Source organism: Suncus etruscus, chromosome 1, assembly GCF_024139225.1.
Source record: "Suncus etruscus isolate mSunEtr1 chromosome 1, mSunEtr1.pri.cur, whole genome shotgun sequence".
NCBI lineage: Eukaryota > Metazoa > Chordata > Mammalia > Eulipotyphla > Soricidae > Suncus > Suncus etruscus.
In genome coordinates, this window is record NC_064848.1 from 155,232,620 (window position 1) to 155,304,708 (window position 72,089).

The 72,089-nt window shown below is 43.5% G+C and overlaps 1 protein-coding gene and 1 non-coding gene across 2 annotated transcripts; one reads left to right on the plus strand and one right to left on the minus strand.

The window, feature by feature from the left end:
- Positions 1-6,689: 6,689 nt before the first annotated feature.
- WSCD1 (WSC domain containing 1) lies at positions 6,690-48,083 on the plus strand. Its single transcript, XM_049782370.1, has 9 exons — positions 6,690-6,819; positions 15,443-16,145; positions 21,877-21,991; positions 23,913-24,097; positions 28,055-28,176; positions 40,616-40,775; positions 41,504-41,668; positions 44,422-44,622; positions 46,992-48,083. Exons 2-9 carry the CDS (start codon positions 15,719-15,721, stop codon positions 47,342-47,344), a joined length of 1,728 nt encoding a protein of 575 aa, XP_049638327.1. The 5' UTR covers positions 6,690-6,819; positions 15,443-15,718; the 3' UTR covers positions 47,345-48,083.
- A 4,816-nt stretch (positions 48,084-52,899) lies between these two features.
- LOC126027989 (5S ribosomal RNA) lies at positions 52,900-53,018 on the minus strand. Its single transcript, XR_007502359.1, has one exon. It is a non-coding gene; the product is annotated as a 5S ribosomal RNA (ribosomal RNA).
- Between the last annotated feature and the right edge of the window lie 19,071 nt (positions 53,019-72,089).

Below are 72,089 nucleotides of genomic sequence, written 5' to 3' on the forward strand. Positions count from 1 at the left end.
AAAAGTTGGAGACAAGAGGAGAAATCATCCAAGGAAGGACAGAATATTTGGGAAAGACTTTGTTTAAGGGATAAGCCAAGAAAGAGAAACCTCTAGGGAAGAGTTTTAAATGTATTAGCAAGAGAAGGGGAGGGAAATTGCAGCATCAGAGGGCAGCACAGTGAAAAGATGGAGAAACAGCCCCTCATTCAGCAGTCAGGAAAATGCTGGTGACAATTAGGGGAGATTCTTCAGTGAATGGTGTGGGTGATGGCAAGTCTGCTCAGGATAGTGCAAGGGTATTTGCAGGCAGGAAAACAATGAGCGTAGTTCATTAAAAAGTGGATGGAGACAGGAGCAGAAGCTGGGAGGTGATAAAGGCAATGGATGGCTGGGGAGATAGTACAATTTGCTAGATAAGCACCTAGCTTGCAGGTGGCTGACACAGGTTCAATCTCTGAAGCCCTATATGGTCCCTGAGTGTCACCAGGAATGATCTCAGACCATAGAACCAGGAATAATCTTTGAGCACCACAGTGTGCCTCCTTACCCCCCATAAAGATGGTGGAAGAAAAGCAGAGTCAGAAGATGCTGGACAGAGGCAATGGCAGGATGCTGCATTCCAGGATACTTCCTAGAGAACATATCACACAGAAAAGTGAGGAGTCAGACAAGCTCTGAGAAGGCAGAGAGGAGTTGGGAGCACTGTGGATTTTCCATAAGGTTGGAGACTTGCTGGTCTTTTCTTAGAGTAGGGGTTGGAAGGACAGAGAAGAGGAGGTAGGAGAGAGATTGGGAGAGGTTCTGGCTCAGAGGAAAACAAATGTGTGTATTCACTCTGGGCAGAATTGACCTGTAATATTGAGTGAAGATGAGGAGCAGGAGGAGGGCTCTATTTTGGGCAAAGTCCAGACACTGAAACTCTGGGCAGGCTGCAGACTCAGTGTTGCTATAGCTCAGATGAGGCAACTGAAAAAGGTAGTGTCTTCTGACTTTGGGGCCTCCCTGCATCCCCTTGCTCATCTGTGAGGTGGGCACTGATCTTTGAAGTGGGCACAGCATCTCTTCTACTGCCTTCCTGGTTTGGCTCATTCCCTCATCTGGTACATCAAAAATTTCCATCTGAGAGGCATGATATAGTTTGCCCAGATGGAGAATCAGAGTCAATTTTTAAACACTCCTGCATTATTTTCCCCAACTCCAGCAAATATTTCCCTGTCTTCTCTTCAGCATCAAGTAGAAATATGCCCATTTCACGAAAAAGCAAATCAGGACACAGAAAGGTGAGTTCTTCATGAGATTACACATAACACATTTAGATTTAGCCCATTGAGATGTGGTCAGAAAAGGAATTCAGGCATCCTTGCTCTAAACTTAGTACTGGCAGCTGCCTCTGAGATCTGTGAGTCTTTGGAGGCACTTCTGCTCCATGCCTGGGGTGTCTAGGAATAATCTGATCTGCTCTCAGATCAGACAGATCTTCAGAGGATCTTGCCAGGCAGGTAAAGCATCTGCCCTTGCCCAGCCCCCCTCTGGATGTCTGCAGGCCACACTCAGCAAGAGGTACAATTACCATCTGTGTCACTGGCATCTTTACAGAGGCATATTTAAGTCGCTGCAGTACTCACAGGAGAGAGCAAGTAAATAGGCAGCCCAACAAAGTGTTGAACCTGGCCTCAGGTCTGAGTACAGGAAGAGTCCCCACAGCTCACAGCACTGTGGAGAAAGTAAAGGGAGAAAGAAGAATCTGCATCCTCCTCCTTCAGAGATTTTGCCAAAGGTTCCCTTGGTTCTGAATGATGCTGTCATTCTGAATGAAGCAAATGCAGAACTGGAGAAAAAAGGAGCCTTTGCAAGCAACTCTGGGACAGTTTAGCCCTATCCTCTGCAGGCTAGAATACTGATAAGGCAGCGGTCAAGGGCTAGTTGGCGAGAGGAGGAGGGCACTCAGACTTAGGTGCTCCTGGGTAGATGTATGTGGTTTTTTTTTGGGGGGGGGGTAATGCCTTCTTCTCCAATCACTTTGGCAGGGGTATGAGGTGCGGCCTTCTACCTGCCCCAGATCTCCCTGGCACCAATGAATTTCCTGCAATTGTAGGAAGACTGCATGTTAACCAGGATCTTTCTGTGAGTTGAGCAAAGAGGAACAGTCTCAGGATTCTTGGATAGAAATCTGTCAGCCATTGGGAATCCACTCAGCTTCATTAAAAACATGTCATTCTTAGGCCCATTACATTTTAAAAAGTCAGTTAATTATTTATTTAATAAATATTTAGTGAGCATGCTGATGTGCCAAGAATTAAGCTAGACACTAGAGGGTTTCGAATGACACAGAAAGTTGCCTGTTTTTAGTGGGAGCTAAAATTCTAGCTGAAGTGAAATAACCATGAGAGCCTAGGAGAAGACAGACATTAAACAACAAGGTGATGTGTTATGCTACCTGAGACCTGGACAGCAAGGTGGGGCTTTGAGTGGATTGCCAGATGAGGTCTCTCTGAGATGGTGACATTTGAAGGGCCTGAAGATACCAGGAATCTGTAGAGCAAGGCAGCATTGTATATTATCTAGCAGTCTGGATTATAGAAAAGTTTTGAGAAAAATATACCCACATAACATTTACTAAAATGCATTATATGATTATTCTCTGACATTCCAGAACCATTTTATTTGGCCCTCACAAGGAATTAATAATGGGTGTATTTTTTTAAACAGGTAAATAAAGATGCTCAGGCTCAAAAAGATGATGGCTTGTGCAAGTTGTGAGAGATGCAGATCTGAAAATGATCTCCTTCTGAGGCTTGTCATCTTGATCTGTGAGATCTAATGCTACCAGGGTCAATGTGAGACAGGAACCTGAGAGTAATAATTCATAATTTTCTGGATGAAATTTTCCAAAAGATGACACCCAGGTAAGTATTCCAGGGGCTCAGACTGGATCTACAGCCTTGCTGTTCAGTTAAGGCCAATAATTTGACTGAGGTCTTAAGCAACCAGTCATGGTCCAGCTACCTTTCCAACAACCTTAACACTCAATCAAGATACCAGTAAAAGCACAACATACTATGTGTTACAGGGTCTCCCACCTTCATCCAGGAAGTCTCTCTTACCTGGAATACTCCTGCTTACAATGGCCCCTTTCATGCCTGCTTATTTTATACTTATTTGAAGTGCTCCTTCCACTCTGAAGCTTTACCTGAATTCCTCCAGAGAAATGTGGATGGTCTTTTATTTTCTAGTGCATCAGGTTCATGATGTGACAGACACAACTAGTTGCCATGCCCCAAATCATCCTCTTGCTTGATCTTTACTAACATGGGAACAATTTTAACCAAAAAGATGTGCTCAGAGTTGTAAGCATCATAATTGATAAAACAGATCTTTCCTTGGTGGATCTATTTACTTGCTTAGTTTTCCACATTGGAAATTACTAGTGGGCTAGAGGGAGGATAGTCCTTATTTTCAAATATTTTTCAGTATTCAGTACAAAATGGGTACTTTTGCTGGTGAATAAATAAAAGAAAGGGTTGAAGGCTGGATGGCTATATGAATGAAAAGATGGATGGCTAAAGCAGCACATGATGCAAAGCTAGGAAACAATATCAATATTTGGGATCCAATTTTGAGGATCCATGAACAGAGGAACAGACAGAAACAAGGATGGAAGACATAATGACTATATTGATATGGCACAAGACTGATCTATTTCTGAGATGTAAACTTGCAAATGTGGAAAGAGAGAATTTACTACTCCATAGTAATAGGACATTTATCATTCCATTATGCAACTGTCAAAGTCCTTTTGTCATTTAGATATATTCTTAAAATTACTTGTGGAATATGGATAGTGATGACACACAAGAACCTATCAAGTGGTCCCACCTATCTAGAGAGAAGATCCAAGAGTCCAAAAGTTGGACTGGGGTTGAAAGTGACTATCAAAAGTTCACCTGATCTCCTTATATCTTAGTGTCTATCACCATTACATGGAAGAATCTTCTCTTAACTCCAAACCACTCCTGGAAATTTTGACACTGTGTATTGCTGTAGGTGACTCAAGCTTTATGTCCCAAATCAATTTTAGAATTAACTCCTGAACAACACAGGTTCAACTATTCTGGTCAACTTATTGATGTACAACAACAAATGTATTTCAAAAATGTTAATCTATTTTTCTCTTCCTTGATCATAACATTTTAATATCTAACTTCTCACTTTATGTTAGTGATGGTAATTTCAGTCAAGTGAAGGTTATTAGCTGAAGTTTCAGGGAGTCAAACAAGTGTATTTTCATTGTACTGGGAGCTTGGTAGTCATAACCCCATGTTAAAGATAAGTAACCTGCTGGATTCTTTTATGCACCTCCTTTCTCCTGAGTCAGCAAGTGTGCCTTCCTGTCTTTCATACAGAGGTTGCTGGAAATGCCTCCTGGGGCTTTTAAAACAGGTGCAGTGGGGTATCATGAATGGAGAGGGGAAATGCTCAACAGACTTTTCTTCTTCCTTTGAGATAATTTTTCTCTGGTGGCAACCAATTCAACTTTTCAGCTTAAGACTTGGTGGCTTAAGTGCCATGTGGCTACTTATGGCATCTCTCTTTTCATGGAATGGCTGAGGGCAGTGCCTGACACCCCCTTTCATCCAAAGGATCTTTTGTTACCCTGAGCCCTACTTACTGTGATCTTGCAGTTTCCATCTGCCTCGAGGCCTCAGTAGCTTTATCTGGAATGTGACCATGGGAAGAAAAAGCAGACTAAAGAGTTTTAAGTGAGACAATGGACATCATAGTTTCCCAAGCATGAAACTCATGTTCAAAGGGGCTCATGCTTAGCTTCAGGTTTTGTTCTGGTGTCTTGAAATTCTTAAACAAAGAAGCAACATTTTTGTTTTGTATTGGACCCCATACACACACAGTAAGTGGCTATCCTGAACTGGGCTTTTAACATCAAAATGCATTGTCAAAATTTGTGTGTGGAATTGTTGACAATAAAAGCAAAGCAAACATTCACATTCTGGGAAGGATGTAAACAGGATGAAGGCTGGGAACTCAGCAAAACCAAAACCGGAAGGCTTTGGAGCACAGGATACATCTTTAGCTCTCTGTGTCCTGGTCCAGTTTCTCCCTGGGGCTCCCCAAACTTCACCCCAGGGAACCGATCCATTCTAATTCTGGCACTTGGTCTGGCAAGTGCTCAAACTTTATTAAGTCCCTTTCTTCTCTGGTCCAACAAAAAGCAGACCTCCCACTGATCCCCAGACTAATCCTCTCTCCGCCTGTCTGCACCTGTTGAAAACTGCTCCTCCATGCCTCCCCAAACAAGCAGCTCTGCCCCTAGCGGGAGTTGATAGCATGTGATTCCCTTTCAGGAAGACAGGGTTAGTCACGCCATTGCCACCAATCTGCTGGACCTCAGCGGGGGAGATTTTAACAGCCAGCGCTGGGTGAGGACAGTGCCCATGTTCAGGGGTAGCACTGTGACTTCAGGGCTTCAGAAGAGCAGGGACAGGGACTGGAAGGGAGACCCTTAGGGTTGTATCCAGTCCTCTTGAAAGGAAATTGTGGATTTAAAGGAATTGTGTGCTTTTATACCTGTAAGTCTGTATCAGCTTCTGTCTTCCTCTTTGTGTGTGTGTGTGTGTGTGTGTGTGTGTGTGTGTGTGTGTGTGTGAGCAATGTGCACTCTGACTCCCTAAACAAGAATATGTTCGTGGACTCAGGTGTTTGACATGCTTCTGTGGGTGACTAAATCTCAGCATGGGTCTCTTTCACTTTGTGCCAGTGTAGGGCAGTGTAGTAGGCTGGGAGCAGTTTAGGCACGGGACAGGAGCCCATAGATTTATCTGTGGGATGGTGATTCCATGTCGGATTGCCTTGGGCAGAGAGCATGAGATTAGATAAGAATATGGGAGTCAGTATATAGCTCTACATGGGACAATGGTGCCATATGTGTTAACTCTGGGCTATATGTGTTCATTTATTTGCATCAGTATTGCAAACTGTGTGTCCATGGGTGCGCATCTGTCACAGGTCCCGGGTTGTTTGTGGATGGGACAGAGCCATGGGTATGTGTGCACCCATCTGAATATCTAGGTATCAGTGAGTTGGGGAGGCAATAATTCAGAGCATTAGAATCAGAGTGTGCCTGTCCCTGTTTGTCTGTGTGCAGTGAAGACTATGTTCCTCAGGAGGTGAGTAGTCAATGTATTTGTGTATGCCCATGTAGTATGTATGTGTGTGTGTTGAGAAAGTATGCATTCGGATGAGTGGGGCTGTGGTGTGTGTGTGTGTGTGTGTGTGTGTGTGTGTGTGTGTGTGTGTGTGTGTGTGTGTGGTAGGCTTCACCGCTTTTGCTTGGTGACAGTGCTGTCGCAGAGCTTGGGCTCTTGTCCCGGAGGCGCCAGGTCAGGTGGGGCCCCTGGCCCTCGGGGGCGGGCGGTCCCTCCCGGGGATGTGGGGGGTTCCGGGGGGCCAGCGCGAGGACGTCTCTAGGACCCGGCGGCGGCCGGCCGCTGTCCCCGGGCCGCGCGAGTGAGCATGTGCAGAGCCCGGCGCCCGCTCGCCCGCTGCCCGCCCGCCGCCCGCCGCCCGCCGCCCGCCGGCACCCGCCGCCCGCTCCTGCGTCCGCCTGCTCCGCGGCCGCAGCCCAGCTCAGCGCGGACGCCCTCCGCCCGGGAATCGGGTGGCTCCCTGGCTCGGGCGCGTCGGGGGACCGGCCCGCGGGCGAGCGGGGCGTGCGGGGCGTGCGGGCACCTCGGCTCTGGGCACTGCGGGGCTGCGGGCTCCGCGTCCCGGGGAGGCGGGCGCGTGGACGGCGTGTGGGCGCCCGGCGGGCCGTGATCTCGGGTGAGTCCTGTCCTGCCAGCCGGGACCCCGGCTCGGGCGCGGGAGGCTTTTCCCTCGCGGCGGCAAACAAGTTTGTGCAACGCGACCGGGCGCGCGATGGGGCTGCGCCTGCCCCGTTTGGGGGGCGTGCTCGCTGGGGGCTCCCTTCTCGGGACTGGGGCAGGGGAGAATGTTGGGAGGGGTCGGAATATTGGGGAAGGGATGGGGGGGCCCGGCGAGGCAGTTTCAGAAACTGTCCCTCTCCCGAATTCGGAGCAGATGCCCATCTTCGCGGATCCCGGCGGAGGGAGGGAGCGAAGGCCGGATTTGGGGTGCTGGTGCCCTCCTGGGAGGAGACTTGCACCCCGAAGCGGCTGCCTCCTTCAGAGACCCAGGCGGGCCTCCGGTCAGCGGAGGGTGTTTTTCTGTCACTTGGTGAACTTAAACAGAAGCTTAGAGAGAAGCCAGACGCCTTTATTTGGCCCCCAAATTGCTCCAAGTGAAGGAAGCTTTGCGTCTTCCTAGTGCGGATGGAGACTCCAGACCCGAGCTGGCTGAAGGCGTTTTTCTTTGGAGAGGCGAAGATGCCCTGGATCCCTAGCCTCAGGTTACCTCTTCCCATGCTTGTGATGCAGAGCATCTGTGCCTCTGCTGGTGCCTGCTCTGAGCAGGCTTGCTCCTGCTCCTGGAGGTAGTGACAGCGAGAGGGACCTCTGTCTTCTGCTGAGCCCGGGGACAGCCAGATGTGCGCAGAATCCAGCTGCTGCCCACACTTCTCTTTCCCTTACTTTTCTAATCACATTGGATATCACTAGCCCGGGTACTCTGAGCAGCGTGTGTAGTGGACTGGAGCACCCGTGTCCCCCGATTTGGAAGCCCTGGAGATGGGATCATGGCTTTTCTCCTCTGAATTGGTTGTCCAGTGAGCTGGCTAGGAAGTGAGGACAGATGAGGAGGAAAGGAGGGGAAAATGGGCTCCAGCCCTCTCTGCAGCAGCCCCCACATAATGAGTGCAGGTCCTGGAGAATGGAGGGTGAGGGCCCCTTCTGTGCGCCCTTTATATTAGCTTGACTCTCAGACTCCCCAGTACAAAGCATCTCTGAGGGGTCCTAGAGCCCAGGGGCTGAGTGAGGGGAGCAGCTGTGTTAGTCTGGAGCAGGTGTGTTGGTCTCCTGAGCACACCAAGCTTGCCAGACAGAGGAGCAGGTGAGCTGAGCCTGGCACTCCTCTTCCTCAGGAGAGACCCTGCTGCCCCTCACCTGTGGCTGTCTGTTTGTTTCCAAAGCACCTCTGGGAGATTGCTCTGTTCAGAGGGCATTCGAGCCCTCAAAGCTTTGTCCTATGTCCCTCTCTACATGTTCAGCTGGACCTGATGAGAGCCCTGCATTAGTCAGAAGGCCAGATCTCTGGCCCTTCTCTGCTGTAGCATAGCCGCACAGAATTGTGTGTTTGATTCACTAGAAGGTCAGCTGCCAATGTCCTAAGCTGCAGCCAGACCAGTTAGACAGAGCACTGATGAGTGAGTCTAGGCTGCTTCCCTGGAGAGTGAGTAGAAGAGGCTACAGTGTGAGGCTTCTTAGAATAGTGTCTGATTTTTAAGGGCCTCTCAAAAAAGGATGTATCTCATCCCTGCCTACTGCCAGCTTTTAGGCACTCCCTATCTGGTGAGCCTGGGTGAAACCAGGTCCCCTGACTCTGCCTTTACATCTGTTCCTAGGACAAGGACAAGGCAGCTTTGGGACAGCACAGTTCTGAGCCCTTCTGTAAAATAATCATATTCACCTTCATGTCAGAGCTGTGCTGGAGGCAGATTTTGCTCCTGTGGGGAGTAAGTGCCAAAGTTTGGCCTTTGACTTCCTTCTTAGCTTTGAGCTCTTGTTCTCACATCACTTCTCCCCTTGTCACAGCGTTAGTAATCACCATGCTGACATTTCTCCTGAAAAATTTCCAAATTATTAGAAGTATCTGGAGAATGAGGTTTCTGGGGGAACTCTGTTTCCAGTGTGGATGTGAGGTGTGGACCTAGTATGGGCTGAATTGATTTTGCATGGTCTTCAACGCCATGCACCTGTTGGTATCTACTAAGGCTGTTCCCTTACACTTTGTCTCTCATTCCCTTCTGTTGGAAACCTTAGAGGGTATGTCTTGGCATGAGGGTGGTCAGAGGTACCTGTGGTATCTTGGGCCCCCTCCTGAGCTTGTACTCCCCCCTTTTAGGTTACAGACATAGAGTTAGAGAAAGGAAGGATGTTTGTGAGTTAAGCTTTCACTTGCCCTGGTGTATTCACATCACTCATTGAGGTTAGACGTAAAAGAACAAAAGAATAAAATAGGTTCTATAAAAAGAGGCCACAGATACTCCAGAAGAGTTGTGATGGACTGACTGTTCAAAGGGTCTTCTCTCTCCATAGTAGGCTCATTGCCTACCTAGCTGGCCCAGAGAAAACACTTGAAGGCTGAGTGAGATAATAGCTGTTATAGAAACATAGAATTAAAAAAAATCTTGCGTCAGTCTGGCAATAGCTGTCTATGTGGTCAGGTTAATTGGTCCTCTCTGTGTCCAGTTCTACATCTCATAACGGTGCTGGAAATGATTAGTTTCTTTAGATTATGGGAAGGTCATGCATGAGACCATGCATACACTTGATCTGGTTATTCAGTACCATGTCTCTAACCTGATAGATAGGGATGTTTTCCTATGAATGTGAACTCCAGTGGTAGGTTTTATTGGGAGAATCCCCCGTCCCTTAGTGTCAAATGTCATTTTTTACTATATTGTGCTTTATGACTTTCCTTGTTAACATTTCTCACTTGTCAACCTCTTAAGTTCTGAAGTTGCAAAGATCAGAAAACAGGCTTCTTCAAAGCAGGGACCTTGCCTTATTGCATTTCCCAAACCTGATCCCATCCTTAGGCCTAGCAATTTTATGCTTAATGAGTTTGTGCTCACTTTCTTGAACTGTATGACCCAGATACATGGGACCTAGATGAGGCCAGCATGGTCCTGAGCACTGGAAGGTAGTAAGTGAGCAGAGAGATTTGGAGGAGGAGAGTAGGGTGATGTCTGCCTTATGCAATACTCCAAAATGAGCAGAGGTTGTGACTGTGCCTACAAGGAGATAATGGACAAGGAAGTGAAATAGGCATAATAAGAGAGAGCCTTGGTGCCAGAACATGTCACCCAGGTACACTTCCTCGGCCTGCCAGCTTTGTTGTGTAGCCTTGGGGAATGGCTCTGCCCTAGAGGCCAGGAAGGCTTTATGGAGATGGTTTTGTTGGAGTGTAGCCTTGATGATCAGTGGGTGAAACGAGGCATCTGTGACCAGCAGAAGAGCATGGCAAGAGGCATTACATGGCAGCCCAGTCTGGAAGGAGTAGCTTACTAAAAGAAAGAGAGAGACAACTAAAAGGACTTAAATGCCTGCTGAAGTTCTTGGCTCTGAGCTCTGGGGAGCCACTGCAAGTGGCAGGATCATTAGGAAAAACTTTGAGGCTGTTGAAGGGGTCTGCCTCTCCTGGAAGTGGGGTGTGTCCCCTGAGTCCTAGCTGAAGAGAGCAGAGCTGGGGTTAAGAAAGTAGTTGTGAGAGCTCATTCAAATGTGGAAGATCCCTGATGTGGCTTTGCCGATTTGGCTGTGCTCAGCCTTCTCTGTGGCTGAGATCTAGGCTGTAAGACACAAGACTGTGTTTTGGGCTCCTGGCACTATAAGTGTCCCATGTTTGTCTGGGAAGCAGTATGTTGGGCCATATACTTTTGTTTTCAGGGTTCCTGCCTCAGTGAGCATGCTGCTTCCCATTCCAAAAAGGCCATAGCCTTTCCTCTGGTGGCTTTAGGCTGAGGTGCTTTTTAGAAATGTTTGAAGACATTCTTCCCATCCTTTCTTCTATGGTCAGGGGCAGAAGGAGGAGTCAGTTCTATAAAAAGGACTGCCTCTCCTTTCCCATCCCACTACTCACTCTCACCCACTCAGTCCTTGAACCCCCAACCCAGCTGAGAGGATGACCCCTGCCATCTGCCTAATCATGCTTCTTTTTACTTCATGCTCAGCAGCTGTTTTCCATGGGACCCAGATGGCAACAGTCAGAAACATAGGCTAGGATTTGCTGAGTCTTCCTTGTGTGAGGCTCCTAAAACCACCACAGCCCCTCTGTCCTGCTCTGTCTCCTGTGAGGGGCCAGTATCTGATGAGGTTTGGGCTCTCCCCCACTCCAGGCTCAAAGCAGATCAGCAGGAGTATGTCTTTCCCACCCTTAGGCTCCAGTCTCAGCTTTAGAGTCTCATTGTTCCTTTGAAGCTCTTTGAATAGCCTTAAATGGGAGGTGAGGTTTGCAGTAAACCTCTGGGGGAGTGGACTTACCCCAGAGATGAGGACCTGATGGGAGGACCAGTTTAGCCACCACATGCAGCCCCATTTCCAGCCAGGAGATGTAGCTTAGCATGTTTGCAGAAAGGTGCTGACAGAGGCAAACAAAACTCCTTTTAAGAATAAACTGCCTTGCTTGAAGCAGGAGAAGCAGGAAACTCTATGGATACAGAGTGGGCCCTGGTGCAGGTGGCTGGGCCTGCACATGGCTTTGATTGCCGGGGGGGGGGGGGGGGCTGGAGGGGGGCACCGTCACCCAGCTGTGCCTTCCAGACCATGACTCTCAAAGAAGAGATGGACCTTCAGTGTCTGCCTGGTGGGGAGGATAGAACCAGTGAGCTGGTGCAGGTAAAACACAGGCCAGTCTAGGTGCCATTGAAAACTAAAATACTCGAGTTGCTTAGTATGGGGTTTGTCTGAAACAAGAAAAGGGCTTTCCCCGGGAAGTGGGGGTGCAAATTGCTGAACAGGCCCCTCAAACCTTCCTTCACCATTGTCACCTTTTGGCCTCTTTTCAGTCATACCCCAACTTGGAGGTTACAAATTTCTTTTCCTGACCCCATCCCCAGTCAATCTGATTTATGCTGGTTTAATAGGTGAGGAAGCAGTGGTCAGCACCAAATGGCTTTGCTTTGATCTTTGTTCTGGCTTCCTTGCAGTGGACATAGTAGACAGGGTCCTGCAGACATGGCTTGATGCTCCCAGGTGCTGCTGTTTCTGCTGTCAAGTGACTCATGGCTTAGCTGTGAGCCCTCATGCTGCAGCTAGATCAGAGCCAAGCCCTTCTAGGCTCAGTCACTAAGAGACAGTCCCTGTCTCTGCCCTGCAGCTGTGTGCTGCGATCTGCTGTGTTGTAACAATTCAGGCGCAAACTGCCCTGTGGGGGCTGTCTGTCTTGAGAGGAGAGGCCAGGCACTCTCTTGAGAGGAGAGAGTGGGAGACAACTGGAAAGTGTAACATTGGCCTATGTGAAGTGGTGGTCTGGGCAGGAGGAAAAGTTCTGAACTCTAGCCCACGGCAGATGTTCTGAGCTAGAAATCCACTTTATAATTTAAAGTATTTGGAGTCCCAATCACCTTGATAGGAGTCCTGGTTCCTAGAATTCCACCCACTTCTCCATGTTGGGGAGACCCCTCTTGAAGAAGAAGGTCTGAATTGGAAGGACTTGAGGGAATTGAGGTTGGTAAATGGAGTGCTGATAGAATAGCTCTGAAGACTCCCCATCCTTCTTATACTGCGTGTTCTGATCTTGCTTAAAATGTATATTGTTGGGTTAGTGATCCTACCCTAATCAATAATTGTGCCCCACCCAATATGTTGTAAGTCAGCCCTTGATTGGGCTGGAAGGTCATGGGATGGAGGATGCGTTCTTTCTCCTCCAGCTTGGACCACTCGCCTGCCACCCTGTTCAGCTGGCGGGTCTGAGGGTTCAGGATAATGGCGGGTAGAAAACTCACAGTCTGTCAAGCTTCAGGAGATATCAGCTTTATTCAGTGGATAAGGCTGAAGAATCAGTCCCAGAATGACCCCCAGCCTTCCTCAGACCCTTGCTTTTATACACAAGAAGCAGGTACCACCCTAGGGTGGGAGCAGAATACCAAGTAAGGAATAATCCAATATACTGTCACCAGGTCACACCCTACGGTGGGGCACAATCATTGGTTAGGGTAGGACCAGTAACTCAACAGTATATGGGAGACACATCACATCTTTCTATCAACATTCTGCACTGTTAATCGATTGCCTGCCTTTTGCTCCATCTCTTTCAAATCTTTCCACAACAGGAGTCCTTCCTTTTCCCCCTTTCGTTTTAGTACCATCATATTTTTTTTTCAGATAGGTACAGGTGAGCAGACTGAGCAGATCTGGAAATCCCTTTATAGAATCCCAGCACTAAAAGAAATTCTAACACCTAAAGCTCAAAACCCTCGTTATTTCTATGTGCCAGAAAGGCCCCAGCTGACCTCCTGAGTGCTTGTGCATGGCTCCATCTCTTCTACTATTCAGGCTATGCTTCCACAGCCCTGGATAAGTGGAATTTGAGATAGTCACTTCCTCAAGAAGCAGGGTTTTGATAATAGGACTCAGTCATCAACTTATCTCTTTCATTTAAAGAAATGTATTCAGAGACTATGACTGTGGGGCATGGCCTCACGATGGGGCTGGACTTAGGTCAATGAACAGGCTATGGCCTCTAGCCTTGAGAGAATCATAACCCATCATGAGTGATGGAGAATTTAAATCATATTGCAATGGAGAGTTAGGGATCAGTGTGAGCTGTAATGGGTCAGAGAGACTTACACATTCTCTGGACCAAGGAAAGCTTGGGGAAGGTAGTATCTAGGCTAAATTTTGGTGGATAGATGGAGATTTGTGAGCTAAAAGGGGAGAAAAATAAATGTGAAAGCATTCTGTGCAAGCGTGTGTGTGTGTGTGTGTGTGTGTGTGTGTGTGTGTAACTAAGCTGGTAAAGGGGAGAAAAATAAATGTGAAAGCATTCTGTGCAAGATTGTGTGTGTGTGTGTGTTTGTGTGTGTGTGTAACTAAGAGCTGAAGGAAAGACAAGGTTAGATTATCAAGAGAAGCATGGTAAGGCACTTGGAGTTTATCCCCAAAGCCTTGGAGAGTTTTTAAAAGAGGTTTTAAGTTGAGGAATACCATGATCAGATTTGTGCGTTAGTAAGATTGCCCCAGCAATCTGGTGGCAGATGGATTGGAGGGGCCAAAGCTGAAGGCCAAGAGATCAGTCAGGATTTGTTAGGATTTTTCTCTGTGGTTTTTCAAATCTGTCAAAACTGGCTGGGATGGCTTGCATGCACCAGCTTACGGAACACTCCTATAGCTCTGGAGACCTGTCTGAGATGACTTCCTGACTCAGTTTAATTCCCTCTTCATTTGCTGAGTCTCCAAGCTGCCACTCCCAGCTGGCCTTATGCACCTGCCCACCTGCCATCTCCAAATGCTGCCCTGTGGAGCTCTTAGAACCTGGCATCTCTTCATATTGAGTCAGAGAGGGTCAGGCTTCTTGGGCCCCTCTGGATCTTTGCCCCTACAGGCGCCAGGCCACAAAAGCCAAAACATTGTCTTTCCCCTCACACCCACTGCTGTCCGGTGCACAGAGCAGCCATTGAGGAGCAGTGCAGCCTGGCGAGAGTCCCGGGCACATTAGTTACAGGCAGTGGCTTAATCACACTCCCAAGAGTCTTTCTTCTTGGGACAAGCCTGCATTGTCCTAAGGGCCTTCCTCACCCAACAGTGTGGCTTGAGCCAGCCCCAGGTGACTCTGCCAACCCGACAGTAAATTTCAGAGGCGCCACCAGTGAGAACTCATGCCCAGTGTAGGCGCTGAGTCCTAGAAATGTAGGCACCCTGCATATCTGCTCGAAAGAACTCTGTGCTTTGGGTTTTCCACATTAAGTGCCCCATTGCTTCCCATCATTAATAACCCAGGTGCCGTGTGACTCTTTGGATCCTGTCTATATGTTCTGGAAGCTGGGAAGGGCAATGCCAGCTGTCTTCTCTCCCCTGTCTTTTCCTGTATTAAAACCCACCAGGCTTCAGAAATACCTGCTACATATTATGCCCTGGCCCAGATGCTCACGTACATGGTGATATGTTATCTCAAACTGGGCCTCATTCAGAACTCTGTGTGCTGGTGGTTCTAAACCTCAGTTCTTCTGTTTTCTTGTTATGTGACTCTGAGAAGATGACTTTGCTCCCACTAGCCTATGTTTCATCATCTGTGAAATGGGGGTACTTTACTGGATTGATGTGAGGATTTTTTATTATTGTTATTTTACTTTTTTTAAAATTGTGTTATGATTACATAATAGCATTGATGTCAAAGATTTTACACTTTGGAAATTTTGTTATTCTAGTTTAGGTAAAGTGGTTTCAATAACCTTCATATTTTTGGCTATGGCACCCCACCTCCAAAGTGCCTAGGCCCCTGTCACTCCAAGTGGGAGCATTAAGTGAGCATTGCACAGTTTATTTGAATGGCTAGCATGGAATCAGGAATCCATACACAGCTGCTGATTCCCCTAGACATAATTGTTATCAGCAAAACGCGGTGATATTTCCATTTTATAAATGAGGGAGCTGAGACCCAGCCAGACTAAGTAATGCAACTAATGTCACACACCTGACTCTGTCCAGGGTCCTGCCACCCAGCTAGTGCCCTTTAGCCCAGGAAATAGGAGCCCTAACCCTGGAATAAAGTTCTGAAGAGTGGCCTCTCCTTTTGCCTCTAAAGTGCTTTTCTCACTGTGTTTTTCCAGACTTCTGGGCCAGGAGACTCATCAGTCAAGCTCAGCGATGGCGAAGTTTATTGATACTTGGGTAGAAGCTGCAACTGCTGGGTCTGGTGGCCAGAGATAAGTGATGGTGCTATTGGAGCACCAGCTGGAAACAGGGCAGGACTGGGAACTCCTGGAGAGCACTGTCAGTGCTCATCATCATGCGGGGATGATGCCTCCAGAGGCCCAGGCCTCCCTCCCGCCTGGGTGCTAGGAGCCATCCCTAGGCTCCCACCAGGAGCTCTGCCACCCAAGGGCATGGCCAAACCTTTCTTCCGACTCCAGAAGTTTCTTCGCCGCACGCAGTTCCTGCTCTTCTTCCTCACAGCTGCCTACTTGATGACTGGCAGCCTGCTGCTACTGCAGCGGGCCCGTGTGGCCCTCCCGCAGGGCCCTCGGGCAGCTGGTCCCTTGCCCGCCTTACCTGTAGCCGCCATGGCACTGGGCGTGGGCCTGTTGGACAGCAGAACCCTACATGACTCTCGTGTCAGCCCAGAGCTGCTACTTGGTGTGGACGTGCTGCGGAGCCCTTTGGCCCGGCACCAGCCTGGACCCCGCTGGCTCCGGAGTCGAAACTCAGAGCTGCGCCAGTTGCGGCGCCGTTGGTTTCATCATTTTATAGGTGATCCCCAGGCGCCCTCTGCCCTGGGCCCAGAGGCTCCTCAGCCAGCTGCCAGCAGCCGAGGTAGGTACTCCTGATGGTGAGTTACTCAGTATGTCCTGGGCTAAGTGACCTGACTGAGCCTGAGGTTGAGCCCCCAGGATGTACTGTAGCTGGTGTTGGGTGGTGACTGGCTCAGCCACAGTGTCTCAGTATTCCTGTCACCACCCTTATTGGCCTTGTACTGTACAATAGTTGCAGGGGATCTGCTGTCTCAGGGTTACTCATTTGGCACGTATGGTTAGAGTGCAGCAATCAGTGACAAGATGGACAAAACATGGTGAGAGCCATACCTAGGGCCTAAGGGGTCAGGATGAATATGAATGCTGGTGTAGGAATTTTGCTTTGTTCTGAGGATGATGGAAAGCTCCAGAGAACTCAAACTGTTCTTGCTTTAGAGCAGCATTTTCAAAAGAGGGCCATATGACACAGATTATTCTAAGTGGTTTAAAAAAAATCACATTAATGGAACCAAAGCGAGACTAAAGAGGTCAATCAGTAGGACAGGGGTCTGCAGCAGGGAAACTAAGTTGGGAGAGGACCATGATCAGGAAAAGCTGAGAAACACTGCCTTAGAGGATGATTGATTATTCAGTAGAATGTAGCTTGGAAGGCAATGAAAAAAAATCTTGTTTGCAGGGTAGAAAGTTTCTTTCCAAAACCTTCAAGCTCAAAGCCCTTTCAATGTGATTCCTCAGCCAGACTTCCATGGTAAAAAAAATGGGGGGAACATGGGAAACTGACTTTATAGCTCCTTACACACAGGCCTGGTTTCTATTAATCTTTCTCAATCACACTGACAGATTGGATCTCGATACAGATTATAAACACCAGGAGCTTACTTAGACTAAAGTGTAAATGACTCTCAAAACGCTATGTGGTTTCCTTGAGAAGTCATGAAAAGAGAACAGAGTTTTAAAACATACCAGGGATTCCTCTCTGGTATTTCCACTTATTGGCTCTACAACTTTAGGGAAATGAAATGATTTCTCTCTTAGTATCTTTACCCATCCCACAGTTACTGAGAGTCCATATAGCTACTCATCATATATACTTGAGGCACTCATCCTGGTGGCAGAATGAGAGAGGCACCCAAATGACTGCTGCCCAACACAACCTGGCACAACAGACATATGCACAGAGTTGTGGGATCATCAGAGTGTCCAAGCTGTGGACCCCATGTATAGAGTATGTATGTCCCAAATGACTAGTGAGCAACCTTTCTTTATTAGTCATCTCAGGACTTGTGGAAGTGTGGGAATGGTGTCATGCCTGTGGTAAGACTAACAGGGCTGCTGGGTACCAGGATCAGTGTGAGGACCCTGGCACTCTGATTTCCTGCCCTAGCAATACCATTAGCTCTCATTGCCTACCAAATGAAGAGTTAATGCCAGGGATCATAAGAGCAGGAGGCTGCAATGTAGAGTATTAGGGTGCTGCCTAGACAGTGTACCCAATATTTTAGGTTAGACCTCTCCATGATATAGGGAAGATGTGTACCCTGGCAGAGGATGTGAGGTTCCATGGCTGAAGACAACTAGAGAAAGAAGGAAGACAGGACACTGGCCTTAAAATCCTCTGGGACCTTCACTGGGTAACCAGCTCCCTGAACCCTGATGGCTGGAGAGGCCTTACTGTGGAGAGAAGCCCACAAACTGGCCCTTGGACTGGCTCTCGGAACAGCTGCCGGGGTTGCAGACAAGACGGCATCTCTTTGAGGCCCCGGGCAGTCCGCCATTCTCCTGAAAGGGGATCCTGCAAGCCGCGGAAGCTGCAGGAGGCACCATCAATCACCCGGCATTTCATTATACCTTGGACAACATCCATAATGGAATAAAATGTCAGTGAGTTTACTAGGGGAAAAATAGTAACTTCTCCATAGCCAGTTTGTTTTTTATTGATAGTAATTTCCAAAGACATTCCAATATCTCCAAAGCCATCGTTAATAGCCTCACGGCATGTCCATTTTGATGTGCAAATGAACAGATGCGGAGTCACAGACAATAATGCATTGCCTCCATTTCAGCCCAAAGTAATAAATTCGCTTCGGAGCACATCCCACTGTATCCCTCGGAAGTCCTTTCTTTTCTATACATACTTGCCTCTGTCAGAGAGTTAGAAAAGCCAATATTTTGGCTTATTGGTGTTTTCTTTGGGGGAGGAGGTAAAAAAAATACAGACTCATCTCAGTCTCTCAAAGAAGATGCCCCTGTATCCCTGGCCTTTACTGACTAAAAGGAGCTGAACTAGCACAGCGAACCCCTCAATGAGTCACCCCACCCAACCTCTTTCAGTAACTAGTTAGCTTCTGGTGTTTCAAAGAGCCAAACCCACTGCTCAAAACCATTTCTTTCCCTCTTGTATTATTGTGTTAATTATTTAGCTAATATTTACGGATTCATCATCACTCTAGGTCCCAGGTTAGAGTGGAAAATCAGAATAATAATTGCTGTTACTTGTTCAGCATCTGCTATGTGCCAAGCTTCATTTCATATAGATGTACATCTGCTGTCTCACTTCATTTCATCTTCAAATAGCATTATGCTACAAGGGGTATGATCACTATCTTAATGATGAAATACTTGATTTTTATAGAAGTAAAGTCCCTAAAAATGTTTATTATTAAGAATGCTATATGCTTTAGTACTGAACACTTACCCCATGCCTTGTGTTGATTCTCTCAGGAGATTCTCATCACACCTTCTGAATTGCAAAAGGTTATCTGCCCATTTCACAGAGGGAGAAGCTGAGAGTTAGAGACGAAAGCTGCATTGATTGCCATATAGCCTCTAAATTAATCTTTTCCCAATTACCATCACCACCACCCCACCCAAGCTCCCCAGAATGTGTTCATGTCAGGCCCTACCTTCCAGAATCTAGAAACCAGACAATTTTTGAACCTTTTGGTTAATTTTTCCATCAGCCATGATAAATATTTAACAACCCCCGAGCTTGTGTTTTTAAGTGTTTAATTGAAAGCTATAACAGAATTTCTTCTTCGTAGGATGACAGAAATTTCTGCAATACGGCTTTCTTTTATTAAGTAGATAGACTGGGGAGAACATGTAGTCTCACTGACCAGGATGAGTGAAAGCTTTTGGAGCTGAAACTTCAGGTCTCATCTGTCTTGACCCTGGGGAGAATGGGTTAAGGAAAGAGGAGAGGAGGGCACAGGAGGTTGAAATATGAGGCTTAGAGGGCTGCTGAATGGCAGAAGGCCTCAGTGGACGGGGCCGGGCGGTGGCGCTGGAGGTAAGGTGCCTGCCTTGCCTGCGCTAGCCTAGGACGGACCGAGGTTCGATCCCCCGGCGTCCCATATGGTCCCCCAAGAAGCCAGGAGCAACTTCTGAGCGCATAGCCAGGAGTAACCCCTGAGCCTCACAGGGTGCGGCCCAAAAACCAAAAAAAAAAAGAAGGCCTCAGTGGAAAGGTGTTGTCCTGTCAATCAAGGAATATTTGTTGGTAGGCATATGAAGAAAAATACAGACCTTGAAAAGGTCATGACCGAAAAGGTTTTTTAGCAGAGGATGGTGATCATGGCTTGATATCAGACCCTGTTATCTCTAGGCTGTAATTGCTCGGACTTTTGTCCCTTTCTGGTATGCCCCAGAGCCTAGCCTCCTGCCTCTTGGTCCATGTTCTCTGTATCAATTTCCCAAACATGGGTTCTGGGTTTTGTACACTGAAGTAGCCACAGAATCACTCCATCCCTGTACATGGGCTTTTTCTTCCTACTAGTGTATTATCCTAACAGTTTTAGAGCCTCACACTGTCATAAACCAATAGGGGTTTGTGTTAACATTGGTTAGTCCCAGGGGTAGAGGTGGAGGTCACAGCATGGGAACAAATGGCCTCTGCTCTTGGTGAGCCTTAAATTTTGTAGCAGAGATAAGATACACAGCTAGAAAGATTGTTCATACTACTAATGACATAAATGGAGTGTTGATGAGCTTTTCAAATACAAAGTAAAAGATTCCAGAAAAAGAGGTCAAAGGGTTGAGTCCTGAGGAATGTGAGTTGCCAAAGACATTTAAGAGGTTCAGGCACAGGCCCACATATGGTAGAATGAAGTCTACGGGATGAGCATTTATCTATTTGCAGTTATAGAAACTGAGGCATGAGATCTACTAAGTAATTTATCTAAGTTAGACTGGATGTTACTTTTTACCACAAAACTATATATAAGTGAGAAGACTATTGGGAGGTCTTGAGATTTTCTTCCCAGAGTCCCCCAAATGTTTGGAGATTATGATATTTTGCTTGAGTGCCATTTTAGGCACTTCCAGGAATGTGTGGGACATTTTTGCTATGGTGCATTGGACCTCCTTGGTCATAAGCCTCTGCCATGACCAGGTAAGATTGAGATCACCTTGGTCAGGTAGGGCTGAGATGCTGTCTTCTCACTGTAGGACCCAAGAGAAGATATTTATAAACTCCCACAAGTAGTTGCTCCAAGACTCTGTGTTGCATGTGTCCTTTTTCATGATGCTCTAGTATCCCTCGTGCCTTTTCTGGGGAGTCCCTGCTTCCCTTTGGGTGACCAGGCAGGGTTCTCTTATTCTCCTAACAGTTTATAAATATGTAAGTAGGCCAGTAGGGCCACTGTCATGTACACTGTGCCCCTTCCAGGGGTGTTTCAGAAAAGCCTGGGCAGGAAGGGCAGATCCCACAAAGATCAGCACAAAGATCCCACAAAGATCCTCCCTCCCTTCTGGGGAGGATAGATTGTTTTTCTTGGAACTAGTTTGTAGCACTCTTTGTAGCATATTCTCTATATTAGCCAAGATCAGACTTTTTTTTTTATCGGGGGATAAAGAAACTTGGAAGTGGTGCTCAGGGCTTACTTTTTTTTTTTTTTGGTTTTTGGGTCACACCCAGCAGCACTCAGAGGTTACTCCTGGCTCTATGCTCAGAAATCACTCCTGGCAGGTTCAGGTGACTGTGTGGGATGCCAGGATTCGAACCACCAACCTTCTGCATACAAGGCAAATGCCTTACCTCCATGCTGTTTCTCCGGCCCAGGGCTTACTCTTAACTCTATACTCAGGGATCATTTCTGGCAGGCTCAGGATCATAAGTGTGCCAGGGAATGAAGCCAGCTGGGCATGTGTAAGGCAAGATCCTTACCTGCTGGACTATCTGTTGCCCCCAGGCTTCTTTTTTGTTTGTTTGGTTTTGGTTTTTGGCCCAGACCTGGCAGCTCTCAGAGGTTACTCCTGGCTCTATGCTCAGAAATTACTTCTGGCAGGCTCGAGAGACCATATTGGATGATGGGGATCTAACTCCAGTCAGCAGTGCAAGGCAAATGCCCTACTCAGTGTGTTATTGCTCCAACCCATCCCCAGACATTTTATAACTGACTTTTTCCCACTGGATCACAAAGAGATGATGAACCTACCAATCAGGACATCTGGAAGCATGGAGCTTTCCAAGCAGCAATATGTGGTTAATGGGGACTCTAGCCAGTTCATTCCACCACAGGCTGAGACCAGGTTCCTGGGTGGTCAGTGTACCATTAACTAAGAGAAATGGCAAGATAGGAACAAGGTGGAAGTGCCTATAGTGCAGGCAGTCAGACCATAGTTTAATTCTGGGCTTCTGAGAGATGCCCTGGATGATTAGGACTGAGATCAATTTGGCAATGTAGGACTGAAATCAGCTTGCCCAGATAGGACTGATATAGCATTGTCATGTCTTTGTGTGTGCTCAGTATTGGCCTGTCCTTGCCTCAAAATGTCCACTTCCTCCTCTGCAGGCACCTATGTTGGATGCTTCAGTGATGATGGCCAGGAGAGGACCCTGAAGGGGACTGTATTTTATGACCTAAGAAAAATGACCATCTCTCACTGTCAGGATGCCTGTGCAGAACGGTAAGTCTGTGTGTGGGAGGTGAGTGGCTTGACTCTCCTGGAATTAGGCTGGGATATAGTCCAGGCTGAGGCCTTTCTGCCTTGTGGCTGTTCATGGGCAGTAAGTGCCCATCGACCAGATGCCATTTATCTAGAGAGTTTAGTAATGAGATGGCACAGAGGTGGGGAAGGACATAGATCCAGACATAGATCAGGAGTCAGGGTTCTGGGCCAGGTCTGCTAGGGCCTTACCCTGTGACTTCAATATATCCTTTTCCAGGCCCTCTAAATTTATTTAGATTTAAAACACAGGGATTAAGACTGGATTTCTCTGAGAGGCCCAGTTTGTTTGGAAAAGTTTATTTCTTGCTTGGATTATCACGGAATTGCCTAGGCCACCCAGTCTTCACCAATGCCAGTCACATGACAGTGCTGACTACTTGCACACTCAGTTCGCTCTGAGAATTGTGAGTGTGGGGGTAAGGCAGCTGGCACTGAGTCAGCACTTGCTTCTCCAGAGACTGGTGGATGGTGACCCTATGTGGGGTTATATGACTGTATGTGTGGGTCCTAACAAATTTAGCAGCAGTAAAATGTTTCTGATCATGTGATAGCTACAAATTAATTCAAGAACAGCAATATACTGAACCTGGGATATCACCAACAGCGCATATTTGGGTTAAAGCTTTCTAGCAAAAGGGGTCATAAGTAAACAATGTTGAAAGTCCCCTACTCTGAGCTTCCCCTTAATTTTCCTCACATTTGTGCCATCGAAATTCTTACCACCTCTGCATGGTAGCAACGGAAAGCCCCGGTTTCCCAGATAGAGACACAATGCCAGGGACCCTGCTTAGATGTACTTTCCAGTTTCCTTTAACCTGTAACTGAGACTGATCCATTTCTCTTCTTCCTTCTAACACTTGAGTAACCTTGACCACTGAGTGGTCAGGCAAAGACAAGAAGATGCTTGTGTTTGAGATCCAGACTGGGTTTTTACCTGTGGGACCATGAAGAAGGGAGTTTGAGAGCTCTCTTTCCCTCCATCACACACAACTGGTGTGATCAGAACTAGTGCAATAGTACAGTAGGTAGGGCATTTGCCTTGCACGTGGCCAACCCAGGTTCAATCTCTGACATCCTATCTAATGCCTCAAGCACCACCAGGAGTGATTCCTTAGTGCAGGGAAAGGAGTGACCACTGAATATCACCAGGTGTGGGCCACAAACAAAACCCCCAAACCTGATATGATCCCTATTGATGGGGCTTGAATATCCCTTGACTTGTGGCAGCAGCACAGAAGGTCAGTGCTGACATGTTCATGTTCACAGCAGGACTACTGGTGAATATGGGGGCATGCAGTCAGAGTGTGGGGAAGTGGGTGTTGCCTGGGAGGGGAGAAGCCTGTTACTAATCATTGGGAGTTTAAGTTGTCTATGATGAGCAAGTTTGTACTGTAGAAACTGATAGCTAGTATAGGCTAGGTTTCCCTATTCTCAGCCTAGGATTGCTTCACACCCTCCATCAATATATTTTAAAAACTCTTTTATTTGGGGTCCATACCTATCTGTGTTCAGGGTTTCTTCCTGGATCTGTCAGGGATCACTACTGGTGGTGATCAGAAGACTGTATAGTGATTGAACTTGTGCAAGGCAAGTATTTTAACCCCTGTATTATGTCTCTGGTTCCTATCTTCACTCTTTATCAGACCACCTTAAGACTGGCCTGAGGAAATGATGGGAAGACTGTGCCTAATACTAACCAGATGACACTTACAGCTATTACCCCTTACCCAGACTTCATTAGCTTCAGTTCTGACTCTTGCCCTGGCCCAGGGACCTACTGCCAACTCATAATATAGACCTTATTGCTGTTAGGACTCTGGCTGTAGCTTTAGATCATGATCAGAACTCAGACCAGGCCTCCCATCTCCAATCCTTGCAGGTCCTACATCTATGCTGGCTTGGAGGCTGGTGCAGAGTGCTATTGTGGGAATCGACTCCCTGTGCTGAGCGTCGGGCCACAGGAGTGCAACCATGAGTGCAAAGGGGAGAAGGGCTTTGTGTGTGGGGGAGTTGGCCGGCTCTCTGTATACAGAGTGGAGGAGCTGCAACCAAGTTCCAGGAAGAGTAAGTGTCCCAGCCTCACCGGGAACTCTAACTGCCCCCTGCTCTCTGAACCCTGCCCTTTTTCCAAACTACATGGGGCATGACCTGGGCCTATCCATCCTCTTGCTTTCACTGTACATGGCATGACAGTCGAACGGGCTGAGGGTTTGCTGCAGATAGCTTGAGTTCCTAACTTTAACACACCTCTCCTCATCCATGCCGGAGAGAAAGCCTGATCAGAAGACCTGGAGCCTGGCTTGTGTATCAGATATGCAGTGTGGCCTTAGGCAGTTTACTACACTTCTCTGGGCTCCAGTCTATTTTACCAGGTGTAGGGACAGACTTAGATTTTTAGCAAGAGGCAGGTCAGATCCTCTGAAAGCTTCCTGGAGATAAAACTAGCACTGCTTATAAAAGTGAACCCACACTATGTTCAGCAGAGATGAACTAACAGGGTAGTAAGGAAACTCCAGAAAGGAAAAGGAACTGAGATTATGACAGGGAGCTTAGACAGGGTGTGTGGGACTCTGGGTCTCTACAGAGTGAAGTTACTGGCCTATTGACACTCAGGCCTGACTGTTGGTTTCCAAGGAGGACAATAAGGGAGATTTGGGACCCAGCAGGAAAGATTATTACATTGAAACCTTTGAGCATAAAGTAACATTCAACTTCACAGAAGTATAAACCACCAGGTATATTAGATGTTTAAAGAAATAGCACTTTTAGGGAGCAAGGAAATAGGAAGAAACTGTGTCTGATTAGATCTGAATTTGGAGTGGGAAGGGAAAAAAAGACATTTGTAGGTTTCACCTAAAAATTATGTTGCAGTCCTGCATGCGTATGAGTTCTGAGGTTCAAATTTATGCTGTCCTCCTGGTCCTGAAAGCTCTAACATAAAACTTGGCTCTAGGCCATCTGGAGTTCCAGGCAGAAGCAAATGCAAAATCTCTCTTGAGGGCTGTGCCATCAACCCAGGTGTAGAGTTGCCATAAATAAATTCTTGTTGAGGATGAGCTTACAATTCAAAATTACAGAACTTGGGAGGAAATCATCCTCGGGAACAGGGGAGTCAAGTTGATGCAGCCGAGAGCAAGATTGAACCCCCAAGATTCCAACTGAAGTTGAAAGTACAACTTCAAGAGCCCAGCTGTGTTTGTATGAAACTCAGGTTTGTTCTGATGAGGCCCAGATCTACTTGATCGAACTCTAATTGGGTCCTTTATTGAATGTTCTTACATACATTGACACTTGGAGGGGCTGTTCTTTTCATAATTGGGAGTACCTGAGAGAAAGCAGAGCAGAGGGACTCCTCCTATTACCACAAGCAAATGTGAAATAACCAGATTCCCTGAGGGGCACTTCTACCTTGGCCAATGTCCATATAACAGAGCTCCAGAAGAGATGATGGATTAGTTCAAGAACAGAGCAGGGCTCAGCAAAAGAGATAAGTCAGAAGATAAGGCCACAGAGAAGTGACTGAGTGACAACTGCTAGCAAAACACAAGTTTGCTAAACAGTATAGAAGCTAAGGAATGAGAACATGGATGAACTTAAAGGCCAAACCTGAGCACCATGTATGGGATAGAGTAAGATGAAGAGAGAGACCCAGGACTCAGACCCAGACAGCTGGGACTGCTTACACACTAGGGTATGTAGTTGTAGGAAAGGAATGGATATCTTGACAAAATACTGGTTAGCTTATGAATTCACTGAGAACATTTCCTCCACAAATTCTCATTGTAACTACTTGATTTCAGGCTCTCTGCTGGAACAAGTTTCCATTGGGCGTGGATGAGCTTGTGCTGCCATCTGGGCCACCAGCTGGGTCTACTGGTGACCAGAGTGTTCCATGCTGGCTTCTTGGGCCTTTGATTTTGCTGGGCTCAATTGACAACAGCACAACCTAACTTATCATTTCTTAAGCATCAGGCCTGTATATGGACTCTAGGCTACAATGCCAGCTCCTCCTGTCTATTCCACCCTTGATTCTTACTAATCATTATTTTGATTCAGGCAGTCCATGTACTAGGGGACAGACAATTCAGTCATCCATGCCAGATTCAGATCTACAGGTAGCTGGGCCTAATTTCATGATAATAAAATGGTACAAGAGCTAGTATATTGGGCAGGCTGGGGGTGCCCTGTGCACTGATTTTTGCCTGCTTCTCTCTCGCAATCAGATAGGGTCCCTGTCAACCATAGGTAATGACCTCCAAGGTAACTTGGAGGTAAAGACCAAGTTACCTGACTGAAGGGAGGACTGACATTACACAAGACCTTGGACAAAGCTCACCATCCACCTATCCTCCCCAGTCAGCATCAGCAGTAGGGCCAGAGAGTTCATTAGAGGCTCCCCAAGGGGACTCTTGCAATCAGAAACCCTAGGACTATCTTCTGGGAAGCCAGTAAGATACCCATAGAACAGTTTGTACTCAATGGTAGTCATTGAGACACCATTAGTGACCTCCAGATAATGCTGCCACTGCTGGAAGCTCCTGTTTCTTACTTAGCCCTCACATTTAGTTCATTCATTCACTCAGCACTTATTAGGTATCTGCTGTGTGTTAGGGCCAGGGATGCTGCAGGAAGCTCAAAGTGATCCAAGTGTAGCCTTTCAGAAACTGTTTACTTCCTGTGACCTAGAATAGGAAGGCTACCAGTCAGTCACCTTACCTACTGCCCCTCATTCCACCTACTCACCCTTCCATCCCCAAAGTCCCAGATGCAGGCTGAGGCTCACAGCCCATCACTATAGATTTTTGTGGATGTCTGAGACCTAGTCATAGCAGGCAGAAAGGAGTTCTGGGACCATGCACCTGACATCACTTAAGGCCCTTATACCAAAAGCCAGAGCAGGGGGTGGTTGTGAGAGCATATCCCCAAAAGGGACTGGTCTGAAGGTATGTTCTCCTCCCCTTAGAATAGGATATTCAGCAGAAAGGAAATAGAAAATGACCATGTCCACTACATGCCAATCAGGATACCAGGCATGCTGATACCAGCAGGTGTCAGGTCTCTGAGTGTGGCCGCTTGCCCCACATCCACTGATTTCTTTCTCTCTGCCCAAAAAGTTACATGCTCTGGCCTCTAGACCTATGGATACTATGGTCAGTCAAGAGAGACTTCCAGACCCTGGCTGGCTTTTCAACTTTTTATAGGGAACTTGCTCTAGATGGTGTGATTCTGGATAACAGGAGGGTTTCTGTTATTGGCCAAGACAGATGACAGAGATTGTTGAGAGAGAAAGAGCTGCAGAAGAACATGATCTAAGAGTCAGGGTCCTATCCAGAGAAATTCTGGGACAAAAGATAGCAGTTGGTGCTGGAACGTTCCAGAAGGTTTGTTCAGCACCAAGGAAGTAGGGAGCTGGACTTTTCCACCATAAGGTATGTAGGAGACTTGGCAGGCAGCTCCCTTTGAAACATTGGCTTACGGAGCATTCCTAGAATATGGGTAGGAGTTCAAGATTAAAAGAAAGCTAAGCCATAGAGTAACTTGGTGGTGCAGGGAGAGAGAGAAAGTGCCAGGATTTCACGTTTCCAAATCTACTTTTCAATTAATTCCTGTGCTAGGAGATCATAGAAGTGTCCAGGATACCACCCATTACAGTATTAAAGAATCCAAGTTTTAAAGAATATGGCACAATAACACTATTCAGTTTTGTTGAAGAAAGGAGGGACAGGTGGATAGACATTATCCCCAAGGATCTTGGGAGACTGGAGACCTAAAGTCAACTGAATCAAGCTGACAGAAATGCTGGGTGGCCAAGGCTGTGGAACTCACTTTCCCTGGGGAGCTTATAGAGAACGTGATCCCTCTAGACCTGGCCATCCTCTCTGTTTGAGATCAGCACTTCCTGCATATATTTGCACCTGTCTCATGATCTATAGCCTCTATTCCCCTTTAATGGACCCACCCTCTGACTCATACCCACCATCATGGGCACCATTTCTAAGAAACCCATTTTCTTCCCCTTAGGGAGGACCTTCACATACCGTGGCTGCTTCCGACTGCCAGAGAATGCCACACACACCTTCCCTGACTCTCTGGTGCAGTCCAATGTCACCGTGGAGACATGCTCCAGGTTTTGTTCCCATAAAGTAAGACCAGCCTTTATCTCTCAATGCTGTGTGGTATGTGTGCATGGTATTATCCAGGGAAGGGTCTTATACCCAGGTTGAGCTATGGAGGTGCATGCTGGGAGTGGAGTAGATGCTGAGAAAAAACAAGCAGGCAGCAGAGGATGATACTGCAGACATCACACAGGGTGTTAGGAGGGAGCCGGTTGCTAAGGCCAGTGATCTAAGGCAGGGTGGGGCATTGTCAGCGAAGGTTGGAAAGCTGAAAGGATCATGTTGTTACCCATATGAGCTCTTGGCACAGTATCAGATGTTAAATTTCTTGGTTTGGGAGCAGAAAGATGCTGGCTCAGAACTTGGAGGAAGAACTAATGAATTTCCTGTGACTTGTGCTGATGGTGGTGGGCCATGAATCTGATATTTGCGGGGACTGTCATTACTTTTGGTTCAAGCTGGGCTGAGTGGACTGTCATTGTGTAAGGTCAGCCAAGCCCCCAAGGCCACTGTCATTTTATACATATTAACCTTAGGGTGGAATAAAGTAGTAAAACCTTGGATGGCAGGATACAGAAAGGAGAGGGGATATGGTGAAGAAGAGTCAGTTGACTGCTCAAAGGACTGGATTTTAGCATTCTCCAGGTTGGGCCACACACTGTGAAATAGTGTTAGGTGGCAATAGACAGGGATCATGGGCTATTCCATACGTGGTGGGGTTCAGTAGCTTTTATGAGGCTCCGAAACATGGCAGTGTAGAGGCAAGCTGAGAGAGGGAGAAAGAGGATTGCCCACAGCATGTGTTCCCCTTATTCTTATATTCCATACCAATGCTGAGTATTTTTCTCAGCAATTGCATGTGTTCACACAATCAATCTACATAACAGCCCTTCAGTTTAGGTGCTGTTGTTTACATTTACATTTTGCAGGCAAGGAAACTGAAGTTCAGAGAGAATTTGAGTAATCTCCCCCTTGGCCCATAGCCAGTTAAGTGGGAAACCAGGAGTCCAGTTGAGAGTAGCAAAATTACTTAATGGTAGTTAAAAGTGTGCAGGAGGAGGTGAGCTTTCGTGAAAGCACTGTGGTAAGACATAGAGAAAACCACATTCCTCCCTCTACAGTATTATCCACTACTCTGGGAACTGTCCCTCTTCCCTGGAGGCATGGAGGAACCAGCAACCAGATTCACTTACCTCATGATCACATACAAGCTTAGACACTTGCATTTCTGAAATTATTCCTAAGGGCATCTGGGTGTCAGGGCTCACACCAGAAATTGCAGGCACTAGAGCTGGAAATTCTGTCCCTGCATCACCCTGTCTAGAGCAGATTTGAGGGTAAAGCCTGCAAGGACCTTGCCCAGTTACTGTTTCCACTGGAATGTGATGGGAAGCCAGCTACTCTGAGGACTTCCTCCCTCATAGTTCAGAGCAGTTTTCTGGAGAAATCCATCTGGAGTGTGAGGAACTGGACTATCCCAGAGCAGACTATAGCTCAGCTTCCTCTTCTTGTATGCTGACTGCATCCTGCCGGGGTTTCCTGCTCATATGTGCTGCCACCACCCCCCCAGCTCTACGTAGGTAGGGGAGCCGTTTTCTCCTGCCCCCTTGTAAGAAAAAAATATAATGAAGAGATGGGTATTGGACATTGTATGACTGAAACTCTATCATAAACAACTGTGTACCTGTTTCTAATGGTTATTCAATTAAAATTTTTATTTCAAAAATGGTTTTTGTTTGTTTGTTTTGGGTCACACCTCGCTGCATCAGGGATTACTCCTGGCTTTGTGCCAGTAATCCCTCCAGACAGGCTCGGGGGATCATATGGGATGCTGGGATTCAAACCACTGTCAGTCCTGGATCGGCTGCATGTAAGTCAAACCTTACTGCTGCGCTATCACTCCAGCCCTTGAAAAAAAAAAACATTTTTGACAGGCAGGGAAGACTGGCAGTGCCCAGATTTCACACAATGCCTGTGCTTTTCCTACCTGAAGCTTGGTGTGGCTTGGGAGGAAGGCTTTTCTTCTGGAGACTGAGGGAGAGAGGGACAAAACAGATGAGAAGAAGCAGGAACAGAGGGAATAAGTGGCACCCAACCTTGTGCCCTTAACATTTTTAGGGATCTTAAGTAGGTAATCAGCACACAGGAGCATGATTAAAAGACCTAAAGGTTGCAAAGGAGATATTCTCTCATCACCATCTCTTCTTCCAACTTCCCTCCACTTTGCCTGTGTTCTTTGCCCTGATTATCTGTTAGTCTACAGAAAGTAATTGTCCCTCCTCCGTTGATCCTCACCAGTCCATATTCATTTGACCAATTCCCTGCTGGCAAGCATTTATTTGTTCAAAGTCTCTGCTTTTACAAACACAAACTCCACAAGAGATGACAGTCTTTACAGGTGGGGATGAGATTCTGCAGGTAAAATTCCTTGGATTTTACCTTACTGAATACCTTTATCATTGTGGTCAAGTGGTCAACTTTACAATGGGGATATTGTTATTCCACTCCCACTACTAGTGTCAGAGGGGCACAAGACACCCCAATAACCCCTTTTTTATTTGTGGGGGGTAGGGATTACTCCCAGAAGCCTCCAGTAGATGTTCTTATGTTCTGGGAGCATCTCTTCTTGGGCAGCCCATGAGGGGGATGTAATAATTTAAACTTGAAGACTTAAAACACTTCAACTCCTACTTACAGTCTTTTTCCATATGTATGGCACAAATCCAGATTGCTACAATTCCACATTGGAGCATGTGCCAATAGATACCTATAAACCCTTGATAGCTTACGCCATTTTTTTCACCTTGTACATGTCCCTTGGCAACATGTTTCAAGGACAAGTTACTTGCTCAGCTCTGACTTTTGCTGCTATGAATTGTTCAGGTGGGAGCCACATTGAAAGGGCATCTACAGTTCTTAGAAGTGGATTCTGCTCTCAGCACACACATGCTCTGGGTTTTGGGCTGAAGCTTATCTTCCCCGGCCTTCCTTATATTGTTAAATGGGCCAGGGAGCTTAAGTGGGTGCTTCCTGGAGCTCCATTGTTTAGATCCACATAGTCATACAGCTGTGAAAAACAGACATCATTTCCAGCTTTTAAGTGGAAGGTGGGTCACGGCAGGACAGACTAAGTGGGATGTGACTGAATATAAACACTGACACCTAGGACAGACTCTAGCATGTCCAGCAATGGGAGAAGCCCAGCTTCCATTCCTGAGTTCAAGCTCCTTGCTGGTAGAAGAACTGATCAGGTAATTGTCACTCAGAAGAGTATGATCAGTGCCCAATGCTGGGTCTGAGAGAGAGGCTCAGAAGGAAGATTTAGCTCTTGGGATGATGATGATGATGGGCAGATGATGTGGGCAGATAGGTGTGAGCAGCACATCACAGAAAAGGGCAAGTACTTAGCTGGGAGGAGGTGGTGGGAAAGTATCCTTTTTCCAGCAGGAAGGCTGCAGAGTATGGTGTGAAAGTGTGGTGATGAATTGTAAAGGGTCTTCAATACCATCTTCCAAATACAGACTTTTGTGGGTGTGTTTGAGGGAACTGCTGATTGTATGGTGGGTGACAGGCTGTTCTTGTGAGCATTTGAAGGGAGGTGTTCCTGTGGATCTTTTTGAGAGGCAGCAGCTCCCAGAGTCACCCTCAGAGGTAATACCCAGAAGCTGGCCTGTGACTTAGTTCTGATGGTTCCAGTAGAGCAAAGTTAACACCCCAGATGACCTCATCTTAGTCAAGCTACCACCTAGCTTTCTACAGAGGGAAGTTGCATTCCTGGCTGGCCTCTTCCTTACACTGTTCTAGTGAGCATGACTGCATCCCCCACTTTCTGAACCTTCAAGGGTCAACTCTCAGCTCAGGGGCAAGACAGGGACTTCCCTCCAGAACAGGTTTCTCTGTCTGGCAACTGATATCAAACCTAGGGTCTGTGGAATTTTAATTCTGGGTTGGCCTGTGCTGCGGAGAGTACCTGGCAGCTTCATCAGCCTCTCACCATTACATACCAATAAGGCCTCCCCTGTTATCAACTAGCCTATTTGCAAGCCCAGGTGGAAGCTTACCTCAGCCAGGGACCAACAATTTACAGAAATGACCTCCAACTTCCTCTTCTGGGCTTGTTGGGTGTGAGTGAAGCTTGGAATATCTGGCCATGTTTCTTTGTTCTGAAGTGCCAAGCACTTTCTCTCTAGACAGACCCATGGCACCAGAGTGGCGGGTCACCCCAGGAATATCTCTTATTTTCCCAATTAGGCTGAGAAATAAGCCCAAATGTCCTGTGTTGCAAAAATGGCTATGTCATGCCAGGGCCATGCAGTGGACTATAATGCAGCCATTGAAAATGTTTTCAAAGACTTTCATGATGAGAAATGTTCTCTGCAGTGTTAAATGGGGCAGAACTAAATCCGGGGTTGGGGATATGGGCTTAATTAAGACTGTCTGGGCAGTAGAGATGGGATAGCAGGTGCAGGGACTGAAGCTTGGAAGCGGGGAGGGAGGAGAAAGCATGCTTGTGGCTCCCCCATTTCAAGCACCTTCTGAGGATTACTCCTATTTTTTATGTTGTTAGTTACAATGGATTTGGGGAGCTCCAAGAGTGTATATTTAGAGAAGAAGAACATTTGGGGTAATATCAGCATCTTAATGAACTGATTTTGTGCCAGCAAGAGGGACTTGACCAATGTAATGTGTTTTTAAATACAGTAAAATGATCTTGTCTCATTTTCTGCGATCAGGGGGAAGATGGAAGAAAAACTGCTCATTTGCAGCACTCGAGATGTTATCACCTCCTTCATTTGGAGGGAAAGTGAGAATGAGCAGAGGGGGTGCTTAGATATGTGCATTGCTACCAGTTCAGATCAGGGGTAATTAATTTTGATATTTGTGTGCAAGCAGATAGACTGTGGGAGTGTCATCCCTGTGGTGGGGCTGACGAGTGAAATCTAACACCATCTGCAAATAGATTCCTGAGGTGAGCAGTGATGTGCAAAGATCAGAGGTTTTGCTCTCCCAGAGCTGCTAGTGTGAAAGAGGGAGAGGGATATCACCCTTTCTTCCTGTCCTTTACCCCTTTGGGGGCATGTTAAGTTCTTCATTCAGGAAATCAATCCCCCATTGATATTACTTCCAAGGTTTTTTCTTTGGCCCTTGAGTGGTGGCACTAGCCCAGCCCAGCCGCCTGTGAAATAGCAGGACATGCATTACTATTTGTTCTCTGCTGGCAGCTGCTTCTGCTAAATCCACCAGGAGGCTGATAGGTGCATTCCATCTTGGTGGCTCTGGTATCACCATGGGGTGCAGGATATTATGTCTTTGCCTAGGGTTGTGTCTGTGCAAGATTGGGTTTTGTGGCTTACTGCCTTTGTATGAGGAATTCTCCCCTTTGGCACAGTACTGTACAGTGATAATATGGTGTGACTTTGGGGCTCTGATAAACATTTTGAAATGAACCTATTAATATTATTTCAACATAAGGATCCAAGGTGAGGTGCTGTAAGGATTAACCTAGTAATGCTCAAGGCCTCCAAGACTATGCCCGGTGATGCTTAGATTGTGTGCTAGGGATGGACTTAGTCTCATGTAAGACATAGGCCTTAAACCCTGGACTGTGTTGGCCCCAAAATGTTTTTGATTGTATTTTTCCTTCTATTTGTTCCCTTTTTGATTCATTTTGTTTTGGAACCACATTTAGCTATGTTAAAGGCTGACTCTGCACTCAGGGATCACTTCTGGCTGATCCCTGGGCCATGTGGGGTGCTAGGAATAAAATCTGGGACAACTACATGCAAGGCAAACTCCTTACATTCTGTACTATCTCTCCTTCCCTTCTTCCCTTTTTTCATTTCATATGATGTGGACTTTTCTGTTATGCCCTTCAAGACTACATGGCACTTTGTCTATTGTTAAATATTCAGTAATCTGCCATGAACATCTTTGTCAGTAAGCTTTGAGTGTATCTATAATTTCCTTAGGCTGTCTTGCCAGACATGGATTTATTGAGACTCAGGGTATGTATGCACACTTTAATTCCTGAACTTAAAAAATAAGTAGCCCATTTTTAAGTAGTGAGTCCTCTGAAGATGGTTGAGAGGTGATTTCTGGATCATCTGACCCTCCTCTATTGCTTTCTTGTTGGTTGATCATGGGCAATTCACACAGGTAGAATCTTTAGAATGTCTTCCCACTGCTTGCATTGAGTCTTCTTGGGACTGATCTACCATGTCGTTGGCGTCTGCGTTTTGTGGCTCTGTGTCTGCTCAACACCTCACCAGTGTTTTGCTCCATGCTTGAGTCCCCTAATACTTGCAGAAATACAAATTGAGCCCATCTCTGTGTAGACTCAGTCCTACCTGATTCCTACACCCTTCATCACTAAGATAGGCCCTTTCATAGATGATTTCCAGTCACATAAATGAGGCACAAAGTCAGAGATTCCTGGAGAAAATTCTAGGAGTGGTCATCCCCATTCCCAGCCACCTGTCTCTGCTGCATAGTTCCCCATGTACTCAGACTCCAGGATGCCAGGTGGAGGGAGAAATGTTTACTACTAAGAAAGCAGTAGAAGGGCTTCCATTCTATCTGCCATCTCCCCTAAAATGCCAGAGTCCTTTTCTCTCCCCTCCATGCAGCTACCTAGGTGGACATCTTCTCTTCTGGTATTTTGATCATCCAAATATATGACCCAGTGGCAAGAAACTGTTCCATGCTCTTCTCCCATCTGGTTTGCAACTTTCTATGAAAATACATTGCATTTTGATCTTGCTTCTAAGGAGCAGAATATAACAACCAATTAATGAATGTGTAGCAAAACCCTTGATTGTATTTCCAGAGGTTGGGTTTGTTCCCAACCAACCTTGACAGCTTGCAGTCAGCCTCAGTTGACCCTCCTGAAACCTGAAGTTTCTTTATCTTCCTGTTAGCTGAATTTTATTTATGTTGTGGGGGTCAGAGGACAGAACCAAGGAAGACCAGCACTTTACTACTAAGCCACATTTATCGTCCCTGGAGTTTCTTTAGCTAGTCAAACCCTAGAGATTTTAAGATGACGTTGAAGGAGGAAGGAAGATAGAGAATAAGAGTCAAATAGCAATTTGTTAAAGTCATCCTCTCTCACCCCTTGGCCACAATCATTCCTTTGCCCATGGATCCCAGCTTAGCATAGTGCCCAGACCTTTACTGTCTCACTCTCTGGCTCTGGGCTGAAAACCCAGAAACCCCAGCTCAGACTATCAATGAATTGCCAGGATTAGCAATGTATATCCATTCTGCCCTCAGACACAGGCTGAAATAATCTTCTCTTTTTGTTTAATTTTTGGTTCAATTTTAGGTTTTATTATACATTTATTGGTGATAGAAACCATATTTATCTGCCATTAGTATATAGTCCTTCCTATGTAAGTTTTAAGAGTCCAGTGTTATACATTCTGTGTTTATAAGCCATCGGCTTGCCTTTAACATGCTCCCATCTATTTGACTGAAACAGCCCTACAGCTGGTTTCTTGCTATTTTTTTATGCCCTGTGTGGTTTGATGCGTTCCCCCTTTTCTCACTCTCGCATGCTTGCTCTCTGAAGCTTAGAGTGGGGGAAATGGGAAACAGAGATGTTGGCAGAGTATAGATTCATCAATATTTAATTTTTATGGAAATCATGTCCTAGAAATCCCCAAGGGGCTGGAAATTGTTCTGTGTTTTCAGAAGCCAGTGATGTTGCTGAAGCAGTTATGTTGTAAATAAAACCACATTTACTGTCTGCAGCTCTCCCATTGCTCTGCAAACACCCAGAAACTTGACAGTTTAATCCACTTGAGGAAGCAAAAAGGGTTAGGGTCACTGAAGGGGCCAGCCTCTCCTAGCCATGGTAGATGAAGCATCATGAGGCCTCAAAACTGTGGCACTCCTGCAGTTGGAGACAAGGGGGTACAACCATCACATAGAAAGACTAAAAATGCTGTAATTTTTTTAAACCTCTGGGTTTTCTGATGTTGGGGAGCCTCTGCTTAGAGGTACCAGACTTTTAGAACCCCTTTATGTTCAGAGCACAAATAATTGACTGAAAATTCATGCCTAGCAAATGAAAACTCATTTATAGTGAACAACTTTTAGGAAACTTGGAATCTAGAATGAATAGTTCATTTATTCCAGTTATTTCATCAGACAGATTCATCCATTACATACCCATGAGGTATCTACCATGTTCTAGACATGTTCCAGATGCAACAGTGTGTCCCAGGTATCCCACATCCCCAGCTGCATTCCTCTGGATAGAAAGAAATAATAAACCATGAAAACTAATAAAATATTGTTGAATAGTGATAGAATAATCAGAAAAAATGAAACAAGAGTCAAAAATGGTTATATACTTGTCTTGTATACAGTAGTGTTTATAGCAACTTGATTTGTCATGGCTAGAACTAAAAGTGGCCCAGGTATCCTCCAGATAAGGTAATGGGCCATTTTGATATAGCTATCCATGAAATACTACTCAACCATAAAAAGTAATAATCTGGGTCAGTAGATAGCTCACAGGGCTGGAGTGCATTTTCGAGACTTAAATTTGATTCCTGGCATTGCATGGTTCCTGACTATAGAACTTGAAACAAGTCCTGAGCACTACTGGGTTTGGCCCAAAAACAGTGAATGAGACAGTGTACTAATATATCATCTATAAAACAACATGGTAGGATTAAATGAATACATTCCTGAAAGCAAGAAGCCAAATACACAAAAATATGTACCCTATGTACATGATTCTGTTTATAGGACACTCTAGAAGAAATCAGATTAATCAATGGTAGAAATAAGAAAATTGTAGTTGTTTGGGGCTCCCAAGGGCTGATGGGAAGGATCTGAGGAAAGAGGCTCAGGGGGAATGCTGTGTTCTTTTTATGCATTTATCCAGTTGAATGAAGTGTCAGTGGTAAGCTTTAACTCTTCAAAACTAAATGAGAAAGCTCAACAAGGAAGTAGGGCATCTCCATAAGGGAAAAATAGGGTGGTATCTTGAAAGGACACTTGAAAAGGCCTCAGGGAGAAGGTGACTTGTATGGGAGGTGGAAGCCAGTACAAACAAAGGCCCAAGGTAGGACTGGACAGATGGTACAGCAGTTAAGGCACTTGCCTTGCCCAGTGCTGAGGAACTGGGTTAAATTTATGTCAACACATATGCTACCTCTGGAGTGATCCCTGAGCACATCTGAGTGTAACCCAATGCAAAATGTAAAATAATAAATCAATAAGTAAAATAAATAAAAGTTCATAAATGATGGCACAATAAGAAATGGAGTGGTTTCATTGGTCCAGGGAATTGATCTAGGAATGGATTTTTCTCAATGATCTTGGGATAAGTAATCTGAGGCCAAGGTTTCAATTGATGTCTCTGACCTAAACTCTGGCTCACAAGCTATCTTCTCACTAGGTCCCCACTTGTGCACCCCTTGGTCTATGTGTCTATCTCAGTCTCTTCTCATAAAAAATATCATCTCATGAGATCAGGCCCCATTTTCATATAATTGCCTCAAAGACCTGATCTCGTACCAGTGCTTATGTTGAGATCCAAAAGTTAGGACTCCAGTCTCTGCATTCTCAGGGATCCAGCTGACTCACACATCAAGGTTGGCTATAGTACCAGGGACAGGGACACTGGTGAATGTAACAGTATGGACACTGTCTGATTATACTACCCATAGTGATGAAGATGTGTGTCTGGGATGAGTTAGGACCAGGATTTGTGATGGAGGATGGATAGCCATGGTTGAAGACCAAGACTGCTATCCTTGTGATGCCTCTTCAGTAATGCATATCCATAGAGTATGCATCTAGAAAAATACATGTCTTCTAGAAAACCAGAAGTCAAGACAGGAGCATCTCTTGAAAAACACACTGTTGAAAAACAGTGTAGGGTCTAGTGCTGAAGGGAACTGCAGTCTGAAGAATGGGAGGCCCTGGGAGCTGGTGCCAGGTTTAGAGCTCTTAAGATGTACCTGTGTCTTCAAGGCTGTTATTTTCTTTTTGAGGTTAATCAAGACAAAATGTCCATGTATACTAACCACTGAACATGCTTTAGACATTCCCTTCAGTCTGAGCTTTGAAGGCCTGGAGAAGGAGACAGGATGAGGAATTCGGGAACCAACACTCAGGCATAAGCTGAGTATCAGGAAACTGGTCTGAGATCTAAGATATCAGAAAAAAATGGGAGATTAACTTGAACACTGTACAATACTTTTGTCATACACCTGGACACTCTGGGGTAGAGTTCCCTCCTTACACCATGTTACAGACAAAAGCATCTCGCTCTGAAACGGCCTTTGCTTACCCAGGCTGCCACAGAAAATGAACTATGACTGGCATGAGGCTTTGAGTCCAAGGTTGCTGAATCATGAACCTGATGCTTTCTCACCTCCAAAGTGTTTTCTCCCTGGAATTTTGAACACAAAACACAGGCCAGAAATACCCAGAGCCAACACCCACCTCTTTCTCTGTCCTTGGGAGGATTCATCTCTCAAAGCTCTTCCAGGATAGGAGTCCTGGAAGATAGATGCCTCATTCTTGCTGCCCCTCTTGAACCAAGGGAAACTAACCAGAGTGCTGGAGAGAGGTCAGATGCTACAACTCTGTTATAGGCCCGCTCCTAGAATATGTCTAGCTTATAGATGGAAATGCTAAGATTCTTCGCAAAGGAAAGAATGTTTATGTCCCCACTGAGCATGTCTGAGACTTTTCCAGTTCCAAAGGGAGCTCTGAATACTGCAAGTAAATAAATAGTTCTGCAAGATTGTGTGGACACAAGTATGTGTGTGCAGTTGTGAGGTGCATCTATATGCAACAGTCTTTAGGAAACAGAAATGGGGAGGTATATGTAAGGAGATGGAGAAGTAGGCCTGCTAATAGTGACAGCATTATTACAGCCCCATGTGGCAACTCAGCGATGAGTAAAGTGGGCCAAGGCCCTGGTGAGATTCCCAGCAGATGCAAAGTTGCTGCTCAGCCTTGAAGACCTGGGGAGGTAGGAAAGGCTGTTCTGGGGTTGCTAAACATGAAGACCAAGTCTGTGCTTCCAAGAATTGCCCTACGTAGGAGCTGTATTCAGCATTGTTCCCCTTTCCCCCTCCTATCAGACTCCCTTCTCCATCTCCTTCTCCTTCTCCTTCCCCACCCCCACATAACCCACTCAGCACCACTCACCCTCCCTTGTGTGGGACACTGGGGTACCATCTATTGTCTTGTGAGCACCTTGCCGAGATTCAAGAACCAAGATCCTACGCTTTGCCAAGCCATGCTGAGAAAACGCTATTGATTTTTCTCTTATTTATTTATGAGTTTCGCTGTAAACCCCAAATGAAAAGGTTTCTGCAGTTTCCCTGAGCATTGAGAAGTTCTTTCCACCCACTGCCTGCCACACACACACACACACACACACACACACACACACACACACACACACATTCCTCAATTACTCTCTCACACTCCTGTTCCAGAGATGTGACTCCTATCTGAATATGCAGGGAAGGGCAGAGATAAAATGAGGCTGAATGTTCCCTTGAGAGCCCCATAAAGAGTTGCATTCCATAACCAAGAGGAAGCAGGATCCCTGAGTGTTCTGATTACCCATCAGGATGAGAAAGCCAAGGGAGGCCTGTTTCTCTGTGAAAGCTCTAGAGTGCCAGAAAGTTGGACCCATCTCATCTGAGGCCTCAGAGCAAACATCTAAGGAGGATTGCATGACTTTGTTAGCGGCTAAAGGTGGCCCCAAAACTTTAGTTTCATATTCAGATCTCCCAGAGGTTATGCCCAAGCTATTTATCCTGTGTGGTGTCCGAAAGGAGCAAGAAACCATGTAAGTGCTTTCCAGAGGAGCTTGACCCACATTTCTGTTGACCCAGGCAACAGAGCACATAGTGGGGTGGAGGCCTGCTGTCCCCAGTATACCCATCTTAGAGAAAAGGTTATGTAAGACTGTCTCTAGCCTGTTCCCAACAGGCAGGGGACTACAAGTATGGGGTGAGGTGGATGATTTTGCACAAGGAGGCTGATCAAGAGAACCAGCAAGGACTCTATGCCCCAGTCAGGAGCATAGTCTGTCAGGTAATGATGTATCTATCATGTTTACCCTCTGCTGCCTGAGTTTGTCTGTCGCTCTGTTTCCTCTCTTTGATCCCTTTGATCTTTTGCTTGGAGGGTGCAGGCACTGCTCAGCCCTCAGACTCCCTGCCATTGGGAATATCTAGGGCAAGGTTTTGATTTCAGTCTGCACACAGGTCACCCATGCTGGAGTTCTGCTTTCTCCATACAGTGACTGCTGACTTTTCACTCCTTCCTGTGAGCTATAGCTATGCTGGGTTTCTCTTAGGTTAGTGCTGGCTTGATGTCAGCCCTGTAGTTCTTTCATGTTTCCATGGGAGCGCCAGACAGCCTGGCTGGCCCTTATTCTCATCTGATGTGCTTCCCTCTTCTTTCTCTCCCTCCTTGGCAGGAATTCCCCTTGGCCGTGCTCAGGGGCTGGGAGTGCTACTGTGCTTACCCCACCCCCAAGTTCAACCTGCAGGATGCTGTGGATGATATGCTATGCAACCAGAAGCTTGAGACCCAGAGGCTGGCAAAGTACTGCCAAGTCTACCAGACTCCTGTACAAGGTGAGTCCTGCCTGAAGGGCTGCCTCTGCCTCCACCACTGGGTGTGACATTTGGGCTGAGCTATTAGGTTTTTGAGATGGCAGATGTAACTTTATTGGTGCTACATAGAACAGGGAAGGTAGCTGCATAGTAACCAAGTATGGTTAGTGGCACCATCTTGGCATATGCTAAGGGCAAGGTCACTTCTGCACATAGAGGGCCAGACCCAGGACGCAGACTCTCTGTAAGGAAAACATCCCAATTTCCCTTCCCCTGAGTCTTTCTGAGGTGTACAAATGGAATGAGGAGATACCCACTGTCTCAGGGTTTCCTCCTCATTGAAAGTATCCCTATATCAGCCTGGCAGAAGGAACATGGAAGCAGGAGATGATGACATGATTTGTCTAAACTGGCTCCTTATTGGCCTTCCATCTGTGGGGCCTGCATTAGTCCTGCCAAGGCCCCAGTTGTCATAATCTGCAGTTCTCTCTGCTGTTCTGGGACCCAGGGTTCATCTGTGGCCACAGAGGCCCAGGGAGCTGATTGCCTCAAATACTGATTCCCGCTCAACTCTTGTGCTGACTTAGGCAATCTCATTATCATGAGCCTCGGGTTTTCTGTAGCCCTTTGCTCCTATTTGGTTCGCATGCATCTTTGTGAATCCCTGTGGTAGGGGTAATCAGTGATGAGTCTTGAGAGTGACCATTGTGGTGAATAACACTGAATAAATTTGACTTCTGGGCTTACAGATACTCGCTGCACTGACAGGACTTTCCTGCCCAACAAATCCAACGTGTTTGTGGCACTATCCAGTTTCCCGGGGGCTGGGAACACATGGGCACGGCACCTCATTGAACATGCCACTGGCTTCTATACTGGGAGCTACTATTTTGATGGGACACTCTACAACAAAGGTAAGTGAGTCTGCAGGAACCAGGCCCCATGTTCAACCAGCCCTGTGCTGTGGAGCTTCATGAGCACTTGAAATCCAATAGTGCTAAACCACACAGACCCAAGGCTAATGAGGGGTTCAGGGCAGGGCCTAGAGACAGGCTTTTCTATCAAGCCTCCTCAGAAGCCTCATGCTATATAGAATAAAAGAGAAAGGGAATGTGTAAAAGGGTAAGTTAGATGTCCTCTATCAACATTTCATGAACTTGCTTTAATTTCAGTTCTCAATAATTATTTGGACTGACATCATTTGCTCATTCTTTTATTCTTTTATTTGATTTTATAAGACAAAGGTAGCTGATCAAAATGCCGATTTTAAAATATATCCAAAACTCTTCAAGAGTTTTATGATTTCTAATCTTTTCCTTGTAGAAATAAGAGGCCTCATTATGCCAAGTAAATTCACTTAACTGTCTGTAGTCTACATGCTGTTTATGAACTACAATCCTCAGACAAGTCAAGTGGAATCTAAATTGGTGAAATATATTTTTCTGTTGTCAAGTGTTACTGCATTTTCTATGGGTTTCCTCAATATATTTGGCTTAGGAAAGGATGGTTGATAGTCTCAGGAAGGCCTTAGAAAAATATAGACTTACCAAACTTATTACCAAGTTTTGGGAGTAGGTTCTACAATCATCAACAAATTTAGTGGGGGAAGTGAAGATGGTCTGTGTAACTTAGCCCCACAATCCTTTGCTGTTAGCTTTTCTGGACACTAAAAGGAAAGTGACAGAGGAAGTCTAGCATCCTGTGGCTGCTGCTGCTCTGCAGTTCATCTGGAAGACCTTTAAGATGTGTTGGTCCATATGAGGCTAGATGGTCAGTGACTAGAATAGGCTGGAATAGGAGGTATAAGGGTTTGGAATGGGGCCAGAGCGATAGCACAGCGGTAGGGTATTTGACTTGTATTCAGCTGACCCAGGATGGACCTAGGTTCGACCCCCAGTGTCCCATATGGTCCCCCAAGCCAAGAGCAATTTTTGAGTGCATAGCACTGAGCATCACCGGGTATGGCCCAAAAATCAAACAAAAAAGAAAAAATATATAAAGGTTTGAATACTTTGTCTTACCTTTACCCAGTGAGTCTTGGAGCCTCATAGATATAACTGGCTAGATGTAACCACTAGCCTTAGTGCAATGACACAAATGAGTATGAAATTCTTAAGGCAGTCCCAATGCCAAAATATAAAACCCATCATATGTATTTGTGACCCAAATTTCAAAGAACAGTGACTGCCATTAAAATGTGCCAAAATGGTATTAAAGGCACCCTGGGTCTCAGGTTATCAAAGACCAGGTTTCCAGTGTATATAGCCTATGGTTTGACTCATTCATCCCAAGAACTTACTTGCTGTTTAACAGACTGGTTCAAAGTAGACTTTTGCTGTTTGTCCATAGCAGAATTGAGTTGGAAATGTGTTGTTTCAGATTGTGAACCCATAATTCCAGATTCAAAAAAGGCTTGCATCTTCCAGGCATCAAAGAATCCCTCCTTGGGTGTGGATATAAATGTTTCCCAGCCATTAAGAATAGAGGTGTGGGTGGAACTCATATGTCTTTCAAAGAGCCCAAGATAAAGTCCAAGTATGTATTCAACATGTCCCCAAGCCAGATGGCATGGGCTACATTGGCAGAGTACTATGGAGTAGCTTCAGGAGACACCTTTCCAGAAATACTTCCATAACTTTTTGTTCAGTCCCTATCATTGGTCCCCCTGTTGTGTTAACATTAACACCTGTGCTCTGAATTATAGTTGTTATTCCATTTCTAGACTGTAACCCAAAGACATGACCTGTCTCACATTTTTGTTATAATTTTTATTGAGACCAATGTGAATAACAAATCTTTCACAGTTATATTTAAGTTACACAGTGACAGTGAATTAGGGTAATTCCCACCACCAGCGTTGACCTCCCTCCACCATTGTTCCCAGTATGCATTTCATAACTCCACCTTTAGCCCCCTGGACTACTAGTGTAACAGGTCCCTTTTGTGTATAGCTTATTGTAGTTTGGATCTCTTGATTCTATTGTCTTCTTCATCCAACACAGAATAACACACATTTCTTTACTAAGAAACATGTGAGCTCTGTATAGCCTCACAAGTGCTAGGCATAGGCCCTTAGTGGGAGGGTAAGACCATAATGGCTCACATGCCTTGAATCTAATAATGAGAATCCTATTTCTGCTGTGGGAAGATGGGTAGAAGCTGAAGTCCTCATGGGAATACACAGACCTATATGGAGAAAGCTTGAGTCAGTTGCCATAATGTTTGGACATAACTACTACCTATCTGAGCCTTGCTTTCCTCATCTGGCTTGACTAGCTGTAATTAACTGACAGGGTTATTTGTAATGCTTAAGCCAACTCTCCTTCAAAATCCCCAAATATACATCTCTGCTCTCTGTCATGGGGCACAGTTAGGCCCTATGCCTCTTGTCTTCAGGGATCTGTAGGAGGTATCTTTCCCCTTTCTCTTACAGACTTCATCCATAACCATTATCTATATAACATAGGTTAGTAACCCAAAGGCTACTCCGTACAACTTTCTCTAGTCCCCTCTCAATGTAGTCACTTCTACTATGCATCCATAGCCCTTCATGTATCCAATTCTGGCTTGCCTTGGAATGAGTTTTACATTTACATCCACCCACACCATGGCACTGGGAGCCCATGGCACCTTCCTCCAGAGGTTCCTTGTCCCTTCTCTCCACCAGGGTTTAAGGGTGAGAAGGACCACTGGCGGAGCCGGCGCACCATCTGTGTGAAGACCCATGAAAGTGGCAGGAGAGAGATTGAGATGTTTGATTCGGCCATCCTACTAATCAGGAACCCATACAGATCACTGGTGGCTGAGTTCAACAGGAAATGTGCTGGGCACCTTGGTTATGCAGCTGACCGGAACTGGAAGAGCAAAGGTGAACATAAGGGACCTGTGGGGTGTGGTAGGACTCATGACAAGCAGGAAGCCCCTGGAGATGCAGGACCAGCATTGTTGGGCAGGGTTTTGTACTCATCCTCCCAGGGACTGGCTTACTCACTCCTTTTCCTTATCCTTCATCACTAGTTTCTCTTTCACCCCTCTCTCTGAGGAGGCACTTACTGAGATACATGACTTTTTGTCAAGAAACTTCCCAGGAGACCTACACCTCTTTCCTCTGCCTTCTCATACCAAGAATGAGCTGTGGGAAGACCCCAGTCATTAGATGCAGAGGCCCTGGCTTTGCATCACCTCTGACTTCTGAACAAACTTACTTCTCTACAACAGGGGGAAGTCCAGTTCCTGAGATCTCACCTGTGCAGCTGGGCCACAGTCAGTGCTCATGTATCAGTCCCCTCCTACCACCTCTCATGAACCCTGCTGTATCACCAAAGCAGCCTCCCACAGCCTTACTTTCCAGATGACACCAAAGAGTTTGCTGTGGCCACAATGTAGCAGGAAGGTGCCTTAGTCAAAACTCACATTCAGTGTGTTAGCTTGCTTTGCTCAGACCAAACACTGTAAACTTACATGAAAAATAGCAATTTTTCTACGATTTTGGGGTCTGGGTCATCCCAGATCTTGTGTGTCCTATGTGGTTTCCAGTGAGGACTGTCTTTCTGGTTAGCTGACTCTGGGTCCTCACCGGGCATATGCATGGAGAGAACAGTACTAAGCTCCCTGGAGAGAATCTCTCATAAGCATACTGATCCCATTACATTGGACCCTACCCTCATGGCCTCTTATATCCTAAGGTGTCCTATTGAAGCCTCATCTCCAGATATTCAGAGTGGGGGTCAGGGCTCCAAGATCTAAATATTTTCAATGAATAACACTCTAATTCTGATTCTGAGTGAGCCTTATTCCCCACTCTAACTTTTTCCATAGAATCAGTTTGCTAAATTCCTCAGTTGAATTACATTTGCAAAAACATTTCTCTGTCTGAGGCACTTGGACAAGGCACACAGGATTTAGTCATGGCCACTTGCCCTGGAGATAGACATGATCTGACCTTTGGGCAGCACCTTAAAGAGATACAAGTCATTGTGAATGATGTAAAATTTAATCAGTGGGACAAAGAGTTGTAACCTGGTATAAGTGAAGACAGGCAGAAGTCTGCTTCTGCTCCTGAATGGAAGGCTGACAAAGGTTCCCTATCCTTTCATCACCCTCTAGAATAGCCTCCACAACCATGTTCCACCCCTTTCCTGGCACTCCCGTGGGACACAGGCAGACTGAGCTTTGCTTCTTTGTCTCCTTCCCAGTTCAGTGACCCTGTCTGGCTACATATCTTGGCTTCTGAACTTCATTGTCTTCCTCTTGAGAGTAAGATGGCCACTATCTCTCTCCTTATGTTGATAGAAGCAGCAGACATTCTCCTGCATGTAGGTGCCATCCCAATCCAGTGATGCAAAAGTATCTATTGGAAAGATACTTTCTATAGTCTAAGACCTGTATACCTTCCCCACACTTGTCACCTGCAAGGCACTATCCAAAAGTCAAGAACCTATAGTCCACAGGAGATACCACTGGTTCTTTCTGTGAAAACGCCACAATTCTCTTGGCTTGGTCCTTTCTCTACCCCCCCCTTATACCCTCCAAAAAAAAAAACCCACCTTATTTCTTAATTTACAAAAAAAGAAAATCAACCTAATGGGGCATATTATCTATAGATTTGCAGCTGCCTCTGTGCCCATGACCTTTCCATATGTCCCTCCACATGACAATACCACACAGGTAATCACAGACACCACATTCACTTCATTCATCACATTCACATTATATAGAGGGCCTGAACAAGAAAACTAGCTCTCACTAAGATACCAACATCTGGTGATCCACCCAGGACTCAGCCCTATCACAACACAGCTATGCATAACTGTAAGTGAAAAAGTTCAGGTAAATGATAGTCACCTCTGCAGAGGCCTACCAGTTTTCCACCTTTCATGCACTACTTTGCCACATAGTCTGAGACCTGTATACCTGCCCCCATTTGTCTCCTGCCAGGCACCATTCAAGTCAAGAACTTGGAATCCACAGGAGAGACTACTGGTTCTTGGTTTGAAAACTCCACAATCCTCTTGGCTTGATATGTTGCCAAGAGAATCAGGGGAAAATGGCCCTATCCCCAGACTAACCCAGGGTTGCTCTGAGCACAGATTGCTATGAAGTTGTTGCTCATGGGAGGTCACTAAGAGTACCAGCTGATTCTATGCAGGGGTTGGTAGTGATATGGGATCATGGGCTGTCCTGCCTTGAGACCTGCCCAGAGCAGACCCTTACTCTGTCCTCTCTCCCCTATCCCAGAGTGGCCAGACTTTGTCAACAGCTATGCATCCTGGTGGTCCTCGCATGTGCTGGACTGGCTCAAGTATGGGAAGCGGCTGCTGGTAGTGCACTACGAAGAACTTCGGCGCAGCCTGGTGCCCACACTGCGGGAGATGGTGGCCTTCCTCAATGTGTCTGTGAGCGAGGAGCGGTTGCTGTGTGTGGAGAACAATAAGGAGGGTAGCTTCCGGCGGCACGGCCGGCACTCTCATGACTCTGAACCTTTTACTCCAGAAATGAAGGACTTGATCAATGGCTATATCCGGACAGTGGACAAGGCCCTACGTGACCATAACTGGGCTGGGCTGCCCAGGGAGTATGTGCCCAGATGATAGGCCCCAACCCCATCTGCCTGCTCACCCTGGGGTGCCCTTGCATTCATGAACTTGGATTAGTGGCCCCACCTCCAGTTCTGCTGCTGATGCTGCTATGTCCTGCAGGAGTTCCTCCAGGTGCCACTTCCTCCTGCGCAGGGAGACCTGGACACAGCCCCTTGCCCAGCACAGGTTCATAGGATAGACAGACAGAGCTTCTCAGACACACCTTCCTAGCCCTCCACATGCACGGTGCCTGCATCGACAGCCTGGATTTGCAGTTTCCTACTCAGAGAAAAGCCTGGATGCCAAATGTGTGTCCCCAGGCTGGTGGCTGCCTCTCACACTCAGACACCCACTGTAGCTCACTGAGGCGACTTCCCTGTTTCTAGGCCAGAGTTGTGAACTTGCTTGTCATTGTGCCTGAGGGCAGCTGAGTACAGTGAGCTCAGTGCCTGATGCCAATGGGCCTAGAGGTCCAGGCTACCTGTGTGACATCACAAATGTGTGTGGTGTCATGACAAAGCACCACTAATCCTGCAGCCCTGCCTCCTCTGTGGATGAGCTTATGGCACCATGCTCAGAGCTGGAATCCCAGCACATAGATCATCCTCAAGTTCTGCCCACTGACATCCTGCCCAACCTGAGTGCATTTAGGAAGGGCCCTTTCCTGCCTTGCTTCTTCCTGCACCTGTTGTCAGGAAAACTGGGCATTTTTACTATGCTCCAGATTCAGGGGAGTCCTAGAACCAACTAAGGCCCAGATCAGAGTGTGGTTGGCGGAGAGGGACCCAGGAGGGAGGGACCTTGGGTATCATCACTGCAGCTGATTGCCTCACCTGTTTTGACAGGTTCCTTCCCTTTGGGGTTGTGAGGACGAGAGCTTCGTGGTTCCCTCAGACCATTGAAGTAGAAGCTAAGGCCATAACTTCTGTCTGAATTCTGTTGGCTGAGACCTCATGGGTCCTCTGTGATTCCTTTCCCCCACCCCAGTCTTTGTTTTTCTGAGGCTGATTTCTCCCCCACCTGGGCGACTTTTCCTCTGCAGTGGGGAAGTGTGCTTAGACTGCCACCCTCCTACACAGTTAGGAGAAGAAAGAAGCTCAATGAACCCACACAGCTCATAACCCCGTGAAAGGTAGAGAGGTATCACAGACGAGCTTGTGTGCTGTGTGGTCGCATGTGCCTGCAGTTTTTAGGAAAGGAATTACAGCAAATTTGAGCTGCACTTGAGAAAGTGGAGGAATAATCCCAGTAAAGCTGAATGGAAGGACATTTGAGATAAAACAGTCTGTGCAGAGGCTCCAGGCCCAGGAGACATGAGTGGGAGGAGTTTATGCAGCAAGTGGGTGGTTGAGGAAAGAAGTGGAGATACAAAAAAGCACTCTGTTCTTGTTACACCGTGCTCAGCCTGGGGTAGAAATGGGGACAGAGAGGCTAATAATTGACTTCCAAGACCACCCTTATACATCTCAATCTCCAGAAGAAGTAAAAGCTCAGTTCTGAAGGGGGTAGTGGAGCCAGAAGCATGACTTAGGTATGGAGACACAAGGAGACCATGTAACACTCAGTTGTCCTTTGCTTTTATTGAGGAGGAGGAAGCTTGATGGGCCTAAACTTGGTCACTTCCCTCTGCAGCTTCTCCAGGTCTGATGTAAACCCAGGCAAGTTCAAGACCTGGAACTTGGTCAAGTAAGACTTTGGGCCACACTATATAAGAGCTGATAATGAAGTGGGTATGGGATTAAAAAAAAAAGCTAGATGAGAATTTCTTGATGTGTTGCCTTGACTGATTGTGGAGAGCCAAGTGCTTATCTGGTTCTCCCCAGTGGGATCAACTGCACTGGTAGCAATGGAGAACCATTCCTCAGAGGATGCCATCAGAACATAGGTAATTTTGCCAATGAGTGGGCTTGAATGTGTGCTTTCAGAGACCTCCAAGTCTTTGATGTCCTCCTAAATAAACACTGATGTCCAGTTGTTCTAGACCATTCCCATTTGAGCCTTGCTTGATTTCACTCAGGTTTGGAAATGCTGGGGGTTTTGGACATACTTGATACATGATCAATTCATGAAACCAGAAGAGCCTATTTCTCTGGAACTGTTGTAGGAGCTATTGAGACCCAACAGGACTTCCACAGCTCTATGAAAGAGATGATTGCAGCTTGGAACAAATGTGGTGTCTCAAAAGATGCCATAGCACCCAGAGATAAAAAATAGGACAGTTAACTTTCTCAAGAGTGACTCAATAGTTGTGGTCCTTATGTTCCATTTCACCCAGACCATCTCCTGGAAGAAAACTAGAAACCATGCAGACTGGGAAAGGCAGAGGTATGTCAGAAAGACCCTTGCCCAGGGATGAAACTCCAGGCTTCTCACATTACCCCAAGAATCAGGAGAGGAATGAATGGACCATCTCCTAATAGGTGGATAGGCACTTTCCTTGCTGCCAGGGACTCAGACCTTGTCTCTTACCAGAGGCAGCACCACTTGTAGTTTATAGTGCCCTTTGGCCAGGCATATGGACAGAATAGAGGATGGGGCCAGGGTACATCCATGATACATTAAGAGTGTGTGACCAAGCACCTAGCACTTGTTTGTTTTACTAGCAAGTAGGTGCAAAGACCCTGATGTTGCTGTTCTTCTCAGCACCCATCATTCCAGATGGGTAGGAGAGCTCAAAAGCAAAGAAAGAGAAATCTGTTTGTCTTTGAGTAAGCCCATTTGTCTCTAAGTTAGGTCTAATTGATAGCACTTAACCTTTCTTTAATGAGAACAATTTCTTCCAACCAGCCAGATCTACCAATAGGGAGAAGTGTATGAAATTCTTTAAAACCCAAACAAAATGGCAAAACCCTAAATATCTACAGAGCCCATCTTTAACAGTAAAGCTATGGAATTAGATAAGCCTATGTTAAACATGTAATCTTTCATCCCCCATTGTGGATCAATTTGGAAAAACCAAAATATGTAAGTTTTAAAAGCTAAAAACACATTTTGATCATTAAAATGATGTGTAAATGAGAGAAAAGAATAGACAGGCTTCCAAACCCCAGGAAGAAAGCAGCTTAATTATGTGAGCATCTTATCATGAAGTCTCTTGCAGCTAAAATTAGATTTTGAGTGCATGAATATGCGATGTTTGCACACCAGAAGGCATTTTTCCCTTAAAAGTAGCAGGAGTCACTTGGCTCTTAGGGGGCTTCCAGGGAAGAAATGGAAAGGCTAGGTGGATCTTTGTGACTCCGAGAATGCATGGAGCATAGGTTTGTTTTGACTAGAAATGTGTTGGAGATATTTACAATGTGATGCCTCCTAAGAGGTCCATTCAGGTTTAGAAAAAATTGAGTTGTCTGATTCCACATTTATCCCCACTCAATATTGGGCAAATTGGCCTGACAAGGTGTAAGTTGAGTGGATTATCATAGGATTTTCAAATTGAAGGTCGGGGCCGAAGAGATAGCATGGAGGTGGGGCTTTTGCCTTTCATGCAGAAGGTCATCGATTCGAATCCCAGCGTCCCATATGGTCCCCCTTGCCTGCCAGGAGCAATTTCTGAGCATGGAGCCAGGAGTTTCCCCTGAGCACTGCCGGGTGTGATCCAAAAAGCACACACAAAAAAATAACAAATCAAATTAAAGGTCACATCTTAACTCTGCACCACTATAACCTAAAACAGAGCTCTCTCTCTTTCTCTGTCTCTGTCTGTCTCTATCTCTGTCTCTTTTTCTCCTCTTCCTCCTTCTCTTCCTACAGTTTTTCATCTGTTGATAATGTTGGTTGGATCCTCAATTTTAATTTCCCTATTTTCTTTCTCATAACCCTCTGATTTTCAGGGATTTTAGGCTTTTTCCAGACTAAACTTTATAATTTGCAGGTGTAAACACATAATCTAAATCAGCCAAATGACTGTTCATCTCTGGCTACCACAATTGGTTCTGTTTTATCATATGGACTAAGACAACATAGCCAGGGTGGATTTAAGGATTTTTTTCTGAAATGTTGCATAGAGATTCTGTTTCACAGGTTAGATATGAAAGGGGAAATAGGTAATCAGGGGTTTTGCTGTTGTTCATCTTGGGGCTATGGAGGGGAACAAGTCACAACATGTGACTCTTCTGAAGGAGATTTGAGAGAAAAGATCTCAGGTTTTCTTGGTACTGTTGGGGTCTAGGCTCAAGCCTTGCCTATGATTGGCCCTACCTCTGGACCTTTATGTTCACAAATCAATAAATTCCCTTTGTTTAAGTTGTATTGAGTTTATTATTATGACCCAGAACACTAAATGAGCTTAAATTGAAGGGCTCTAACATTCTCTTATCTTTGTGGCAATAATGACTAAAACTGACTTGGAATGATGGAGAATTTCTGATTTAAAGGAATAGGACTGAGTGTGAAATCCCCAAAGGGACACCTTGTGGACCAACAGGACAAATAGTGATTTTTGAATTAATATATGGTAAAGTCACTTATGTGTTTTTAGAAAATAATCTTCTGGATTTCCAATCCTCAGATGTATCTCTGATCTTTAAACAAACCTTTTTTTTTCTAATTGAAAAACTGGGATACCAGTAACAATAAAGGCATGACCATGTTCCTGTTCTCTTTGCCATAACTGTCTTCATGGAGCAAGAATATGATGTGCTATTGAAAGGAATGATTTTAGAAGCTACTTAGTTTGAGAAAAATGTTCTTCAGGGGCCATAGTTGACAGTCTCTGGTCAATAAACTACCTTCTGGGAAAAGTATGTATGAGTAACCATTTTGGTTTCTGCTGAGTGAACCATGCAAGCTTTAGACAGAATTATTACTATATTGTAGCAGAGAAAGGATGCTGCCAATAAAAATCTCCCCTATCTTCCCTTCATAAGTTCTATTCTATGCTAAAAATTAGTGAAACAAACCAAGTAATACATGTTCAAACTTTCCTGTGAGTTTCTCACTTCAAGAGAGTATGACAGAATGGCAATATACAGTGTACAAGGAAACCAAAGATCACAGAAAATTGATGTGAGTATATTTTTTCAGAGTGTACGCTTGTCACTAAGACAAATTCTTATGTCCCTCCAAAAATCAATGCAGAATAACTGCATAAATATACAACCTGCTTTTGGAAATATGAAAAAAGCTATTCTAAATGATAAACATAATGATTTATATATAATTACTTAATATCAAACAAAAATAAAACCATTTTAGTTGATGTTACAAGCATAAGTATGAACTGAGTGAAGCAACTTGCCAAAATGTACATCTTTTAGTCAGGAAATTACCTTCTGTAGGTTTTTATCCCAAGTCTATATATCAGTAAGCAACACATTTATGGCCTGATGATGTGACCACGTAACAACTGCAGGTTGTGAAATTTCATAGACATCATTCCACATGTGCATTAGTGCAATCAGGAGTCATTATTGTTTTCATTTTGGAGAAAGAAATGTAATAGCAAAGATTGAGTTGCCTACAATTCAAACTTTTTTATTTTACAAATAGGAAAATCAAACTAGGAAGGGGTTGGGGTTCCTCGAGTCATACTATGAGCATGAGCAGTGAACCTAAAATCTATTTTTTTAAGCCTACAGCACCCGGTATTCCCAGGCAGTCTCCCATCCAAGTACTGACCAGGCCCGACCCTGCTTAGTTTCCAAGATCAGACGAGATTGGGTGTGTTCAAGGTGGTATGGCTGTAGGCAAACCTAAAATCTTATGGGCTCTGGGGCCGTAGTGATAGCACAGCAGTAGGGCTTTTGCCTTGCGTGCGGCTGACCCAGGATAGACCATGGTTCGATCCCTGGCATCCAATATGGTCTCCCAAGCCAGGAGTGATTTCTGAGTGCATGGCCAGGAGTATCATCGATGCAGCTCAAAAAAACAAAAACAAAACAAACCCTTTTGGACTCTGAGGTTGGAGTGATAGCACAGCGGTAGAATGTTTTCTTTGCACGCAGTCGACCCAGGATGGGCCCAGGTTCAATCTCCTGCATCCTATATGGTTCCCCCCACCCCACCAAGCCTGCCAGGATCTATTTCTTTTTTTTCTTTTTTTTTTGGGGGGGGGGTGTGTGGGCCACAGCCGGTAATACTCAGGGGTTACTCCTTGCTATGTGCTCAGAAATCGCTCCTGGCTTGGGGGACCATATGGGACGCCGGGGGCTCAAACTGCCATCCATCCTAGGTTAGTGCTTGTCAGGCAAACACCTACTGCTTGCGCCACCGCTCCAGATCCCCCTCGGGAGCTATTTCTGAGAGCAGAGCCAGGAGTGTGGCCCTAAAACAAACAAAAAATAATTAAAAAACCTTATGGGCTTATTTCATGAAACCACTAGATTGCCCCTATTTCATCGTTATGGCTCTTCAAGAAATTGCTGAAAATGAGGTACATGTACCCATTCAATTTATTTGAAGTGACCTCATTAATTCTACTGATAATTCTTTGCCAGAATGCTTTTTCATGGTCACCTGAGTTAAGTTCTAAGGGTATTTTTTTAATCAAGTATATATATTATTTGAAAATATGCTTAGAGGGAGAAGGACTTTCCAAAGAAGTTAGATCAGAGAAGGATTACAACATTCTATAAAATAAGAAATGGGTTTTCACACCATGTCACATTCACTGCACCACATAGGCTCTGTGCTCCAAGACTTTAAGATAAGCATGATTAATGTATCTGAGCCATTAGCATGTGTGTGTGCAGCTGGTTTCACATGTGCAAGCATAAACAACTGCCTCTTTGAATCATCCTCCATCCATCCTGAACATTACAAGTGACAAGAGCCTGATTTATCCAGAGTTTGGCAGTAATTCATTTGGATGGCTCAATCGCCCACAATCAGAACTGCTGATTCCAAAGACATAGCAATTGACTCCCACTTCAGAAGGTCCACAGTATGTTTTAGAGAAAGTCTATCAGAGCAGACAAATTGTCCTAGACATAATCTCTCTGCCTAACCCACAATGGCTATTCAATTCATACCATGAGATCTGCCAATGGTTAAGATCATACCTTATCAGATAGCCTGAATTAGTTTTATCTTGCTACAAAACAAATTACCACAACTTCTGCAGTTGTAAACAATACACATACCATATAGCCTATGGGGGGTAAAAGTCTTGGCACAACTCTGGCTCCTTTGCTTTAGCATGTCACTAGATGTAATCAAGGAGTCAGGCTGCATTTTCATGGATATTGTTGGAAAATTAACGTGATTATAAGATGATCCCCTCAGATCTGTCATTCAATCCAGCCCCTTGATATGTCAAATTCTTACATGCCATTTATGATATGGATATTGGTTTTTTCAAGTATGACAATCTTGTGCATATTATTTAAGAATAGAATACTGTCCCTTAATTTTTACTGAATTCTAATATTTAGTAGAAAGTCACAGACCCTGACTATTATGATTTAATAGTAATCATACTGTTAATACAGTATGAGAGTATGACCCTCTCATGCTCAGGAGCAGAGCATTAATAAATGCATAAATGTGAGCAGGTAACATCATTGGTGACCATCTCTTTGGATCAGCTTGCTACATTAATAAAAAAAATTATAAATCAGTACATATTTTGATGGTCTGTATACCCTTGCTGACTACTGAATTGTTGTGAATGCAGTTGATAATAATTGGGTATATCAGTGCCATAATAATGAACCTAAGGCTAATGTCCCTAATTTACTGCACTGACATCAGAATCAGGATTTTAATGACTCAACTCTATACTGGACACCTATATAGTCTTTTAAAATTTATCCTGGATCTTTCCCATTTCTTTTCTTTAATTTTTGGATTATTACTAATTTGAATATTGCTACTTCTTTCCTTCCTTGATTCCTGCTGCTGGTAATTATTTACAATGAAGTGGAGTCTCAAGGATCCATATCAATTTTTTTAATACTTGCCACCCTTGATTTTATTATCTGGCTTCTAGAAAAAGTCTTCACTTTTATAATCAAAAGTTATAGCAGGTTCTTCACTGTATAAATTTTTATCCTCAAATCATATTGTTTTTAAACTATTTTTGTTTATCTAAGACATTACATTGATGACATAGTAATTCTGTTTTTTTTTACTTTTTTTTTCTTTTTTTATCTTTATTTAAACACTGTGATTACAAACATGATTATAGTTGTATGATTACAGTCATGTTAAGAACATCCCCCTTCACCAGTGCATCATTCCCACCACCAATTTCCCAGATCTCCCTCCTCCCCACCCCCCTACACCTGTACTCGAGACAGGCTTTCTACTTCCCTCATTCATTCACATTGTTATGATAGTTTTCAGTGTAGTTATCTCTCCAACTGCACTCATCACTCTATGTTATGAGCTTCATGTCCTGAGCTGCACCTACCAGCCCTCATCTCTCTTGTCTCTGAGATACTGTTAAAAATGTCTTTCATTTTTAACAGTAATTCTGTTTTATAAGCGACATTTTTCTATTTTTAAAGAATATTAAATATACATATGTAAAAATTCTGTAACATATTATTAATGCAGTTTTATGGGTTGTGAGCTTTAATATTTGCCAATTTTTCTGTCTATTTCATGGTTTTTGTTTGAACCGTGTTTTCATAAAGAAAGGTAACTGCAGAGGTATGCAATCCTGTACACAAATTCTGGAAATTCTAAGTTTGTAGTTTCAACTAATAAATGATGTTAATTAGCCATAGCTACCTCCCAATTCAGTTCTCTGTAGAAAGCATTAGACTTTCTGAAGCATAATTCCCAGTCATACCCTGGCTATATCTTATTTATGCTTTCCTATATATTCTCTCTTTTAGAGTCAATTCAGTTTTCATCCACTTAAGCTTCCCCTATACACACATACTTATTTTTAACCATAGCCATATATATAATTAGAGATAAAAATAATAATGCATTTACTTGATCAGTTTATCATTAGATGTTTGATTATTAATACAAAATCTCTGATAATCTCAGATGACATAAAAGAATCCTGTCTTGGTATCTTGGTTTTTCCAGAGCCTGGCTATTGTTAATAACGCTGCAATGAATATAGGTGTGAGGAAGGGATGTATTTTCGTGTTCCTAGGGATATACCGTAGGTATAGTGGTATAGCTGGATCAAATGCAAGCTCAATTTCCAGTTTTTTTTGTGGAATCTCCATATTGTTTTCCATAGAGGCTGGACTAGATGGCATTCCTACTAGCAGTGAATAAGAGTTCCTTTCTCTCCACATCCCCACTAGCACTGATTGTTCTCGTTCTTTGTGATGTGTGCCAACCAGTATCTGTGGTGTGAGATGGTACCTCATTGTAGTTTTGATTTGCATCTCCCTAATGATTAGTGATATGGAACATTTTTATGTGTCTTTTGACCATTTGTACTTCTTCCTTGAGAAAATATATGTTCATTTCTTCTCCCCCAAGATGCCCTTCAACAGATGAATGGCTAAAGAAATTGTAGTACATTACACAATGGAATATTATGCAGCTGTCAGGAAAGATGAAGTCATGAAATTTCCCTATACATGGATGTACATGGAATTTATTATGCTTAGTGAAATAAGTTAGAGAGAGATAAACACAGAATAGTTTCACTCATCTATGGGTTTTAAAAGAATTAAAGACATTATTATAATAAGGCCCAGAGACAATAGAGTTAAGGGCTGGGAGGGCTGGAAGGACTAGCTCACAATTTGAAGCTCACCACAAAGTATGGTGAATGCTGTTAGGGAAATAACTACATTAACAGTTAGCATGACAATGTTAAAGAGAAGTAGAATGCCTGTTGCAATACGTAGGCTCAAACCTGGGTCAGCCTATGCAAGGAAAATACTCTACCTGCTGTATTATCTCTTAATGTTTGTATTTATTCCTCCCATTACTTACATATTTACTTGATAAATAATTTTCTAGCATTTCTTATTTATTTGAAATATTATATGTACATAGTTTTTTTCATTAACTCAAGCCAATAGAGACTGGAATTATTGTATTTATATTTATTTGTGTAACTTCAGTCATAGCATAGTACTTGGTATGTAAGAGGCATGGGAAATACTAGTGGAATGGAAGGAGGGATAGATGAGACTCCTCATCAGACATTAAAGGTTTTCCAGAAAATTATACTTTGTTCATCCTACTTGTAAATATAAGGAAAACTTAAGGCTTTGTATTTTACCATTAGTCATTTATTTAATCTTTTGGATTGAGTTGAGCTATGACCATGCTATTCTGCAAGTTAAAAGGGTAATCACCATAAAAGGCAATCACCAAATCCTACTAAATAGTTGTAAGCTCCTATACAAATTATTGGTCAACCATCTGCTCTTGATTCTTGAGGAGGACATATTAATGGGATTTTTCTCAAAAGTCCTGTTCATGGGTATTTAGAAAGAGTGTCTAATGTGATCCCCATCATGGCTCTACATAGAGTCCACTATTGTGATATGTGTTTTTTAGTGTGCCTGAGACAAGTAGAGAATTGTAAATATATCTTTTAGTTCTATAGCTCATCAGCTATAGCTATTAAACCAGTAGCAATTTTTTAAATAAAGACATTTCTATTTTACATTTTATACCTCATGGTATAACACAAAACTAACCCCCCTTTTCATTCTCTTGAGAGAAATAGAGGGGGGAGGTTATATTTGAATAAGTCACAAGGCTAAAGAAAGGATGAAAGATTTCCACCCCTAGATCCACTAATATAGCCTTCTCAGACAAGAAAGAATAAAGATTCCTCTCAAGTTTAGTGCTGGAACAGCAATAGGTAATAGAGCATTTCTCTCCATGAGATGGGGCAAGGGTGAAAGATAAGGAGAAAGATCTGCCTGCGAAATAGTTTGGAGCCCACAATACCAGCAGCATCAGAGTATAAAGTTCACTGCATTACTTATTTGTATGAAGGCATAATTTTAACCTACAACTTAAAATAGCATTTATTAACTCAGAATTTCTGTGGGTCAGGAATCAAGGCGATTCTTAACTGGGTCCTCCCACTAGAAGACTTTAATGAGGCTGCAAGTAGGAAATTTGCCTTTGTTCTCTCATCCTAAAGTCAGACTCTGGGAGAATATACCACCAAGCTTACTCACATTATTGTTAGGATTCAATGTCTTGCTGGCTAGTGGCCAGAGGGTACCTTTCAGATCTTGCTTTGTGAGCTTCTTCATAAAGCATCTCACATCATGGCAGTTTGGTTCATCTGAATTAGAAATATAAAAAAAAAGAGAAAAAGATATTGGGGAGATAGCTCAAAGAGCAAGAGCACATGTCTTGTATGAGTAAGACTCTCAGTTCACTAATCACTTTGGACAAGAATTTGGTACTAAAAGTGGAGAAACTAACAGGCAAGGCATCCCTCCATTAACAATAGTGCAAACCACAGTGTCAAAAAAAAGGAAAGAGGGGGGAGGGAGGAAAGGAGGGAGAGAAGGAGGAAGGATCAATTTTAATGCTTCAATTAAAATAAAAAGACTCAGTTCAGCCTCAGCATTGCCAGATATAGCCTTTATGGCACACAGCACTGCCCCACTAACCATCAGACTTGTACCAAAAAAATAGTATCAGTAGGAGTGGCCATAATTGCCCTCGAGCACAATTGGTGATATTTTATAAAAAAAAAAAAAAGAGAGCAAGTCTTAATTCTTTGTGTTTTGTATCCTAGTATTAAAAGTAAGATCCCTTCACTTTTATAGTATTGCATTTAGGTACATTAGAAGCAAGTTATAAGATCCAGTCCCTATCCAGGAGAGATCTGATGGGAATATGAAACTAAAAAGTGGAGATTACATTTGTATCTGTTTATTATATTCTAGTTGAGTATCAACTAGAGGTGAGTAAGTTGCCTCCAATAATCACCCTATAATATAATAATAATCACCCTATTGCGTTTCCATATTGCAACCAAGGGCCTCTTCTCTGCATGGAACTGCATCAGAGCTCTCAGTATTCTTTTTGTTTTGCTTTGATTTGTTTTTGGCCCTATTTTGGAGCCACCCCCAATGACACTCATGGGTTACTCCTGGCTATGCACTCAGAAATTGCTCCTGGGTTGGGGGGACCATATGGGACTCAGGGGGATCAAACCACAGTCCATCCTAGGCTAGAGCTTAACTCTAGCGCCACTGCTCCGGCCCCAGTATTCTTAACAGTACTTATCCATACTCATAGGAACCCATAATAGAAATTGGCCACATCACTAGTAAGGTTCAGGGCTTGTTTTTCGTTGTCACCTTCCTTTTAATGGCCACTTTTTAAATACAAAGTAGGACTAGGCTGGATCCCTACATCTTGCCTAACAAAAATCAGTAAGGCAGATTTCCTAACCAGATTGCTCGCTCCATGGGTTCGTCCAGGGAAACTACTCTTTGTGTTAGCCATTATTACCCATTCTACCTAAACTTCCCTTATTCTATAGCCACATTAACCTCCACCAGATAATTAAGGGCTTGGCTTTTCTTGAGAGGCCTTAAATGTAACCTTTCTGCTACCCAATACATCTTTGAATGACACCAGCTCTAATGAGATGTTCAAATTTAGAAAACTGAACGACTCCTTGCTTTCATCCTGACATTTATTCAGCTGAAGTGATCAGACTATGCGACTACATTACTTATAATTTCCACCTGACCTTGGGTGATGGAGTGTAATCTTTAAGGAAACTATCCATTTAATCTCTCTCGCCTTATTAGCATTTAATTACTTTGACAAATTTCTAGTTGTACAAAAGATGTTAGGATTACAACCCAATTTTTTCTTCAAATGGCCCAATAGGCAAGGGCAGTAAGATCATCTCTTACACCACCAAGTTCCGATTGAAGAACTGGCTTAATATTGAGGCCCTTAGCACACTGTATAGGGCTCATCCCAGCCACAGCTTTTGGAGTTCTACCTGAAGGAGAGGCTCTCGCTCTCTCTCTCTCTCTCTCTCTCTCTCTCTCTCTCTCTCTCTCTCTCTCTCTCCTCTTCCTCTCTCTTCCTCTCTCTTCCTCTTCCTCTCTCTTCCTCTTCCTCTCTCTTCCTCTTCCTCTCTCTACTCTCTTCATTTCCCTCTCCCCTCTCTCTCTCTTCCTCTCTCTCTCTCTCTCTTTCTTTCACACACATGAGCACATGAGCATATGAACACACAAGCACAGTCCAGTACACAGTCTACCGAGAGCTGCTGCATCAGACAGTGTGTAATAGATCCTACATAGAAACGTGGCAAAATAGCACCTAGGTTTGACCCAATGCTCTTGTCTTCTTGACAAGAGTTTTCTGAGATTCTGATTCGAGCCAAGTTAATGATCAGACTTTCTCATTTTAGCAGATTTTGTAAATTCATCCCACACACCATATCTCCAAGCCCAAGTGAATGAATCTAAAACAGGGTTATGCATGAAATAATCAAAACCAGTATTTTCTGGCAGTCTTCAACCACGTATGGAGAGTAAACTGCCTGCCAGAACTGCCATTTTTAATGAGTGCAGAGACCACCCCTGAGTGGGGCAATAAGGACAAATAGCTCAGGTTATCTTGAACCATTCTTAGCCAGGTTTACAAATAAGACAATCTCTGTTTTTCCAAGTTATAAACAAATATACAAAGGAACTAGATGATCTTTGTTTAGGTATAATAAAGTAACCTAACAGATTTGGGTCTGAAAGATACCAACCTGTCATACTTTCACTGTGAGAGTGAACATGGAGTCCATGGGATATTGCATAGTACACAGAGAGACCAGTGAATGATGCTGTGTGGAGAGAAAGAGAACCTATCAGTAAATATCCCAGAGGAAAGCTGAGATGGGAATTGTTCAAATTAATGTTAAGAAGACAAGCAACACCCAAGTCAACAATTGTGCTCCAAATCCAATCAGTATTTCACTTGTCTGAGGTTGTTTTCTAGTCCTTTCATATGCTAATTTCCTTTATTTTCCTATGTAAACTAATATGTTTTACTTTCTTTTCCATGTAGTTATACTTTGAATATTTGCTCTTTTTCATTCGTTTGTTTGTTTTTTGTTTGGGGGCCACACCCAGCGGTGCTCAGAGATTATTTCTGGCTCTGCTTGGGTCAGTCCTGATGGTGCTTGGGGGACCATATAGGATGCCAGGATCTAATTCAGGTCAGCCACATGCAAGGCAAATGCTCTGCCCACTTTACTATTGCTCTGGCCCTATTTGCTCATTTTTATCAGTCTTTAGAACCCCTCCAATTTCTTTTCTCTTCCTATTTCACTATCCAGGACCATTAGACAGTAAGCACAGTGACTGCCTAGTACTATCCATTCACACTTTATAAAAAGATGTATGTGAATATCTTTATTAGCTAGTATGTATATGGATTTAATAACTTAGAGTGTCAGCATTAGTTTAGTAAAATGTGATCATACAAGGCACATATTTTGATGTAAATTGCTTTCCACTTTATGGCTCATTGTATTTATTCCTTTGGAAACAGGGACTTCCAAAATGTGGTGTTCATACCTCACCAGTGTAAGAAAATAATGGTCAAAGCTGTATCTGTTTAGTTTTCATCACATCCCTACTTCTATTTCATATTTGTTTATATTACACTTGAGATATTCACATATGCAAGTATATAACCACATTTTAGAGGGCATGCTGACATTAGTAATCAAAAACACTTAGAAAGCTACATAATTGGGGAATTATTTATTCAAATATTTAATTTTTCATGAATATCCAAACTATTTCTACTTGGGGTACCTCAAACTATGTGACAACAAAACTGGTTTACATAGCCATGTATACAAGAGTGTATATATATATTTAGTTCTGTAGGACAGGATCTCAAATCCAAAATATTGTGGCTGATTTAAAGTTACATATAATTTGAAATATCATAAGCTTTGGTGGTGTGCTCTCAAAGAGTTAATAACATTTTATATTCCTACCAGTAATGTATGAAATGCTTGTTTTACTGCATTTTAATTGGAATTGGGGCACTATAACTCTTTTCAACTTTTGCAAGTTTAGTAGGTGAATTGAGAAATATACTCACTTTTTAAAGTTTACTTTGTACAAATGGCATTTAAGTTCCTTCTAACTCAAGAGTCCATGATCCTCTAATGGTCTGTTTTCAAACTTTACCTGTCACAGGTATGACTTAAGTCTCTCTTTACTAAGTGTCTTTAAATCTCAGAGACATCTATGAAACATTAACAAGAAACCAACAAAGGAAAGGCATGGAAGAAAGAAAGCTGAATACTGTTCAGATGGTGATCTTGCTAATACTGTTCAGCTTGCAAAATTGAGGCCAAGATCCTGTGATTTCATCCAGAACAAATAATAAAAAGCAGTGTGTAATATTTGCAGGATGAGCATATTCATAGTAAATATTTTAAGATCAATGACTACACAAAATGCATTATCTTTGAGCTTTGTTCACTTTTCAAATGGCTTTGTATTAAAAAGTGCTATTTCAATAAATATTCATGGGGAAATTTATTGATGTGTTTTATCATTTATAGTAAAAAAATCCCTAAAAGTCCTGGATAAATGTATGGTGGCTATTTTATCCTTTTAGGAAAGAAGTGGTTTAAAAATGTATAATATGCTTTGGTTTTCTTGTTGATAGACACTTTAAAGCAAGAAATGCACCTCTCCTCCCTTTTGGGGGGCAGCACCCAGATGTGCTCAAGGGATTATACCTGGCTCTGTGCTCAGGGATAGTTTCTGGAAGGCTTGGCAGATTATATGAGGTACTGGGGCTAGAAACTGGGTCAGATGCATGAAAGGCAGAAACTTACTCATTGTACTATCTCTCCAGTATGAAAATTGCTTTTTATTTTTAACTTTTTCTAGGCTGCCCTGAGTTCATGGGGCCTGGGCATAGCAAAACAACAAATGGAATATGGGAGGAGTGTAGTGGGATATCTACGTGCTGAGCTTTTAAAATTGCAAAAACCCCTCCTAACAGCTATCATTTAATGAATTCTTGCTTACCTCTTGCCTGGCCTTTATATATAAAATGTAGCACATGTTCTGCCATCACAACCCTGTGAAATAGCCATTCTCCCATTTTATAGTTGAGGACCCAAACCTTATAAAAGATAAGCAATATTTCCCCAACATTACATAGTTAGCTGAATAATGAAAGAACAACTCTTAGACTATGGTCTATCTGACACCAATTTGCCCTATTATTGGCCCTGATTGCTTCAGTTTCCCATCTGTTATTTCACTCAATCCTGGGAGACTCTGGGACCAGGGAGACTACATGGAGCTATGTAGGAACTTGGCCTCTTCAGCACAAAGGAACCTATGACAACTTACAGGCCCTGAATGTCATCCTTTATGGCTCTGTGCCAGGAAGCAAACTCACACAGGCAAAGAGTTGAAACTCTAGTTGCTTATTCTTGCCAATTTTTTCAGAGTCCAAAGTTCATGGTAAATGTATTTCTTTTTATAATGGGAAGCTTTACCCTAGGCAATGATCAAGTTCCTTTGCTCTCTTGTTTAAGATACTCAAGTCACTATCCATTGTGATAAAATAAAACCCAGAGGCCTTCCCACTTGGCTTGGCATTTAAAACCCTCTATAATCCTCCATATAACCTTTGTCTCCATAGTTGTCATCTTCAACTGATTCATTGTTGCTCTACATGGTGAGTTATCCTTTGACCACATCTATGACCTCCAATCTTTCTGAAATGTATTTCTCCCCAATTTTCCAACTTTAAAGTATTAAATATACTTCAAGACACTTTTTAATGTCTCCCATGTCTCATAAGCCTTTTCTGCTACCCAGAAGAATCAGTGGGTCTCTTTTTGGAGATCTCAAGAACCTGTGCCATTGACACTTTTTATATCTATTTTGCAATTGGAGTGTGAACTTATATAGGGAGAAGATGGTCTATAACTGTTTTTCCAGCAATACACTCAATATTGACTTCAATGTTAATAATATTGACACTAATATGTAATAGTGACTAATGTTCATGAAAGGTTTAAAAACCGGGATTAGAGGTTGGAATGTGAGTTAGTGGTAAAGCACACCCCTCATCTTAGCACAGAGAAAAAAAGTTATTTTATAGTATTCCTGAGAACGTCTCACAAAGTAGATGATAAATTTACTCCTATTTTGCAGATAAGGAAATGAAGGTGTGGAGATTTAATATAAAATATTATAATTAGGATTTATTAAATTTTTAAATTTTAGGCACTGTAATTTGCAGTAGTGTCAATAGTAGTGTTCCAAGAATAAAATGTTGTTATGCCACACCTGCCACCAGAGTCTCTAGTCCCCACCACCATTGTCTGTAGGCTCCCCTCACCCACTCACTCATCTTCAAACTTAGAAAACCTTAGATTCAAGATCTTTCACCATTGGATATTGTTTGCTCCCTTTATTTATATCCACATGAGTTAGATTATTCAGTATTTGTTCTTCCGTAGACTTATTTTCCTTAGACTCAGCACAACCTCCAGTTTCTTTCAAGCTGCAAAAAATGTAGAATTTCATCTTTTCTTATAACCATGTAGTATATATATATATATAATATATATATATATGAATATATCACAATTCCTTTATTCTCTCATCTGTTCTTGGGTTGTTTCCAGGTTTTGGCTACTGTGAATAGTACTACAATAAATAAGGAGTGCAAATATCTTTTCAAATTAATATTTTTGTTCTCTTGAGGTAAAGGTTAAGAATCATATAGGAAGATCAATTATTAGTTCTTTGATACATCTCATGCTGTTTTTGTAGAAATTGAACCATATGAAACTCCCACCAATAGTAAATAAGGGTTTCTTTTTCTTCACATTCCTGCAAGCCACTGGTAGTTTTTAGTCTATTTTATGTATGAAATGATATCTCATTGTCATTTTGATCTGCATTTTTTGATGATAACTAGTGATCACTTTTCCATATGTTGAAAAATAGATTATTTATAGGAAGTATCTATTTAATTGCTTTCTCAAATTTTTTTGGTAATCTTGGTTTTTGTTGTTTAGTGAATGCTTTATAGATCTTGAATATTAGCCCTTTGTCAGATGTATAGTGAGAACTTTTATCCCACTTAGCAGAGAGTGTTTTTATATTAATCACTATTTATTTAGTACTACAGATATGTCCTAATTTTTGTAATCTAAGTTGTTTACATTTGCTTTTTTATTTCCTAGAGAATGGCATCAGATCATTCAATATACCTATAAATCAGTACCATGGAGAATACTGTACATTTTTCCCAATTATTTATGGACTTTGCTATAAAATTGAGGTCCTTGATCCATTTTGAATTAGCCTTTATGTATGGTATGAGATAGAGATTCATATTAATTTTTTTATTTATAGCTAAATAATTTTCATAATAGCATTTGTTGGAGGCTTTCTTTGTTTTACTTAATACTATTAGCTCCTTTGCTATAAATTAACTGTTTTTGTACCTGAAGATTTATCTTCAAAATACCAATTGTATTCCATTGGCCTAAGAGTTTGTCTTTTTTCAAGTCTTCACAGTTTTGATTACTATAGCTTTATACTTTAATAAAACTTCAGGGAAAGAAAAGTTTCTCCCTTACATAATTCTCAGTATTACTCTGACTATTTGGAGAGTTTTATTATTACTATTATTCTAGTAATATTTGACTAAAGTCCCTAAATATTTCATGGGCATTTTCATGGTAATACATTCTATACAGAGCTTTTGGAAAGATGGTCATTTTGTTAATTCCTCCAGTCTATGAACATGGCATATGTTTTCATTTTATATTTCTTTTAACAGTGATTTATAGTCTTATTTATATTTCTACATCTCCTTTGTGTTATTTGGGATGATTGTTTTATTTTGGAGAGCCATAACTTGTCGTGTCCAGGGCTTGATTCTGGCTTTTTGCTCAGGGATCCTGGTAACACTCAGGAGACAATATCTGTTGTTAGTATTTACGCCTCTATCATTCATATTTTATGTTCAGTTGATTCCAAGTACTTTCTTTTTGAGAGTGTAATCATAAATGGAATTGTTTTTTCTTATATTTTATTTTTGCATGTACAAATGCATACAAGCTGTACATATTAATTTTGTAGCTTGCCATTTTACTATATAGATTTATTATTTCAGAAATTCTTTAGTGAAGTCTTTGAGGTTTTCTATGTATATTATTATGTCATCTGCAAATAGTGACAGTTCGAGTTCTTTTCCAATTTGAATCCATTTAGTATCTCTTTATTGCCTAATCATTGTAGTAAGGAATTTTAATGCTATGTTAAATAATGGTAATGAGATTGCCCCCTCATCTTGTGTCTGATCTTAAAAGAAAGATGTCCTGTTTTTGTCCATTAGTTATAATGTTGACTATAAGCTTGCAGTATTTGCCCTTTACTATATTGATGAAAGTTTCTTCTATCCCTATATTACTCAGAGTTTTTATCATAAATGGGCATTGGATCTTGTCAAATGCTTTCTCTGTTTCTATTGATCTTATATGATTCTTAATCTTTCCTGTATTAATGTAGTGCATCATATTGACTTGCATATTGAACTATCCTGGCATCTCTGAACTAAATACCACTTGATTATAATATATGATGCTTCTAATATTTTATTAAATTTGATTTTCTAAGCTCTTGATGAAGATTATTGTGTATTTGTTTATGAAGGATATTATTAAGTAATTTTACTTTTGTTTTTGTTTTTTCAGGCCACACTCATTTGATGCTCAGGGGTTACTCCTGGCTAAGCACTCAGAAATTGCCCCTGGCTTGGGGGACCATATGGGATGCTGGGGGATCGAACCGCGGTCCTTCCTTGGCTAGCTCTTGCAAGGCAGACACCTTACCTCTAGCGCCACCTCACCGGCCCTGTAATTTTAATTTTAAATTATGTTTCTGCTTTTGTTTTCAGGGTAATATTGGACCCATAGAAACTTTGGCATAATTTCTTTTTTTATGACCTTATGAAAGTGCCTATAAGTATAGGGAATAGGTTCTCTTTGAAAGTTGGGAAGAACTCACTAAAGGCCTCTCCTGAGTTAAACAGGTCTGTCATGTGCTTTCCCAGCACCCAAGATTTCTCTGGTGTTGAGACATTGGTAACACAAGCAAAGCCAGAGCTACCACCTGGCATCTGTGCTGCTAGGGCCTGCTCTCCATCTGCCCTCCCTCTCTTTCCTTAAATCGCACCTTACCTCCAAAAGTGCCTCCAAAAATCTTTCCCAATGGGAATCTATATGGGTCTGGACTTACGTTCTTGGGGAATTTTTATTTCTGTGCTAGTAATTGGTTTGATATAAACCCAGAGTAATTTGAACCCAAGTCAAGTCATCAAGTGGTCAGAATAAATCACCATGATCCACAGGCTTTGTTACATGCTAATTAAACATTTACTGAAAAAAAAATACATTAAAAAGTAAATGAGGGGTTGGAGGGTTAATACAGTGGGTAAGGTACTTGTCTTGCACAAAAAGTTTGATTCCTGGCACACCCGCAAGCCCCACCAGGAGTGAATTCTGAGCCCCATTGGGTATAACCCCAAAACCAAAATATATAGAAGTGAATGAACAATGAAAGTCACAAAATAATATGTAATAGTCACCTATTCCACTGTTTCAAACAAAATGTTTCTTAGAATCAAATAATATTGAACCTTTTCACTAAGGTCACCTTCTTCCAGCCCAGTAAAATCCTATCAGTATTTGTGATAATATCAGTACAAGCAATATCAGTGAATGGCATTTCAAAAACACACTCTACGGACACTGAGAAGAATGTTTAGAGAAACAAACACTGGGAACCAGCAACTTAGGGCTGCTCCTACACCTGCAGAGATAATGATTTTACTTCATTCTTTTCTCCTCATGTGATCCTCCAGAGAAAAACACTAGTCAGAAAGCAGCAACACAGTAACATGGATCAGCAGCACTGGCAGATAATTTTTGGAGGTAAGGTGTGATGTAAGGAAAGAGAGGGAAGGCAGATGGAGAACAGGCCCTAGCAGCACCGATGCCAGGTGGTAGCTCTGGCTTTACCTGTGTTACCAATGTCTCAACATCAGAGAAATCTTGAGTGCTGGGCAAGCACATTACAGACCTGTTTAGCTCAGGGAGAGGCCATATTCACCTGGTACTTGGACAAGAGAAAATACATAGACCAAGACTTAGACTTTCTGCCAATTGGCAGCTACGTAGACCTACCAGATGCTTACAAGGGAAGTGTGGGGGTGGGGAGAGGCACACTAAGTCAATTCTATCCTATTTTCTCAGTTACTCCATAAAGGGATAATCCTAGGAATATGGAAGCACACAGACATGCAATAGCACATGTTTAAAAATACACATAAGCATGCACATACTTAAAAGGATTTGTCAGGCTTCCAAGTACTTCAGAGTACAATCAGTGGATTTTGTTTCTGAAGAGAAACCAGTAAGTTATAAAGACTGGTAAGCTATATTTCTCCCCCCAGAGACACTGCCAGTTTTATTTTCCATCTCCATTTTCATCCCTGATGGTTTGCTAGCCTTACAGCATGAAAAATGGACACTGGTCCCAAGGTCAGTCAGGGGCCCCAAATCAAATTTTTATGACCTAGAGCAGGAAGAAAAAGAAGAGGCATTTCATATGGAGGTTTTCATTTCCATTTAGTAATATTGTATTAATTTCCTAAGGTACTCATGGAAACTCATGAAGCAGTATACTTTCTAAATTAGGCTTGGAGGCCTAGATTCTGTAACTACCATATTAGGCAGTCAAAAATCTGACTCTCTTTATATCACAGCTGGAAACCAGCACCAGAGGGAGGCAAGGTCTCTATCAGAACTACTAGGGATTGGAAGTAGGAAGTTCTAGTCAATGACAATGACATTGCCCATCTATCCAACTAACAGCCAGCCAGCCCATCCTGGATCACTCACTTAGCTTCTACTCATTATCATTTAGTATGAGTTCTCTTTTTGTATAATCTGGAAGCAAGGTCCCCTGAAAAGAGGAAAGGAAAGGAAAGGACACCAGTTATAAGAGTTTAACCTGTTCTAAGTCAAATACAAAACAAAGACTAAAACCTCTCTTCTGACAGGTCTTTGTGTAAGTCTAGCTCAGATCATACTCTCAAGAAAGACCTTTTTTTTCTTCTTTTTTTTTTTTTTTCAGAAACATTCTACTTGCTTTAATACCTGATGAGCCTGGCATTTTCTGTTTTTGAAAATCTTTCATTTAGGTTTACTGATGAAAACAAGGCTGAGCAATTATATAAAAATGGTTTTATTTTGTGACAAGTTTATGAGCATGTTTTGAAGGAAGCAAACATATGTGTATTAAGTATAGGGAGAATTATCAGTGAGTTTTTTAAGTGACCAATAAAAATGAAATTATCATTGCTCATTGTTTTTTATGGATCACAATATGTTGGGGAGTTTTACTGACGGAAATATCCAACAAATTCTTCTCCTAGACTCAAGTTTCTAATTATGTATTTAGTACACAGTAATCCATGTAAGTGGGTTCTCGCGTCTCTTAATTCATCTTCATAAATGTAATTGGCCCAATGAAAGAGTTCACAAAATAAGTCTGCAAAATGGTGGCAAATTCAATAAATACTGGTTTTATTCTTTTCCAAAACTGTAATCTTTGGATAGGAGTTTTGAGAAACATATCAGAAAATTCTTCCCAGATTGCCTTATTTGTGTCACAACTGTTTATTAAAAACCTATTCTACTAAAGGCATTAAGTAAACATTGGGGTAAGTAAAACATGTAGACAAATCCTGAACTGCAAGGAAGTAGCAATCAGATATGGAAATATGCGTAACAGCAATGTAGGACAGAAGAATTTTTCCTAAGCTATGCAGAGAAAGGCTAGAGGAGTTGAGGCAAAAAGCTTGCTTCCTGCATGAGACATTAGGACTGCAAGTATGAAGTAGCATCTCAGTTAAATTCTTAATCATGGATAATTAGGGTTGAAGAGAAAATGGGGTCATTATCTAAGATAATGTATAGCGGGTAGTGTGCTTGCCTCGCTTTGTCTTGCACATGATCAACCTGGGTTTGATATCAAGCATCCTGTATGGTTCCCTGATCTCTGTCAGGAGTGACCCCTGAGCATTGAACTAAGAGTAACCCCTGAGCATCAATAGAGTATGCCTTCCTTCAAATTGCTAAGGCACTGAAGTAGGTGCTTTCAGACTAAAATAAAAGCATTTTAGAGTAATGCAGGCAGATACAGACAAGAGAGAGAAAGCAAGAGAGAATGTAGAAAGAAGCTGAACTGTTGCAAGTCAACCCCTGAAGAGGTTGACTGATGGAGGGATGGAGGATGAAGTCTTTCCCCTCCAGCTCAGAGCACGTGTCTGCCACCCTGTTCAGCTGGCAGTTCTGAGGTGAAGCGGTGGGTAAACAGCTCGAAGACAGTCAGGCTTGTGGAAATATTAGCTTTATTTGGTGGACAAGACTGAAGTCCAAAGCCTCAGCATCTGTTCCAGTCAAAAGCCCCTCGCCTTCCACAGACCCTTGTTTTTATCCCCCAGAATCAGGTGCCACCCAATGGTGGAATCAGATACCACCCAATGGTGGAAGCAGAATCAGGTACCACCCTAGGGTGGGGGCAGAATGCCAGGTCACACCCTAGGGTAGGGCACAATAACCAATCAGGGTAGGGTCAGTAATATAATAATCCCATAAAATGTTTACATACACAGCAATTCCCCCATTTGTTTTTAGTAAACAAACAATATTGTCTACAATTATTAAAGGAAAAACTAATCAATAATAAAAGAGCGGCTGTTCGCATAAGCGCATCACAAAAAATGTAAAGAAAAACTTTTAACCTAAACACAGGGTGCCCCTCCCTTAATATAAATGAATGATAATAAGCTTTTGCAATTCTGACTCCGCTTTAGCCAAAGGTGGATAATATTTCCATAGCAACAACGTAATAAAGTGAAAATTAAAATACTAGCCTTTTTCAAAAATATAACATTTCTGCAAAATATACCATACACCTGTAACTTAAATTTTTTTCAATGCTTTCTACTAAGCACTATTCTGGAACTTCTTTTTGTTCCTCTACCTTTAAACGATTTTTGGGAACTTTTTGTTCCTATTAACCTTCCCTACACACAAGCACAAAAGCATAAATACAGAAAATACATTTTGAAAACAGACCAATATATTAAAATATACAGTAAAACATTTTGCAATTGAAAACATTAACAATGGAAAACAATAAAACACATTTAAATGGGCAAAAACCTGACTTAATCAAGAGATACACCTGAAGCAAAGTTAAATGTGGCGGTTTTTAAATTAGATTTTTCATTGGGCTTTACTGTTATTTCTCCCCCTTTTAAACTAATTTTTACACCACTAAATAAAAATTATTTCATCACCAACTATGTGTAAAATATGTGGTTACCCACTTAATCCCTTCACCTAAAAACCATTAGTCCAGACGCTGGTCTTCTTCCACGCTGATGTCTCCACGTGGCTTTCTTCCATGGGGTTTCAGCTGGGTTAACTTGAGCCATTTCATTCTCCTGATCTGAAGGGCGGGTCTCAGGCTTGCTGCAAAAAGCTGCTTCCATCTGCTATTTCCACGTAGCTTTAACGGAGCAGAGCAGAGCTGCGCAGAGCTAGGCCGCACATGTCGCCACTTTTGGCCTATCCATAGCTTTTTGCCACTTATCTGCTGCAGGATGGGCGTTCTGTGCTGATTGCAGTGGTCTTTTTTCCAGAAAGTACTTTGGAAGCCGGCTCCACTGCCAGAGCTACTGCAACACAACTTTTCCGCAGCTTTATCTGTAGGGCGCGTCTGCATGTTGAGTTCAAAGTGGTTTAAACTAAAAGTCCAGT

Coding starts and splice junctions, on each gene's coding strand:
- WSCD1 (XM_049782370.1), top strand. CDS start 15,719: ATGGCCAAACCTTTCTTCCGACTCCAGAAGTTTCTTCGCCGCACGCAG. Junction 40,776..41,503: donor CTACCAGACTCCTGTACAAG/GTGAGTCCTGCC, acceptor CTGGGCTTACAG/ATACTCGCTGCACTGACAGG. Junction 44,623..46,991: donor CCGGAACTGGAAGAGCAAAG/GTGAACATAAGG, acceptor CCCCTATCCCAG/AGTGGCCAGACTTTGTCAAC.